A 72,089-nucleotide genomic window follows, 5' to 3' on the forward strand; every position below is an offset into this window, starting at 1 on the left:
GAACTTTGCGACTTATCAAGCTTTATTCTAGCTTGTGGTGTCAAAATCTAAATCTTTGTTTTCTTGTTATTTATCAAACTTTCTTGTTTGTGGCATAAGAGGAAATTCAAAGTCTATCTTAGTATCTTTATCCTTGTTGGTAAAGGGGTTAAGTAGCATCCATCTTCTTACTTCAATCTTTGAACGATCCGAATTTGTGGATTAAATTGGTAATTTCTAGTTTTCTTCTAATTCAACTTATCATAGTATTTTTGCTATTGGGGAGTTAATTGATGAAACCTACAATTCCCATCACACTATATACCCTAACAACTTTCCTTATGTTGTTTTGCATATGCTCTTCTTCGAATTAAGCCTTAGGTTATACCTTTCCATTCGTTTAAGAACTTATAAAAAGCCTGAAAATGCCCTTTCCTTATTTTTGACTTTACCATCATATCATCTACATACACCTCCACTTTTTTGTGAATCATATCATGAAACAAGGTGGTGGCTGCTCTCTGATAAGTTTTCCCTGCATTCTTTAGTCCAAAAGGCATAACTTTGTAGTAGTATGTCCCCGCTCAGTGATCAACCACGTCTTAAGCTTGTCTACCACTACCATCATGATTTGGTTATACTCGGAGAAACCATCAATGAAAGAGTACATTGCGCTTGAAGTGACACTGTCAACTATCACCTCTATGTGAGAAAGAGGAAAGTCATCCTGAGGGCATGCTTTGTTTAAATCTCGATAATCTATGCACATTCTTACCTTACCATCCTTCTTCAGGACTAGGACGATGTTTGCCCCATTTGGGATAGTCTACTACGTCGAGGAAATTAGCTTTTACCTGCTTAGCAACCTTTGCTTAATTGGCTTAATCTCCTCATTTTCTTCATCCATTCCAGCCTTAATCTCCTCATTTTTTCTACTTGATTGGCTTGACGTGCGAATAAGTTGGAATTTGGTGCTTTACTATCTTCCTATCCAACCCTAGCATGTCATTGTAAGGTTGAGCAAATACCTTTTTTCTTTTTTCCATTATTTTCTTTAATTCTCTCCTTTTCTCTCCTTTCTTCAAGAGTTATATCATGAGCTATCGCAATGTTCCTTGGATTTTTATTTGTGCCTAAATTAAATGAATCATTTTATATAAAATTAATGTCAAATATGAATATGTCATGATTATCAAAATACACACTACCATAAGGAAAAACATTGCAAAAGTAAGCAAAATTATTCTTCATGTCATTGATCTTTGAAATAAATGAATTATTGTTCTTATAAAGATTGGGCGTTATTACATCGTCATAGAATACATTAATGATTTGCTCCTCTATCATGGCAGCTAGCTCTTATTGATTCAGCTTCTCAAGCAGATCGGCGAATTCTTCTAGCTTCAGTTCCTCAACCGTGGTGGTGACCTTCTCATGGACTTCTTTGATGCTCAACTTGACATCCTGTCGACAATCAGATTCTTGAATATCTTAAATCTCAAAACCTCAATCCCAACTATTATAATAGGTTCGAGTTGGCTAGAGTAAGTCTTGTACTCCTAGACAAATACGTCTTTTAGAGTTTTACCTTTTGATTTGCCCTCATCTTCATCGTCATGGTAACCCAGCCCGTGCCGAGTTTTCTGACCTTTGAAATCTAGCAGCCTTGCAATTCTCTACTAGTTTTCTTAGCCCTATTCTAGGTATGAAATCCATCTTTTTGAATATGCTAGCTACTTTAGGGTCCATGTAGTCCTCGTAGAGAACAACAACTTGGAACCCAATAGGGGGCTTCAATCTCCTTCACAGCTTCTTAATAGCCGAGACAACCTTACCTCCTTCAACGTTAATGGTTACTATTTCACCTTTATGAGGGAGCTTGACCTTTTAATGCATAGTGGAAGGAACTCCTCCTAAGGCATGGAACCATGGCCTTTCCAATAACAATGCAAAAGTTACTAGGATGTCCAAGATAGTGAACTCCACCCAAGATTCAATTGGATTCGTCTTTACTAGTGCTGAAAACGTTCCTTCCATGTCTCTCTTTGTCTCGTCATAAGCTCTTATCACCATATCCCACTACTTCAGATCTTTCCCAGTCATCCTCAGCTCGGGGAGTATGTGAGAAAGACATACAAAGATCATCTACCATCATACATGGAATCCTCTTCCCTTTGACTTTTGCTGCTATATAGAGAGTCTTGTTTGGGTCTCTTCCCTCAAATGGTAAGTCTTCATCTAAGAAAGTGATAATCCTGGTGGTCTTATCAGTTACCATTTTGATAATTTCTTCAGGGTTAGCCGTTGTGCTAATGCTTATACTAGACAACACCTGGATTAAAGCCTTTTTGTGATCTGATGAGTGCATTAGCAGCTCCCAGATGTCAATTTTCTTCTTTTTTTTTCTTCAGCTGTTCCAATAAACCATTATCCCCTTCAGGGGCTTTCTTGAGCTACTTCAATTCTTGAACCCCTGTGTCTTTATCTACTGACTCGACTTCTTTATTAGAGTCGATGGCTGCCCATATATCCTTTGCTCCAACATCTTGGACCTTTCACTCATCTCTAGAAGTATACCAAATGTTTATAGCCATGACTAACTTCTTTTTTCCTTCTTTCTAAACCTCTAAAATACAAGTCTCATAGGTTGCTTCATCATCTGACCTCCAGCCACTTGGCACAATGTCCTTAAGTCAGATGTTGGCCAAATGAGGCTTAGAAAGCGGACCTTGAAATCAAATTTGCCCGAAGGTTGTCCCAATAGATCTTCAAATTCATACCAAGGAAGTTGCTTAACTCGCTATTCCTCACAGTCAATCAAGTCCTGGATCTTATGCTTGAGATAGTTGCATTGGTCCATCACATGCCTAAAATCCTGGTGATACTCCCAATACTAACCATCATGAGGTTTAGGATTATTCTTAGGCGGCTGGGGCTTGAGTTTCCTGCTCCATTTTAGGTGATGGAACCCCATGGATAGTGGTGCTCCAGCTTGATGAAGGTTCTTTATGGGCTATCTAGCTTGGTTTCTAGTTCTAACTTAAGTCGAGGTATGTCCTCGAAAGAGTTCATGACCTCCTCTTCACTAAAGGGTGATCATAGACACTTGGTTTGTTGGTGGTGTGTTGTTATAGTTTGGTGGTGGGTTTCTTCTAGTACTGGGCTGGTTTGGGTCGGTTAGTTTGTCGGCATTAATAAGGTCTTGAATTTCATATTTCAATCGGATGCAGTTATCTATATGGTAGCCAGGTGCTTGGTGGAACTTGCATTAGGTGTTAGGTTTGTAACCAGGTGCAATTGGGTTAGATGGGTTTCTGAGGGTAGTTGGTTAGAGCATCCCATTATGCACTAACCTCTCAAAGATATTTGAAAGAGGTTGCCTGAAGTTGGAGAACTTGCTCAGTTACTGAACAACATTCACATCTAAAGTCCTGCTCCATCCAGCTTGATAATTCAGCCTTCCACCGGTCCGCACAGTTTTTTTCTTGTCATTCTTAATTTCAATCAACCTGAGGTTCATTATCATATAGGTCCATGAAAGTTTTTGGGTTCATCATTTGAAGCCTTTTGACCCAACTAGGAAGAACATTCCGGACCACCATACGAACTTGATCCTTTCTAGAAGGCTTGTTCTTCATCAACCCAGCCTTGTTTCTCCACCTGGTCAAGAAATCGAAGAAGGACTTATTCGACTTTTGTTTAGTAGACTCAAGATCTCAAATTGAGACTTCCAACTAAGTATTATAATCACAATGCTTAACAAATGACTAACATAAATCACGCCATTCAGCTTTAATGGATTTTTCCAGAGTATGATACCATTTTACAGCAGGTCCTTTTAGTGACAGTACAAATAACTTTACAATTTGGGTCCTACTCAGCTGTGTAGTTCACATGATGGTGATTTATTGCTTTAGATGAACCTTTGGATCACCAATCCTGTTGAACTTGTTTATCTCAGGCACTCTAAACTTCGCAGATAGCTTGTGCTCACTAGTCAACACCGATTCCTTGAAATTATAGGTCGGGTGCCAACCTTTTGATTTTCAGCACACCTTACATCTTGTCAAGCTGGATGCTTAAGCCACTTACAACTTTATTCATAGCAAGGGTTATCTCCCTTTTGGCTTGGAACTGGATATACTCGTTAAAATCCTATAACTTTTGAGGCACTCCCCTTCTAGCAAGGTCTTCGGCATTAGCATTGGCAGTAGTAGTAGTGGCAGTAACGGTTGCAACAACAATTTCAATTACAACTACCACTAGGTGAATAGTAGCAGAGGGATTAGCTAGTGTAATCGGAGCAGTAGGTGGGACTTGATTAGTAAACATTCTAGCCAAAAGTTGTTGGAGTTCCTCTTGGATCATACCCCAAAGATCGTCAGTAACAACATTCTTAAGGATCTCAAAATCCTGTTCATTAGTTATTTCGTTGGCCATTTTAGATGTAGCTTCAGTCTTACTTGTTGATAGGCTAAATTGTGTTAGCTACAATCTAAGGCAGTGTACCTATCGATGCAGTCTAGCACTAATGGCGAGTATCAAGGTCGTATTCCTCGGAAAAGTGAAAGCCCAGAGTTACTCCTTTGTTCTTTGTTATATTAACCTAAAATGAGTGATGAATACTTTCTAAACTAACTAATAGCTACAATTTAAGTTCTAAGGGAGATGCAAGAGTAATTGATAACTAAAATAACTAAGGCTAGAGAGCAAACCCAAAAGGAACCTAAACTAGTTGGCGATCAAACAAAAGATAAAGGATTGTTGAATCTAATTATGCTACCCGTGATTTACTTAATCAATTCGCTTCTCTCGAGATAACCGAATTCCTAAATCTAATAACCTAAAGTTGGAATCTCTTCCTAACGATTGATTCTTAAATTAGCATTAAGCTTTAATACACCTCTCTTAAGCTTTGTTAATTCTTAATCCGGCTAGTTAATTATCCTTATTTCTAAGCGATTATTAACCAGTTCTTGCTATTCAAAATTCCAAATGCCAAATGGACTTCTCAATCACACAAAGCAATCTAAACACACAATTCACAACGTCTCATGAACAATGCATTATCTTATTAATACTGAAAGCAAGAAGAATACAAAACTAATCCAAACAATCCAACAATATAATACTAAGCCAACATAGTAAAGAAATCCCAATGGATTTAATCAATCTAGCTAATCATGTTCATTATCAAAATACACAAGAATTCAATTACAACAATGAGTAAAGGTAGAGAAAACCCGATTACACCCTTGGATGAGAGTAAACAGCCCCAATTCCTCTTGCTCAATCTTGAATCGATCCTTGTTCCCCTTACTCGATTTGAAAACCAATCAACGAACCTCGCCCAATCTTCAATCCTTGAAGGGAATTTGATTAAAACCTTGATCCAAGTCTCCTTTTCCCTTGGTTCCAGCTCAGAAAACCCTTAGGGAGAGAAAAATTAGGGTTTGGGACGTTCTCCCCCGCTCTCTTCTTTCTTTCCTCTCTTCTTTCTTTTATTTAATTTCCCCGCCGCCGCCTAACATGGTCATGGTTGATGCTCAGGTTCCCAACACGGGCTGGTGTTTATGCCCGTGTTACTCTCTGTGGGCGTGCTCCCTAAGAACTTCCTTTTCTTTGATGTTTGATGTACCCAACACGGTCATGTTGGTCACCGTGTTGGGAAAACGGCCAGTGTTGAAATCAACACGGCCATGTTCAGCTTCCTCATGCGCCTACTTAGCTTGTTTTGGCAGCTTTGACGTCCAATTATGCTCCAATTCTTCCCTTTATCATTCTTTGACTTCTTTTGGACCTAATGCACACAAACAGATGTATAGGGTGAGTGTTAGGACCAATTCACATCCAAATGTCCATAAAATCATTCTTAAAAACCTCATTTAGATGTGTGTATTTTACGCACATCACTTGTGGAAGCTTGATGTCTTAGCTTTTAAAGAGGCTCTAACACAGTTCGGATTCTTGGTGAGATTGGTATCCTGTCTACCCTTCCACTATCTTATCTTCTCCAACCCAAAGAAGTGTCTATATGGCTAAAAATAAAAGGGTTAATATGATGTGTGTAGTGCATGAGATGAATGATGCACGTGCTATGCACAAAGATAGAAGAGAAAAAGGGTTAGCACACAATTAGTATACAAAGCATCCTTCCAACCTTATTACTCCTGCACACGGTTCATAGTGAGTCTTTCTTCCCTAGGATTTTGGGCTTCTATCAACAGGGGGATAGTAGGCCCGACGCACATGCTATAATCTCGCAAAGTAGATTAAAACAGATAAGGCAATCTTTCTCAGTGTAAGTATGGAGCCTGCATGTTTTGGGCCTGGGGCCTGATTCCACATGTTCTTAGGCCAAGGGTTTCCAATATGTAGGCTTTAAGTACTTATAAGGAGAAACATCTCAAATAGCAAGCAACAAGGGGTCCTAGGAGAGATTACTATTATCATTACCGTGAGCTGAGTCTTGGGTAAGGATAATAGGGTCCCACAAGTAAGAGGTATTCTTCATTGGCTCGTCTCCCCACTCAAGGATCCATGCAACGAAGGAAATTCACTCATTACATTTGAGTGATGGTTAACTAATGTTGCAATTCCAAGGTTTGAATGGAACCAAAGAACTACTAATCGATGCTATTTGGGCTATAGAACCAAAGTGCACAATGTGTGAAAGTGTAGTGATGCAAGAATCATTGTTACATAATAAATTTAAAGACAAACATACATTGGAATCATCTTCTCTTATCCCTATTAGAGTCGCTACTATGGGCGGCAGTTTCAGACGTGCACGCAAGTGTCTTTAGAGACTATGACACTACAAGGCTTTTCAACCTAATCAGAAACACACTAACTAGTCGTAGAGACTAGCGCAGAGATGGGAGTTGCCACCGGGGTAACAGGAACACTTTTACTAATGAGTGACGTTTCTCAATTTCATAAGGAAGCTTACGCCATAAATCTAGAGATAGATCTGGAAGCCAACTTCCTTATTTGTGTATATCTATCTTTAATTTTATTATTTAATGGGCTATTCCCTATAAATGTAGTAGTTATATATATTATACATCAAGCACTACTACATGTGAGGTCCACCTGAATCTAGCCCATTTTATTAAAATTTAGCCCATATTCAAAGTTATTAAGCTTATGTCTTAATTTCTCGCTCCTAAAACCGATTCTCACATGCATAGAGGAGAAAAATTCAGTTAGAAATATGTAAAATTAACAAAAGAATGAAAATATAATCTAATTATATTTACTATTAACTAATCAAATCCAAAACCCAATCAAATTAGATTTAAAACCCTAAGTGTTCTTATTATCAGATTTAAAATCCAATAAAATCAGCATGTTTAGTGGAAAGGAATTCTAGTAGAATCATGTGGAACAAACATTAAAAAAATTCCTAATATATTTCTATAAACAAAAATATATATAAGAAGCAATTGGAAAAGAGATGTTGATGATGTGGATGTTGGGGAACCCTTAGGTTGTCACCATTGGTTGTCATTTTGCGAGTCTTAAGAAATGAGGAAGCTATTGTATCAAAGAGCGGTTGGGAATCCAGTTCTACTTTTAGGATATTCAAAAAGTTTTTGTCATTCTTTAATGGGTTTACAAATTTGGGAGCTCTTTCTTGGTGGCTAGCTAAAGATATGTCGATATAGCTGGCAACTTTTGGGAATTCTTGCTCTCGTAATTAATCAGTGTCGCTAACCTAGACTTAGGCCATGTTATTCTATTTATTGGAGTAGGGTTAGAGAATCCTACGAAATACTAATAATTGTTCAATTATTTAAAAATAAACTTTAATTATTCTTCTTTTTATTAGATTAATATCAAATAAAAAGGGATTAAATCTTTTATTTTCAAACAATTATCATAATAAAAATACTTAAAATCCCAATAATTATCATAAACACCTTCTAAAAACTTACTCTTACCAATTATTGGCGTTTTAGGTGAAAAATATACATAAAATAACATTAGATTTGGAAAACAGCCAATCAGCTAAAGGCGATCGGCTCTACATAGAGCCGATTCGACTCTATGCTCAGCCGATCGGCTCTGTGTAGAGCTGATTGGCTCTAAGGAGCAAAAATTCTAGATATTTTTACAATTTAGTCTCTAAAATTGTAAAAACTGTCATTTTACCCTCAAACTTTATTTTTTCTATCAATTGCATCCAAATTTATTCTAGAAAAGTAATTCTAAGTCCAATTATTTCCATCCTTTTCTCAAATTCATCCGTTTCTCAATCTTTGAGACTCAAGAAATGCAATAACTTTCATCATTAGATTTTTTATAATTTTCTCGATATCTAGATCCGGAAAATGGGTGCTGACACCGGCTACCCTGTTAACTTTTGGTGTCCAAGAGACCATGTGTTTAGATTCAATGGGCAAGAACTATGCCCCATGATTGAAGAGTTTTCTGCCATTCTTGAAAGTCCTACACATTCCTTTCATCTGATTGCTTTGCCAAGGCTTGATGATCCTTTTCCTAGCAAACTAGTGGAACATTTTGAAATGCCCCCGGCTAAAGTACTTTTCCATTCTGTGGGTGAGCCCATTACCCTTACTTCTTTAATCTCTTGTTGTGAGAAGAAAGAATAAGGAATACTTGCTTGGACTCAGATGCTGGGCTTTTGCCTTTATGCCCAATTTCTGCTAATTTCTCTTCAGAGAAGGGGAGATATCAGGATTGCTAGCATCATTGATCAAGTGGAGCATGGATCAGATCCCATATCCATCATTGGATTAGATATGTATAAAGCCTATCAATGGTATGGAGGCAACCTCACTCTCTTACAGGTATAAAACCAAATCTCTTTTCTGTTGTTATTTTTGCCTTAACTTTTGCCTAAGCTGAACCTTCAGATTTTCAACTTACCAAGCTTCTGTCCTAATTTTTGCCTAAGCCGCCCTTTCGAGTTTTTAACTTAGCAGACCCTATTTTTTCCTAAGTCGCCCTTTCAGGTTTTCAACTTAGCTTATCCATCATTGGATTAGATATGTATAAAGCCTATCAATGGTATGGAGGCAACCTCACTCTCTTACAGGTATAAAACCAAATCTCTTTTCTGTTGTTATTTTTGCCTTAACTTTTGCCTAAGCTGAACCTTCAGATTTTCAACTTACCAAGCTTCTGTCCTAATTTTTGCCTAAGCCGCCCTTTCGAGTTTTTAACTTAGCAGACCCTATTTTTTCCTAAGTCGCCCTTTCAGGTTTTCAACTTAGCTTGCTCATTTTCTTTTCTTTTTCTTTTCTTTTTTGCAGATTTAGTTGCGCGAAAAGCTCCAAATACTGACCATCCTGAGGAACAATGATAAATACAAGCCGAAGCATGTGCAAGTTTGATCAGTTGTTACACCGCGGGACCATGATGGTTGGATTTCTTGGATGAAGGAAATCCCAGATACACTTATTTGATGGTCCTGTCCCTGGTGGAGAATTAGGCATGTCACACTTAAGGTGTATGGTAATTGTGTGCCTTTACCTCGATTGCGGGCATCCACTTTCTACACACCTTCAAGACTTTGCTAACAACATGGGCAAAAGCAATAGATTTTGGAATTCTCTTCTAAATTTAAAGGCTTCCCACTCAGACAAGATGGAGAGACTATAGCCTCACTGAAACATAGAGCATAACCTTGACTTCAAAGGCGATCTTATCACAGACGATAACTACAAAGCTTGGGTCAAGCTTTAAATTACCAGTTTTCCTAGATTTGTGAGGTTTAAGAGGACTCAAGAGCTAGTTACCAATTCTAAAGATGTAGATGCAAATGCAAAGAAAAGGAGAAAATGAAAATATTCTTCTTTTTAGATCTCATTCATTTCACTTAGGACTTTAGCTTAGTTTTTTCTTTTTATTTAGTGTGCAAGGTAATAAATATACATATATAAGTTTGATAAGAATTCTAAATAATTTAGGGAAGCGCGTAAAAAGAAAACCCCGTAAAGAGAACTCTCTTTTGACAAGAACTTCTTCTACAACATTCTCAATAGCTGCATCTTCCTCTCAGCTTATATGCGACAAAGGAATCTACCGATCCTCTATTAGATTCGGCAACTAAGGATGAGATTGCCATAGGCTTTTATATCCTGAATGTTCTCTTTAATAAGGTCGCCTTGACCGGGCTCTTCACTGTATAACCTTTACCTGAAAAACTGGAGCACAATTATACTTTCATCGCTTTCACTAGAAGGGGCACTTTTTTGTTTTGTCTTCCTTAAGTCCGGGGACTACAAGATAAGGGACTGGTAATGGTCATAGGAAAGTGTTACCAGCCAAGGACAACAATAAATCTATCTCTCTCTTATCGTTATATCTCCCAAGGCTAGGCTAGAGTAAAGGTAAAGGGCTAGGTCAAAAGCTTGTGCTTTCTCAAATGAGAAAGCAAAGGAGTCCTTGGCAAATAGGAGAATAAGATATATCTTTCTTAGGGTTGTATTGGCGAGATCTAACAGTGAACAATTGTTGAAAAGAAAGACTAACTGGAAGTCCGAGGACCTTTAGTACTATACCCTGCCCCTAAACTAGTTGGTGGAGATGGTTGATCGGATAAGGGAGGAATTTTATTTTGCAAGGTCCCCTCTTACCAGTCCAGTACTCATCTTTCCCACGAGGTAGGGCGGGAGGGTCTGAAAGAGTTGAATCACCGGTCCAGGCAGGACAGGAATGGAAGTTGATCAGATGAGCTGCTAGTTCAGCTAGCCAAGAATCCAATTCCAGTGAGATAAGAGCCTAGGAAGCTCAAAATCGGGCAAGATCCGAACAACAAGGAGCACTCAACTACTAGTCTAGTCTAGTAGTTGTTTCTTTTCTATTAGTTGCAATGCGAACAGGCGTTTACTTATGAGATTACTTGAGTAGGCTTGCATCAACCTTCTTTGGTAAATTCTACCCCGGAAAAAGAGACCCGTTGTTGGTTCTTGAAAAGTTGAAGGATATCCTTTTTAAAGAAAAACTGGGTCTCATTTAGTAAAGGCCCAAATGGATATATTTTGATTTCTCATGATACAACTCCTGTCATCAACCAGTCTTTTCAAATTTTCTTAACTGATTATTTTCTTTCATTGCCCTGATTTTTACTAGACCAGCCCTTTTTGGTTTTTCAATCAGCATGCTATTTTTTCTATTATTTTTATACATGGTATTTCTTAAGATAGTCCAGGTTGATTGGTCCAAGATCTTAGCGGCACCTTTAGGTAGGATTTTCTTTACTATATACGGCCCTTCCTAATTAGGCTTGTACTTCCTTCTTGGCTGAAGCACAATAGGTCTTGTGTGTTTCAACACTAAATCTCTGATTTTTATCTTTCCTAGCTTTACTTATTGAATGCTATGGCTATTTATTTCTGATATAACTACATATTGTGTGGGCCTTTCATCCTCCTTTTGTCAACCAGAGCCAACTGTTGGTATCTTTAGGTAAGGTTAATTAATTTGCCAGATTAAGAATTAACAAAGCTTAATGGAGGTAGATTAAAGCATAAGGCTAACTTAATAATCAATCGTTAAGAAGAGATTCCAACTTTAGGTTCTTAGATTTAGGAATTCGATTGCCTTGAAAGGGAAACCAAATTTAGTTTACAATCCATCCACGGGTAGCATAATCAAACTCAACAATCTATTATCCTTTATTTGATTGCCAACTAGTCTAGGTCCTCTTTGGGTTTGCTTTCTTGTCTTGATTATTCTCTTTGCTCATTCATTCTTGCATTACACTTAGAATTTAGTTTTTAATCATTAGTACATTTATAAACCTCTGTTATTAATTTTAGGCTAGATAACAAGAAACAAAGTAGTAACTCTAGGATTTCACTTTTTTGAGGGATAGGATATTTTTAATACTTGTCGTTGTGCGAGGCTGCATCGATAGGTTCACTGCCTTAGTTGTAGTTGCATAAGCATTGCATCAAGTTTTTGGCGCCGTTGCCAGGGACTGTTTGAAAACTAGAATGAAATTTTCTATTTGTTACTTTAGCCATTTTTCTTTTATGCTTTTCTTGTCATTTCTTTTATTCATTTACTCTTTAATTTATTTGTTTGGGTTGTTGCTGCCCTGTTCATTTCAGGTAGTTTATGACTAGGAGTTCTAATCCTGCACTAGTAGACCCTCTACCCGAACTAGAGCGATCCCTCAGGCAGCTGAGGAAGCGATTGGACGTGGAGGAGGAGGAGCAAATTGAGATTCCTGTCCATACACCAGTAAATATGGGAGACAACAACAACAATATCGCTGAAGCAAACAGGATGATATATGAGTTTACTAGACCTTCCTTGGAGGGGACGCACACTAGTATATTGAGGCCACCTGTTGTAGTGAATAATTTTGAAATTAAGCCAAATGTCATTCAGATGGTGCAGCAGAGTGTACAGTTTAGGGGCTTGCTGGTTGTACTGCAAGTGCACGATTGTCTCAAGTAGTAAGAAGATATTGTCCCTCGGGGAGTTAGTGGTTTCAAGTATTAATCTAGGATTTAACTGATTATTTGAGCAATAAAAAATGAGGTTTAAAGCACAAATTATAAACAATCTAAATAACTAAAACAATATCAAAGTAATCAATAATTAATCCTAACACAATGCACTAATCTTAATCTAAGCAATAACCAATCAAATCTCAAAGCAATTAACTAACTAAAGCAACATGGAAATTTAAAAGCAAGCATAAGTAAAACAATGAAAATAACTAGGATTAATTAAAAATAATCAATAAACAAAGATCCTAGAATGCTAATCCACCTATACCATCAATAAAGCCAAGCAACAATCACTAATAATGTTAAATGCCAATTCTCTACTATGGATGAATTAGTGTTTTGTAGCCCTAATCTATCTCTAGACTTAGAACCATAAGCATTATAATGCTAATGTCAATTCTCGTCACACTTCAACATTAAACCACTTGATTAAGCAAACACTCCCATAAAACCCTATTAATCAACCTAAAAGCTCTCAAAATCAAGCCAATTAATATCTTTATTTGTATGTCCAATAATAATAAATATTTCTCAACACAATCATTCTCCAAAATAACATTTATAAAGATGGCCATACAAAATAAATGCAGAATAAAAGCACCAAAGAAAAATCCTAAGGTAGAGAAAATGACATACAACAAAACAACTTAAATGATTGCTTCATTGATGGAAATAGGCTTCATACATTCTAGGATTAATAAACTACTCACTAAACATCACTAATAAGCATAAATAAGGAAAATAAAATAAAAATAGAAGAATATTACCCATTTAATTCCTTGAAGATAGCTCAAGAGTAGAGGATTTGAAGAAGACAATATTTAAACTTTGATTAATATCAAGTAAATGTATCATTTACAACTCAAAACTAAATAAATCAAAGAGAAGTTTAAGAAAACCAAGAATAAAGCTAAGATTTTTTTTCTCAAAACCTCTATATTTTTCTCTCTGATATCTGCTAGCTCTTGTGTCAGTCTCTTAATATGTTTATCGATGGAGGCTGATGAGAAATGAGGGAGTATTTTTATTATATCTAGCAAAAAACCCTCAAAATCCTAGTAAAATCAGACTAAACCACTCCAAAAACGAACCAAAATCACCCAAAATTGAACCAAGTAACTTCAGGAGCGCGCTGAAAAACACTCTTGGCTTCTTTATGTGAAATTTGAGCTGAGCAGACCGGACCAGCCTTGGTTTGACCTAGGTCCGGGCTGTAAATTCTCTATTGCTTCTTTTCAATTCAGCATATGACCTAAATTTAAAGGGGCACATCTTGGACTTCCGAACTCCAAATTAAGGAATTCTACAACTGTTACCCCTCCCTTTTTAGGCACAACTTGAATTGGCTCACCCATTTCCTATCAGAAATCAAGCAGATGATTCCCGCATCAAGAAGCTTAAGAACTTCCTTCCTTATAACCTCCCTCATGTTTTGGTTCAACCTCCTTTGAGGCTCAATTGATGGTTTAAAACCATCCTCCATGGGAATATGGTGCATGCACAATGATGGAGGTATGCCTTTAATGTCATCAATAGTGTATCCTAATGACTTTCTAAATGGTGCAAGTTCATGCTTCAAAATATCCAATTCATCAAATGGTAACTCATTATTCACAATGAAAGGAAAAGTAGAGTTAGGGTCAAGAAATTCATACCTCAATTGTTGGGGGAGTGGTTTTAGAGTTACCTTTGGAGCTTCACAGTTATCTTTATCTTTGAGATCCTTATCCCTCCTTAAAGGTTCAAAAGTGGGCACAAACTTCCTTGGGTAGGGTGGATTGGCCTCCATATGATTCACAAAGCAAAGACTCCTTTGATCAAGTGTTGTTCATCAACTTGCAAACACTCATCTAGTGGATCTTTAGGGATCCTCTTTTCCCAAACCTCTTGAACAAGCTCATCAATAACATCCACTCTAAAGCATTCCCCCACCTCATTCACACTTGGTTGCTTATCAATTCTGTCTAAAGTGAACTCTACCACTTCATCTTCTACCTTGAAAGTAAGCTTGCCAAGCTTCACATCTATAATGGCTCCGGCAGTAGCAAGAAATGGCCTCCCAAGAATGATTGGAATGTGTTTGTCCTCTTCCATGTCCAATACTACAAAATCAACCGGGATAAAAAAATTTCCAACTTTGATGGGGACATTCTCAAGGATGCCCAAAGGATATGTCACTGATCCATCCACCAATTGTAGAGAGATGGTAGTTGCCTTCAACTCACCCATGTTCAACTTTTGGCTCACCGATAGGGGCATCAAACTCACACTAGCTCCCAAGTCATAAAGAGCTTTGTGAAAAGTAATAGAACTAAAAGTATAAGGGATTGAGAAGCTACCAGGATCCTTAAGCTTTGGTGGAAGCTTGTTTTGGATTATAGCACTACACTCCTCGATTAGAGCAACGGTCTCCACCTCCTCTAGCTTCCTTCTATAGTTCATAATATCTTTTAGGAACTTGGAGTAGATGGGCATTTGTAAGAGAGCTTCTAAGAATGGAATGTTGATATGAAGCTTCTTAACTACTTCAAGGAATTTCCCAAATTGTTGCTCCAACTTAGGCTTTTCTTGCCTTTGAGGAAATGGCAAAGGAGGAACATATGGCTTTGACTCATTCTTCGGCTTGACCTCATCTAGCTTTAGCTTCCCTTCTTTGGCATAGGATTTTAATAACACATGATCCCTCTCTTCAATCTTCTTGCTCCATTTCTCAACCACAACCTCATTAGTCTTATCTTCAACTTTTTCTTTAGTCTCCCCATCCCCCAAACTTTCTTCTTGAGATGTGTCCTCACCAACTCATGATTCATACTCCCTACCACTTCTCAATAGAACCACACTGCAATAGCCTTTGGGATTAATTTTGGGTTGGGTTGGAATTCTTCCTTGGGGTTTGGAATTCGAAGGACTAGCTTGGTTGGCTATTTGTGTCTCTAGCATTTTATTGTGGGTGGCTAATTGGTCAACTTTTTGAGTAAGTTGCTCTATCATCTTTTATTGCTTAGCCATTGCTTCCATATTAGGTTTATGGTCTTGTGTTTGATGGTATTGGTTTTTGGTCTTGTGTTTGATGGTATTGGTTTTGTATGGGTGGGTGGTTTGTTATGGCTTGGTATTGCATAGGTAGCCTTTGTTGGTTGTTGGCCTGGTTCTTATTGAAATGAGGTTGGTTGTGGTTTTGGCTCCCTCCCCAAGATAGGTTTGGATAGTTCCTCTAGCCCGGGTTGTAGGTGTTTGGGTAAGGATTGCCCCCTTGTTGTTGATTGTAGGAATTCCCCACATAGTTCACACTCTCCCCACCACTTGAAGAGAAAGGATTACCAACTTCACATTGTTGACTTGTGTGTCCAACTCCTCCATAGAGCTCACACATTGCAATTAAGGCTTGATTGGAGGCAACTGAGTTGACTTGCATCTTGTCCATTCTCCTTGCTAAAGTATCTAATTTAGCATTAATAGCCGTTAGGCTATCCACCTCTAACACTCCCATTTGCTTCTTCACTACTTTTGAGTCACCACCTCCCTATTGGAAACTATTCAATGCCATGTCTTCAATCAAATCCATAGCCTCTTATGGGTCTTGTTCATCAAACTACCATTGGCCGCTGCATCAAGACTCAATCTTGTTTGAGGAGATATACCTTGGTAAAAGGTTTCTACTAGCCAATCGGGTAGACCATGATGGGGGTATCTCCTCACTAAGTCTTTAAACCACTCCAATGCCTCATATAAGGACTCATCATGGCTTTAGGAGAACTTAGTGATTGCCTTTCGAAGCTTAGCCGTCTTAGTTGCAAGAAAATACTTGTTCAAGAAAGCTTGTGATACTTCAGCCCAAGTATTGAATGTACCTGGTGGCATAGATAAAAGCAACAACTTGGCCTTATCTCGAAGTGAGAAAGGAAAGAGTCGCATTTGGATTACTTCGAGTGGTACACCATTGAGCTTTATAGTGGCACATATCTCCAAAAAGCTAAGGAGATGTGCATTTGCATCTTCATCTGTTATCCCATTGCCTCCAATTTGGTTTTGTTGCACCATTTTGATTAGTGTCGGCTTCAACTCGAAGTTGTTGGCAGCTAATGGTGGCCCTAGGATAGGATGTTTAATTCTAGTATGGCTTGGCATAGCATACTCCCGAAGTGGTCTTTGTTGGTTCCCATTACCATGAGCATCACCGTTTCCCCTACCAGGCGGAGGTACTTCTTCATCCATTTCTTCTCTTAACAAAGCTTCAAAATTTTATCTTGTAACTTGAACACGGGATAAGGTCCTCTCTATTTTCAGGTCAAAGTTAGGGGGCAAGTTCATGCACCTAAAGAGACAAACAAGGAAAATAAAGCAACAAGCACTTATACTATCAAAACTATCAAGAAAATAAAAGTAAAAGCTCAAATTAATAATCAAACCCTTAACTAATATCAAAACAAAGCACCGACTCCCTGGCAATAGTGCCAAAAACTTAGTCGTACCGCAAGTGCACGGTTGTCTCAAGTAGTAAAAAGATATCGTCCCGCGGGGAGTTAGTGGTTTCAAGTATTAATCTAGGATTTAACTAATTATTTAAGCAATCAAAAATGAGGTTTAAAGCACTATAAACAATCTAAATAACTAAAACAATATCAAAGTAATCAATAATTAATCCTAACACAATGCACTAATCTTAATTTAAGCAATAACCAATCAAATCTCAAAGCAATTAACTAACTAAAGCAACATGGAAATTTAAAAGCAAGCATAAGTAAAACAATGAAAATAACTAGGATTAATTAAAAACAATCAATAAACAAAGATCCTAGAATACCAATCCACGTATACCATCAATAAAGCCAAGCAACAATCACTAATAATGTTAAATGCCAATTCTCTACTACAGGTGAATTAGGGTTTTGTAGCCCTAATCTATCTCTAGACTTAAAACCCTAAGCATTATAATGCTAATGTCAATTCTCATCACACATCAATATTAAACCACTTGATTAAGCAAACACTCCCATCAAACCCTATTAATCAACCTAAAAGCTCTCACAATCAAGCCAATTAATATCTTCATTTGTATGTCCAAGAACAATAAATATTTCTCAATACAATCATTCTCCAAAATAACATTTATAGAGATGGCCATTCAAAATAAATGCACAATTAAAATACCAAAGAAAACCCCTAAGGTAGAGAAAATGACATACAACACAAACAACTCAAATCATTGCTTCATTGATGGAAATAGGCTTCATGCATTCTAGGATTAATAAACTACTTACTAAACATCATTAATAAGCATAAATAAGGAAAATAAAATAAAAATAGAAGAATATTACCCATCTAATTCCTTAAAGATAGCTTAAGAGTAGAGGATTCAAAGAAGAAAATATTTAAACTTTGATTGATATCAAGTAAATGTAGCAATTACAACTCAAAACTAAATAAATCAAAGAGAAGTTTAAGAAAACCAAGACTAAAGCTAAGATTTTTTTTCTTTAAACCTCTCTATTTTTCTCTCTGATCTCTGCTAGCTCTTGTGTAGTCTCTTAATATGTTTATCGATGGAGGCTGATGAGAAATGAGGGAGTATTTTTATTATATCCAGCAAAAAACCCTCAAAATCCTAGTAAAACCGGGCCAAACCACTCCAAAAACAAACCAAAATCGCCCAAAATTGAACCAAGCAAGGTTTGGAGTGCACTTTAACAATGCAGGTCGGACTAGGTTGGTCCGGCCTGAAAAACAATCTCGGCTTCTTTATGTAAATTTGAACTGAGCAGACCGGATCAGCCTTGGTCTAGCCTAGGTCCGGCCTGTAAATTCTCTATTGCTTCTTTTTAATTCAGTAGATGACCTAAATTTAAATGGGCGTATCTTGGACTTCCGAACCCCGAATTGAGGAATTCTTGAGCCTAAAATAAAGTTTAAGATGTCTACTCTAATTTCTATGTTTTATAATTTTTATGATTCCATCATTTTCTTCTTGCCCAAAATGCCCTTGACAATTTAGTGCTACATTTGAGACAGCTTTCGGAGTGCTCCTTAGTGTGAGGCTTGTATCTCCCTCCTCTTAGCACCAAGTGGCCTGATTCCAATTGCAAAATTGAAGTATAGTCAAAATGCTATAAATTTGGAGCATTTCATCCTAAGACTCCTTCCACATTGCCGGCTCCAATCCTCCGAAATCGACCGATCTACAAAACTGAAAGATTACCTTTTGAAGCTCCAATCTTCAAATTTTACCTTGGCTTCCAAACTTCTAAGAACTCATACCTACATCAAAATTACACCAAAATAAGTGTAGATCACCTATGAAACCACAATAAACATAAACATATAGGATTGACACTTATACAGTGGCTTGAACTCAGCCACAAGGCAGATGGTAGATGCAGCTGTAGGTAGGGCCATCAATAGTAAGACGCTAGAGCAGGCGCAGAATTTAATTGAGGAGATGGCCATGAACACATATCAATGGCAGTCTTCTAGGAGTAGGATAGGATGACAAGGAGTGGTGAACTAGGTAGATCCTACATCAGCCTTGGCAGCTCAGGTGGAGTTTTTGGCTAAGAAGATCGACCGACTCCAAATGCCAGTCCATACAGCATAGATTGGCTGCGAGTTTTATAGTGGCCCGCACTACAATGCAAACTGTAATGTGAAAGGTATGTTTGCTTCTTCTTTATCTTCTTCTGCTAATCATGAACATGTTGATTATATGGGAAATGCGCCCGGGCAGCAGAACAACCTCTACAGCAACACATACAACCCAAGGTGGAGAAACCATCCTAACTTTGGGTGGCAGAATAACAATACCCAGGGTCCACTAGGATTTCAACGATTGCACCAGCAGCAACCCCAACAATAGACTGTTCTTCTTCAACTACCTCAGAACTAGGAGAAGAAGCCCAATTTAGAGGAGTTGATGATGAAGTTTGTGTCCACTTTAGAGAATAAGTGTCAGCAAACAAACACAACTCTTAGAAATCAACAGGCCTTCATATAGAACTTAGAGATTCAAATTGGCCAGATTTCTAGGATGTAGGCTGAGAGGCAGCCAGAGACTATGCTTAGCAATACAGAGTCCAACCTGAGAGAGCATGTGAACGCAATTACGTTGCAGTCAGGTAAGTATATTCCGAGTTCTTCTCTAGTTTCTAATAATGATGTTGATGCACATGCAGATTCAAGCAGGGAAGTTGAAGCTGCCAATGCAAAGGAACCAGAGATGGAAGAGGCAAAGGAGATTCGATTGAGGGAATACCAGCCCAAAATTTCATACCCTGCTAGGTTAAAGCAGGCGTAAGTCGAGCAGCAGTTTGGTAAATTTTTGGATATTTAAACAACTGCACATGAACTTACCTTTTGTTGAAGCTATTTCGTAGATGCCTAGGTATGCGAAGTTCTTAAAAGAGATTCTTAGCAATAAATGGAAGTTTCAGGACTTCGCATGCGTGACACTAAACAAGAAATGTTCGACAATTTTCTAGAACAAGTTATCGAAAAAGCAACATCATCTAGGGAGTTTTACTATTCTTTGTGTTATAGGTAACTTATCTATTAATGATGCTTTAGCTGATTTAGGGGCTAACATTAATGTAATGCCGTACAACTTGTTTGCAAAGTTGGGGCTGGGAGAGACTAAACCCACTAGGATGAGCATACAGTTAGCTGATAGGTCTATTAAGTATCCTAGGGGTAAATAAATTTATATTTCCTATTGATTTTATGATCTTAGAGATGGACAGTGAGAGTAGTGTACCTTTGATTCTAGGTAGACCTTTCCTTACAACATCTAGGGAAATTATAGATGTTTGTGATGGAAAGCTAAAATTTAGGGTGGGGGATGAAACTGTCACTTTTGACTTGAATAATTCTATGAGATAGTCTTTAGATCATGATGATACTGTGTGTGCTATTAATGTACTTGATGATGCTATTGAGATACAGTTGCAGGAAATATTAGTTGAAGACCCCTTACAAGTTACTTTGCCAATAGGAGATGAGCATGAGCTGTCAAATGAGGAAGTGTCGGAGTAGCTTGAGTTTCTGTTAGCAAATGAGCCAAGCAACAATATTGATAAATTTGTTGTGATTGACAGGGTAGGTATGTAGAAGTTGAGGCCATCACTTGAGGAACCACCAGTCCTCGAGTTGGAAGAGCTCCCACAGCATCTCAACTATGCATATCTATATGAGGATAACAGGTTGCATGTCATTCTAGCTGCTGACTTGACATCCGAGCTGAGGAAGATGACAATGCCTTCTCTAAGGCAATACCAAAAAGCATTTTCTTAGAGGATTGCTGATGTTCCAAGGATTAGCCACACTTATTGCTCATCCAGGATTCTTATGGATGACATGAATAACCTCGCGATTGGACCGCAATACACGTTAAACTCGCACATGCAGGGAGTGGTCAACGAGTCCAGCTAAATGACTCAAGGAAAAAAGAAGCGCTTTTGGGAGGCACCCCAACTTTTATTTTATGTTTTTGACACTTTGATCTTTGATTTTGGAATATTTTCTTAGTTTTAGTTTTCATATTTTATTTAATTTCATTTTCAATTTCTGTTATTTCTGTATTTTCCAATTTCAGCTCCTGTACAAGATGCACTAATTTTCACTCCACCAACCTCGGTGGATAATCAGGGTAGTCTCCACCAGATTTTCTTTTATTTTCTGCATTTATTTACTTTATTTTTCATACATGTTATGTACTCAAATTTTATTGCTTCAGCTTCTCTTACTTGTACATCCCATTCGGGATACCCACTTCGTTTTACACTGAGGACAATGTGTTATTCAAGTGTGGGGTGGGTAAAACCATATGCTCTTTTCTCTTTCTTGTGACTTTTGAATGTGTCTGAAATTGCTATCGCTAATGATTTATAGTGTTAGGATGTTAGGATACCATGTTTACATGCACTTGAGTTTTGCTATTTTTGAGCTGATTGATGATTTAATTTATAGAATTGCAGTTACTTTTCTTTATTGTTCATTGTCCTTGGAAAATAAGTAATGGTGTTTAATACATTAACTCTACCGGGTTAAATCGGTGTTAATTGTTTCTTGAGTTGTCAAATTTTAACTTAGAAGGTTGATTATGTCATATGCATGTGTTTCTTAAGTGATGATTCAATTAATAATGTTAAGAACCAATTACAACTAATGCCACACTTCAAATGTGAGATTTTGAGCCAGTTGAGCATTCATATTACATATGCTCTTTATATTTCTTATTTGAGCGTGCATTGTACTTGGCTTTGCTTCTAGAACTTGCTCTATAATGCTTGTTGAGATTACATGAATTTGTGAATACCATGAGATGATTTGGGAAACTTAGGATTCACCACACTTGGCCAAAAGCCTATCCTTTGTGTTTCCATTAGTTAGCCATGGTTGAGCCTTTACCCTTTTCTTCGTTTTACACCATTTCACACTTTACATCTTAGCCTTTTCAGTTTATCTTTCTTTTACCTTTATGTTGAAATTTTTGTGATTTGCTCTCTTATTTGGGATTAAAATTTGCTATGTTGGTGATTCACTAAATCCTTTTGATATTTTAGATGCTCCCTTCAATCCAAACTATATTTTTGCTCTTTACTTTATTCAGTTGTATGCAACAGTTCTCTTATAAGCTGCTAGTTCAGTTTTCGTTAACCAAAAAAAAAAAACAAACAAGAAAATTCTTTATTTCTTATTCTCTTTATTCGATTGAGAGTATTTTCGAGCATTATTCTACAAATTGAGGATTTAGTGAATATATTTTGTATTTTAGGGCATTTAATCCTTTGAGTATATATTGTTATTTATTGCAAGAATTTCCAGCATTTTCACACTTCTTTCCCAAATCTCCATACCTTTACCTTAGCCCCATTACAACCCTCGTAAAGACCCTTTGATTTTGGTATTCATTTATTCGCAGTGGCGGAGATAGGATTTATGAGCAAGCTTATGGTAAGCGGGTTCTTTGCATTTGCTTTGAGGGATTTGTTTCTCACCCTATACACACTTTGAGTGATCCCTGTGAGGCATTGGTTCTTGATGTTTGTTATTGAGTTGTTGTTTAAATTATTCATGCATTGATATTATCTCCATTCTCTGCTTATAATTTACAACTTGACTTACGATTGAGTTTCTTTTAAGATGTGTTGAATGCTAATTGTTATGGCCTAGGGGCATGAACTTTGAGGACTTGCTGACTGCGATTTTGTGAGTTGAGTTGTTAATTGCTTAAGGATAAGCCAAAGCTTAAGTGTAGGGTGATTTGATGTGCATAGTTTTACACATGTTTGCTTGCATTCTATTATGCATTTTCTTAGCATTTATTGTGCTTTTATTCCAAGATCACTTGTGTTTTGTGTCCTTTCATATTCTAGGAGATTTTATAGGTCTATCATTAGTGTTCGAGCAATTTTAGAATAATCCCGAGCGAAAAGGAACCTAATCAGAGGCATTTGACCTTGGGTTGACTTTTGGAAAGTCAACCCGGCCTGTGTTGGAGCCCGTGTAGAAATTCCAAGGGCCATGTAGCATAAGCACCTTGAAGCAACACGGTTCCCGAGGATAACACGCCCCATAGCACGGCCCGTGTTGGTTAACACAGGCCAAAACACACCCATGCTAGGATCATGAGCATGGTAGTGTCGGTGACACTGGCTAGAACATGCCCTTGCTCGATTCAATTCATTCTATCATTTGGAGACCAACACGACCCAGACATGGCCCGTATTTACGTATAGTATAAATTGAACGAGCCAAAAAGAGAAAGGGAATCGACGATTTTGACTATTCATCTTCCTTTGTAATTTTGCTAGATGCGTTTCAAGCATTTCAAGGCAGCTTCCACCTTTTAACGTCAGATTCGTGATTCTGGGATTAGATTGAAGATTGAAGAGGAGTTATGGAGCAAATCAAGAGGCAATTCTAGAGATCAGCTAAAGTGTAGATCAAGACTTTGAGCTGTTCATCCAATTCTAGGAAAAGGGTGTATATGTTTCAATTTCTTTATTCTTTCATTGTAATTGAATTCCTATTTGTTTTAGATATGAACATGTGTAGCTAGATTGATTGAACCCATTGGGGTTCCTTGCTATGTTGGCTTTGTACTAAATTGTTAAGATTGTTTGAGTTTCTTTTCTTGTATTCTTTTGGCAATTAATAATATAAATCCAGTTTTCGTTACATTGATTGTATTGATTACTATTCATAGAATTCTTTTAGCAATTGAGAAATTCTAATTGAGTTTGGAAATTTAATTGCAAGAGGTTAATTAATTTGCCAGATTATGAATTAACAAAGCTTAATAGAGGTGGATTAAAGCTTAAGGCTAACTTAATAATCAATCATTAGGAAGCGATTCCAACTTTGGGTTCTTAAGTTTAGGAATTTGGTTGTCTCGAGAGGGAAAACGAATTCAGTTTAGAATCCATCCACGGGTAGCATAATCGGACTCAACAATCTGTTATCCTTTGTTTGATTGCCAACTAGTCTAGGTCCTTTTTAGGTTTGCTTTCTTGTCTTGATTATTCTCTTTGCTCATTCATTCTTGCATTACACTTAGAATTTAGTTTTTAGTCATTAGTAAATTTAGAAAGCTCCGTTATTAATTTTAGGCTAAATAACAAGGAACGAAGTAGTAACTCTAGGATTTCACTTTCCCGAGGAATATGATATTTTTAATACTTGTCATTGTGTTAGACTGCATCGATAGGTTTACTACCTTAGTTGTAGTTGCATAAGCATCGTATCACTGCTTTCGCCGAGCCATTCGCTTGAGGTCTGTATGAAAGACCTATGATGCTCGATCTCGTATTCTGCTAACAAGTTTATTATTTCGCCTATGAACTGCACCACATTATTTGTCATAACGTAATGTGGGACTCCATATCTGCATATCAGATTCCTTTTTATAAACCTAGCTATTTTTCTTGCCCCCACAGTAGTAAATGACTCAAGCTCAACTCATTTGGAGAAATAGTCGATTGTAACTACTAGATATCTATGACCATTTGAAGGAGGTTTTATCTCTTCAATGAAGTTGATTCCCCAAGCTGCAAGAGGCCATGAGGATGTCAAGTTATGTAACTCAGTCAGAGGCATATAGCTTAGATTAGTGTAAAGCTAGCACTCACTGCATTCCCTTACCAGAGCTATACAATCTTTTTCCATTGTTAACTAGTAATAACCTTGATGCATAATCTTTCTAGTTAACACTATATTGTTCATATGAGCCTCGTATTTTCTTTTGTGCATCTTTTCCATCATTCCTTGCGCTTTTGACTTAGTAACATATTAGAGCTGAATTCTTGAAGTCATTCTTCTATACAACACTCCTTTATGGCTGAGGTAATTTCTAGTCTGTACCCACAATGTGTATCTTTTCTTATAGTTGCTTCTTTGGGATATACCATGTCTTCTATAAACCTCTTCATAATCGTAAAACCATGGCTTCTTTTCTAGTCCCATTTGAACTTGCATTACCTAATTTCCTTGATAACAGGGTGCTCATGACTTCACAATCACTAATGGCTTCATTGGAAGTTGTGGGGGATTGTCCCACATTGATGATAAGGTAGCTAGCGTATCCGCCATCTAGTTCTCATCTTGCGACAAGTGTATGAATGATCATTTAGAAAAAGTGCAAACCAAAGTCCTGAGGTAATTAATATATTCTTTCAATCTTTCTTCTTTCACGTCCCATTCCTCAATAGCTTATTGGGTCACTAGCATGGAGTCCCTGTATACCATCAATTGCTTTACTCCTGCGACCACAACCACTTCTAATCCAAATATGCATGCTTCATACTCTGTTATGTTATTGATTACTTTAAAATCAAATCTCTTAGCCATTAATAGCATTTCTCCTTCTGGCATGATAAAAGTAACTCCTAACCCTGCACCTCTTGCATTTATAGCTCCATTGAAGTATATCTTCCACTCTTGAATTTCGACTACCCCTAGATTCTCATCAAGTAACTTTAGATCCTAAGGGTCATCTCCTTCAATCGCATTTTGAGCTAAAAGCTTTGCTACAGGCCTACCCTTAACTACTTTCTTGATGATGTACTCGATGTTGAATACTGTTAGGATCATTAACCATCTAGCCAGCGTTCCTTTAAGAGATGGAGCTTCGAACAGGTATTTTAGCGGGTCTATTTTTGAAATTGCTTGCCCCCATAAGATTAGATACTAATGCCTCAAATTATAGCACATATCATGGCTAGGCACGTCTTCTCTACGATGTTATAGTTCAACTTATAAAGTAGCAACTTCGTATTGAGATAATACACTACATGCTCTACGTCATTTGCCCCACACTGCACTACCATTGCCCTTATGGCTTCCTCTTCCAAGGCCAAGTATAGAATCAATGGTTTTCCATCCTTCGGTAGCTTTAATACTAGTGGCTTCATTAGATACTCTTTAATCCTGTCAAAGGCTTTAATCCTCAAGAGTTTGAATACAGGATCACAAAACCATTGTGAGCTTGGAAATGGACCTACTGATGTATTGTAGGCGTCCTAGAAATCATTTGACTTCTTTCTCTGTCTTTGGCACTGGCATCTCTTGAATAGCCTTAACATTGTTCGAATTAATCTTTATCCCTAGTTGACTCACTATATGCTGCAGCAGCTTTCCTAACCTTACTCTGAATACACTCTTCTTCTAATTAATCCTTAGGTTATACCTTTCCACCTCTTTTAGGAACTTATCAAGAGCCTAAAAATTCCTTTCTCTTGTTTCTGACTTTACTATCATATCATCTACGTACACCTCCACCTCCTTATGCATCATGTCATAAAATAAGGTGGTGGCTGCTCTTTGATAGGTTGCCCTAATATTTCTTAGTCAAAATGCATAACCTTATAACAGTATGTCCCTCATTCAGTGATGAATGACGTCTTCAAATTGTCTACTACTGCCATCATGATTTGGTTGTACTCGAAGAAACCATCAATTTAGGAATATATCGCATTTGAAGAAGCACCGTCAATTATCACGTCTATGTGAGTAAGAGGAAAGTCGTCCTAAGGGCATGCCTTATTCAGGTCTCAATAATCCATAAACATTCTTACTTTACCATCCTTCTTCGGGATTGGGATGATATTTGCCAACATTTTGGGATAGTCGACTACGTCAAGTTAATTAGCTTTTACCTGATTAGCAACTTGTTCCTATATCTTCTTTGCCCATTCCGGTATTAACCTTCTCATTTTCTATTTAATCGGCTTGATATGCAGATAAGTTAGAATGTGATGCTCTACTATATTTCTATCTAACCCTAGCATGTCATCATAGGACCAAGAAAATATCTCTTTTCTTTTTTCTAGTGTTTTTTCCAATTCTTTCCTTTCCTAAAGAGTTATGTTATAAGTTATCATAATGTTCCTTGGATTTTCATTTGTGCTTAAACTAAATGAATCAATTTGTATGGAATTAATGTCAAACATTCACATGTCATGATTATCAAAATGCACACCAACATTAGGGAAAACATCGTAGAAGTAAGCAAAATTATTGTTCATATCATTAATATTTGAAATAAAAGAAACATTATCCTCATAAAAATTGGACGTTATTACATCATTATAAAATACATCAATGATACGCTCCTCTATCAGGGCAGCTAGTTCTTGTTGATTCATCTCAGGCAGAGTGGCGAATTCTTCCATCTTCAGCTCCTCAATCTTAGTGGTGACCTTCTCACGGACTTCCTTAATGCTCAACTCGACCATCCTGTCGACAATCAGATTTCTAAATATCTCAAATTCTGGTACCACAGTCCCAACTATTATAACAAGTTCGGGCTCCCTAAAGTAAATCTTATACTCATGGATAAATACGTCTTTTAAAGTCTTACCCTTTGGTTTGCCTTCATCTTCATCCTCATGGGAACCTAGCCTGTGCCAAGTTTTCTAACCTTTGAAGTCTGATAGCTTTGCAATTCCTTGCTGGTTCTTTCCTAGCCCCATTCCAGGCATGAAATCCATCTTTTTGAACATGTTGGCTATTTTAGGATCCATGTAGTCCTCGTAAAGAACAACAACTTGGAATCTAGTAGGGGCTTCCAGCTCCTTCACAACCTTACCATCATGACTGGACACATTTTCTCTATAAGGTTATACTTTGACTAATAAGGCATCAATTTCTTACTGAGATAAAAGACCGCATGCTCTAAATCATTAGGCCCACACTGCATTACCATCGCCCCTATGGATTCCTCCTCCAAGTTTAAGTATAGAATTAACAGCTTTCATCCTTTAACGAGTTTAGTGCTGGCGGCTCCACCAAATACTCTTTGGTTCTGTCAAAGGCTTTCTAACAATGTTCATCCCACACAATAGGTTGGTGTTTCCTCAAAAACTTAAATATAGGATCACAAACCATTGTGAGCTTGGAAATGAACTTGCTGATGTATTATAGACATCCTAGAAACCCTCTGACTTCTTTATCTATTTTTAGTGCTGGCATCTCTTGAATAGCCTTAACCTTGTCTGGGTCAATTTCTATTCCTCGTTGACTCACTATATGCCCTAACAGCTTTCTTGACATTACTCTGAATACACTCTTCTTTAGATTGAGCCTTAGGTTATACCTTTCCACTCATCCTAAGAACTTATCAAGAGCCTGAAAATGCTTTTCCCTTATTTTGAATTTTACCATCATATCATCTACATACACATCCACTTCCTTATGCATCATGTCGTGAAACAACATGGTGGTTGCTCTTTGATAAGTTGCCCCTGCATTCTGTAGTCCAAAAGGCATAACCTTGTAGCAATATATCCCACATTAGGTGGTTGACGACGTCTCAACTTATTTACTACTGTCGTCATGATCTAGTTGTACTTGGAGAAACCACTAGTGAAGGAATACATTGCACTTGAAGCGGCACTATCAACTATAACATTAATGTGAGGAAGGGGAAAGTCATTCTTAGGGCATGCCTTATTCAGGTCCTGATAATTCACACATATTTTAACCTTACCATCCTTCTTTGTGACTGAAACGATGTTTGTTAACCATTCAAGATAGTCTACTACATCAAGGATATTAGCTTTTACCTGCTTAGCAACTTCTCGTATCTTTTCTGCCCATTCCGGTCTTAGCCTTCTCATTTTTTGGTTGAATGTGTGGATAGGTTAGAATGTGATGCTCTATTATCCTTCTATCTAACCCTGGCATGTCGTTATAAGACCAAGAAAATACCTCTTTTCTCTTTTCCATTATCTTTTTCAATTCTTTTCTTTCTTCAAGAGTTATATCATGAGTTATCAAAATGTTCCTTAGATTTTCATTCATGCCTAAATTAAATGAATCAATTTATATGGAATTAATGTCAAACATGCACATGTCATGATTATCAAAATGCATACTACCATTAGGAAAAACATCGCACAAGTAAGCAAAATTATTGTTCATATCTTTGATCTTCAAAATAAAAGAAACATCGTCCTTATAAAGGCCCGATATTATAACATAATCATAAAATACTAGCTCTTATTGATCCATCTTCTTAGGCGGACCGATGAACTCTTCCAACTAAAGCTCCTCAACCATGGTGGTGACCTTCTCACGGACTTCCTTGATGCTCAGCTCGACCATTTTGTCGATGATCAGATTCTTGAATATCTCAAATCCCGGTACCTCAGTCCTAGCTATTGTACCAAGTTCGAGCTTCCTAGAGCAGGGCTTGTACTCTTGGAAAAATACATCTTTAGAGTCTTACCTTGTGATTTTCCCTCATCTTCATCCTCATGGTAACCCAGCCCGTGCCGAGTTTTCTGACCTTTAAAGTCTGGCAACTTTACTATACCCTGCTAGTTTTCTCCTAGTCCTATTCCAGGCATGAAATCCATATTTTTGAACATGCTGGTTACTTTAGGATCCATGTAGTCCTCATAGAGAGCAACAACTTAGAATCCAATTAGGGCTTCCAGCTCTTTCACAGCTTCTTGAATGGCTGAGACAACCTTACCACCTTCAACGTTGATGGTTACTATTTCGCCTTCATGAGAGAACTTTACCTTCTAATGCACAAAAGAAGGAACTTCTCCTAAGGCATAGAACCATGGCCTTCTACATAACAGTGCAAAAGTTACTAGAATATCCAAAATAATGAACTCTACCTAGGATTCTATAGTACCTGTCTTTACTAGTGCTGAGAATATTCCTTCCACGTCTCAATTTGTTTTATCATAGGCTCTTACCTAAATCTCGTGCTTGAGACGGTTGCACTGATCCATCATATGCCCGAAAGCCTAGTGATAGTCACAATACTAACCACTGTGAGGTTTAGAACAATTCTTTGGCAATTGGGGCTTGAGTTTTCCACTCCATTTTAGGTGACGGAACACCATAAATAGTGATGCCCCTAGCTTGGTGAAGGTTCTTTGTGGGCTATTTGGTTCGGTCTTTAGCCCTGGCTCCGGTACAGACACATCTTCGAAAGAGTTTATGACCTCCTCTTTACTGAAGTCAGACATGATCATGGAGACTTGGTTTGGTGGTGGTATGTTGTTATATTTTGGCAGAGGGTTTCTTTTGGTACTGGGTTGGTCTAGGTCGGTTAATTTTTTAGCATCGATGAGGTCTTGGATTTAATATTTTAGCCGGATGCAGTTGTATGTATGGTGGTTGGGTGCTTGATGGGACTTGTAGTAGGTGTTGGGTTTATAGCAGCTGCATTTAGGTTAGGTGGGTTTTTGAAGGGGGTTGGTCAAAGCATGCCATTCGGTACTAACCTCTCAAAGATCTTTGAGAAAGGTTGCATGAAGTTGGAGAACTTTCTCGGTTGCTTGACATCATTCACATCCAAAGTCATGTTCCCTCTAGCCTGATAATTTGGCCTTTCACTGCTTCGCACAATTTTCCTGTTATCATTTCCAACCTCTTCAACCAGAACCCCATCACCATACAAGTTCATGAAAGTCTTCGGTTTCATCATCTAAAGCCTTTCAACCCAACTAGAAAGAAAATTTCAGACCACCATATGAACTTGTTCCTCTTTAGAGAGTTTGTTCTTCATCAACTCAGCTTTATTTCTCCACCTGGTTAAGAAATTGGAGAAGGACTCATTCAGTTTATGCTTAGTGGACTTAAGGTCTCTACTTGAGACTTCCAACTGAGTATTATAATCCTATTTTTTAACAAATAAATTACATAAATCACACCATTCAACTTTGGCAGATTTTTCCAGACCATGATACTAGTTTACAGCAGGTCCTTCTAGCGATGATACAAATGGCTTGACAATTTGGGTCCTAATCAATTGTGTAGTTCCTATAATAGTTACATATTGCTTTAGATGAACCTTCGGATCACCAATCCCATTAAACTTGTTCATCTTAAGCATTTTGAATTTGGCAGGCAGCTTATCTTCACCCTTCAACACTAATTCCTCAAAATTATAGGTCAAGCCTATTGCTTGATTTATAGCATGCCTTACATCTTGTCAAGCATGGCGCTTAAACCATTTATAGCATCATTGGTGGCAAGGGCAGTGTCCCTTTTAGCTTGATCTAGCACATACTCATCAAAATCCTAAAATTTTTGGGGCACCCTCCTTCTAGTAAGGTCTTTAGCATTAGCATCAACAAGTAGCAATAGTGGCAATAGCGATTGCGGTGGTAGTTTCAATGACAACCGCAACTAGATCAACAACAATAGGGGGATTAACAGGCGTGATCAAAGTAGCAAGTGGGGCTTGATTCACAGCCATCCCAACCAAAATTTGTTGGACTTCCTCCCAGATCACACCCCTCATATCGTCAATGATGACATTCTTGAGGATCTCGACATCTTGCTCGTTAACTCTTTCGTTGGCCATTTCGGATGTAGTTTCAGTCTAACTTGTGGAAGCATGATGTCTTGGCTTTTCAAGAAGCTCTAATATAGTTCAAATTCTTCGTGAGATTGGCATTCTCTCCAGCCTTCCACTATTTTATCTTCTCCAATCTAAAGGAGTGTCTATATGGCTAAAAAAAATGAAAGGTTAGTACGATGCGTGTAAGGCATGAGATGCATGATGCACGTGCTATGCACAAAGACAAAAGAGAAACGGTTAGCATAAAAATTAATATACAAATCACCCTTCCAACCTTATTATTCCCGCACATGATTCATGGTGAGTCTTTCTTCCCTAGGATTTCAGGTTTGGGCTTCCTATCAGTAAGGGATAGTGGGCCAAGGCTTTCTAATATATGGATTTTAAGTACTTATAAGAAGTCAAAATAGCACGCGATAGGGTTCCTAAGGGAGATTACTACTATCATTACTGTGAGTTGAGTCTTAGGGAAAGATAAAAGATTCCCACAGGTAAATTGCAACGAAGGAAATTCACTCATTATATGTGAATGATAGTTAGCCAGTATTGTAATTCTAGGGTTCCAATGGAACTAAAGAACCACTAATCGACACCATCGAGGCTATAGGGACCAAAGTGCACAATGTGTGAAAATGGTATAGTGATGCAAGAACCACTCATTAAATAATAAAATTAAAAATAAAGATACACTAGAATAAACTTTTCTTATCCCTAGTAGAGTCGCTATTGTGGGTGGCGGTTTTGGATGCACAACTAAGTGTCTTTAGATATGACGACACTGCAAGGCTTTTCAACATAATCTGGAACAAGCTGATTAGTCATAGAGACTAGCACAAAGATGCAAGTCACCATTCGATTTCAGGCACACAACTAAGTTGTCACCTTTGGTTATTGTTTGGTAAGTCTCAAGAGACGAGGAAGCTGTTGAATTAAAGATTGGTTGGGAATCCAATTCTACTTTGTAGTTTTAGTAAAGCTTCTATTGTTCTTAAATGAGTTTTCTAATTTGGAGCTCTTTCTTAGTGGCTTGCTAAAAACTAACTCTTTATCTATGTCGACGTATCTCTATAATAAAAAAAATTTGAAGAGTGTAACTAACCCTAAACCTAGAGTGTATTAATCTATTAATAGCAGTAGGGTTAGGAAACCTTGGAAAAAACATATAAGTATTCATTTATATGAAAAAATAAACTTTTAAGGTGTAGAGCCGGTTTGGCTGTTCACAGAGCTGGTTAGTTTCAAGAGGCAAAAGTTTTGAACATTTTGACGATTTAGTCCCTGAACTTGTAAAGACTGTCGTTTCACTCTCAAATTTTATTTTATTTTTGTCAATTGGGTCCCAATTGATTCTAGAGAAGTAATTTTAGGTCCTATTATTCTCAACCTTTACTTAGATTCGCCCCTCCTTTATATCCGAGACTCGAGAAAGGCAGTAACTTTCATTATCGGATTCTTTTTGTAATTCCCTCGATATCTAGATCCGGAAAATGGGTGCTGACAAGAATCAAGAGCAATTCTTGAAAATCTCTTGACAAATCAAAACATTTCAGATTATAACGAGTAAGAAAATCTGATAACAAAAATCATTATTGAGCAAATTGGAGAAGCAAAATGTAAATACTATGATAGATGATTGATACCAAGTTATTTTGAGTATGTAAAATGTATCATCAAAATATATACGAGTATAATCAGCTTATATTCAAATACACTTTAGACTTAATAGTATATTGTATGTTTTGAGTTTATTATAAGTATATAATGAGTATTTATTACCATTTTTGAGTTATTAAAATTATATATTTATTGCACGATGATGTGAACCTTAGAAACATGTGATAAGACCCAACACGCGGAATTGGAAAAGATTCCCAAGAAAGTTAGAACTGAACTTTGATGACCTTCACCTAAAGATAACTTGTATCTTGAATCTTGGTATAAGAAAGATTGTTAACACCACACTCAAGAAAGGTTGAACACCACAAGACCAAATTATTGATAAGTTTGAAGTTCTTCTAAAGAACCAAGCAAGAATAACTCTCACAAATATGTTTAACTCAAAATATTCATTAAGCTCGAATAATGTTACTATACTTTGTTTATATAGAGAAAGAAATAGACTTAATTCCTAAATAGTATAAAGGAAATAAACTAATTACGAATTAACTAAATTATATGCTAAAGAAAAGTTTCCTATATGACAAAAAAGTGCACTTTGGTTAAATAGGCAATTCTACTAAAGAGGAATTGACTAGTCAACCAAAGATAGATGCCCAAATCAAGGAGAAATGTGGTTGCCCTTCCTTGTTTCCTCTTGTGAGTCGCCTATTAGGTTATGGAGACACACTCTTTTTAGGCGCCACTTCCTTATTTCCTCTTCTAGCTTGCTTCCTTTGCTTCCTCTTTGAGATATGTGGCCATCCTTGTTCTCTTTAATGTAACTTGGCCCAAACATGATGATTAAGGCCCAACATATTGAATTAGATTAATTGACTAGGAGTCTTAATTAAATCCAACTCTTCATGGGTTAATATGGCCTTGGCCCATATGTCTTGTACTAGTCCATTTAGGGCCTGCTTCATGCGTTTCGCTTTAGACCTTGTGATTGGCCCATCTTGAATGATCAAAGGGTCCCTTAAGCTTGACGAACAATTTGGGCCTAGGTCTTGAAGCTTAGTGCCTTGATTCATATCATTCCCTCTCTCTTAAAAGGATTTGTGCTCGAATCTTCACCTACATCAAAGAGGAATAAATCAGCAACCTTAAAAGAAGCATTGATATTGTACTTACCAGGCAAGTCAAGCTTGTAGGCACTGTCATTAATCCTTTTAAGCACTTAAAAAGGACCATCTCCCCTTGAAAGCAACATGGAACACTGTTGTGTAGGAAATCTTTCCTTTCTCATATGCACCCAAACCCAATCTCCAAGCTCAAAGACCACCTTTTTCTGCCCCTTATTGGCTTGATTAATATATTGTTCGGTCCTTTTCTCAATGTTGTGCTGCACCTTAGCATGTAAATCACGCACAAAATCTGCCTTTTCTTTCCATCAAAATCAACACGCTTATCAAGTGGTAAAAGAGTTAAATCCAAAGGAGTAAGTGGATTAAAACCACATACAATTTCAAAGGATAAAAATTTAATGGTCGAATGGGCACTTCTATTATATGCAAACTCAACATGCGGCAAAAACTCCTCCCAAGTTTTCAAGTTCTTTTGAATGATAGCACGCAACAAAGTGGATAAAGTCCTATTGACTACCTCTGTTTGACCATCGGTTTATGGGTGACAAGTAGTAGAAAAAAAAGTTTAGTACCTAATATACACCATAAGGTCTTCCAAAAGTAACTCAAGAATCACATCCCTTATCACTAGTAATAGTTCTCGGTATGCCATGTATGCACACAATTTTCTTAAAGAACAAATAAGCTATATGTGATGCATCATCAATTTTATGACAAGGTATGAAATGAGCCATCTTAGAAAACCTACCAATAACCACATATATAGAATCCTTACCCCTTTTTGTCCTAGGAAAACCTAATGCAAAGTCCATGGAAATATCAACCCAAGGTTTGCTAAGTATAGGCAAAGAAGTACACAAACCATGAGACTGAACTTTAGACTTAGCCTGTTTACATGCAACACGTCCATCATGCCTAGGCACACATAATTTGTTTTCTTTAAACAAAAATCCATCATGCTTATAGAACTTCCCAAAAGCTACTTTCTCACAGCATTAAACATATTACCAAAATCAGCGTTATTAATATACAAATCTTTAATATATTCAAATCCCATCAATTTTGCATCTAGAGTAGAAAGTAGTGCTCGATCTAATCGGTCAACCAAAGCACTAATCTGAGTGCTCGATATCCCTATAGAGTAAGAAGAAGAAGCTTTAGGTTGTAGGCATGAATACTTTAGCTGGGTTAGAAATCCTAACATCTGGAATCTCAATAGTAAGGTCCTGAGCTCCTCTAGCTATTGCCTCTCTAGTCTCTCTCACTATTGCACTAATGAACCTGTACTCAATTCCATGTAGGTGTTGAGTGATCGTGATCATTTTTCTAACCCTTAATGGTGTCATGTCACCAATCTGAGAAAGCTCGGCTAGACAATCGTCCAGTACACACAATCTCTTGGCCAATCTAGTCACATATAGGCCAAAGCAACAATGCATTTCCTTCTAGCATCGACTATGAAGGATCGTACTTGACGAGCAACCAAATACCCCATGTCAAGCTTCTTACGGTGTTGCATAGCCTAGAGAATAAACACATCAGTCTTTGTGATCACTCCAAAGCTATCTCCTCAGCCTATAATAGTGTAAGCTAGAAGTGCATGAAGATAGCAGAGATGATCTAGAAGGCTAGATGCCTTAGACCTACTGGGATAGTGTGGTTCTGGCCTGAGTACGATTGAATCCCATATGGTGTCGTAAGAGATGGGGTGAACGTAGATGCATCCCTGATATTCCTCGCCTGAGATCTCCTACTCAGTCCATAAACCCAAATGCATCCCAAACTGTACAACTAACATCGAGAACTCCATTCATCCAAGTCTAAAGTAAACTGCATCAGGCTGATGCCAGTTTGTGATCTGCTGCTATAGGAAGAAGGTGCTTAGAAACTCAATAGTTAGCTCGCGGTGGTATGCTCAATGATGTCAAAGAAGCGTGTGTAAGGTAATGTGTCAGATAGTTCACAAACATCCTAAGTCAATGCAACTCTCTCTAAGGATACAAAATCAAGACATCACCTTGCCATTCCTTGCTTTCATTGCATGACTTGGAAGCGGCATTATGATCAACATTTTGGAATGTCCATAGGCGATGTCGAGCAAGTGCGGGTGGATGTGCAGCTGCTATTCTTCTTGCTCAGACTAGCTGTTGTTGTAGGGGGGGTGCTAGTGCTGGTGGTCGCCTAGGTGAAGGTGAAGTAAAAGAAGAAGGTCCATTGCCACGCGAGCACTTGCTAATAGCAGTGCATTGTGGTTGATGGCGACGGGCTTATTCTCGTTCCCTCATATTACCTAATACAATCAATCATTAGTAATCGAGCAAGTAATCAAGTAAAAATAAATTCCACTAAAAATTCAGCAGCATAACGACTAAAAATTGATCAACAGAAAACTTTAGGCTTAACACTATGCCTAAAGCCTCAAATTCCTGCAGAAAAACTAATGCGCAATGGCATTCCAACACAAAATATAAAATTGGTAATAGCTAGATCATACAAAATAGGCACATGAATCAATTACCAAGTAAAGAGAATTTATGCTATGAATTGATTAATATAAACTGTCATAAATTAACTTTACGAATTTCGAACCCCACACTTAGCATGTACATTATCATAATTACAAAAATGCAGCAACTAAGCTGAACAAATTGATGAGCATAGTACACAATTATAATCCAAATTAAACTTGAGCAGTGTGAATTAAAAACAATTAAACTAAGAGAAGCAATGAATAACAAAACACTAACAAATAAAAGGAAATGATAAAAAGAATAAATGAACAACAATTTGGTTTTATTAAGAATTGACGTAGATAAGAATAGAAAAATAAATGGAGAATGGGAAAAAGAATTAAAAATACTTGATCACCATCAAAATTTCCTAAATTAAAAATGCAAAAACAACTCAAACTTAGCCAAATTAAATTGCAAAAGTTAAAGAAACTTACTTAAGTTGCCCGTGAAAGATAAGAAAATGAGAGAAAAGGAAGAAGAACACCTTAGAATTCAATGAGCGAAAACGTTCAAAAGCTTGAAAATGGCGCATATATATAGGCATGGGGGTGAGCACGGGGACCTTAAAGAAAATTTACGTGCATTTTCAGCACGGGTTGGATGCCAGCCATGCTAATCAGCACGGCTTGGTGTTGCAACCCGTGATTCCCTCGGAAGCTGTGATGAATAAGCCATTTCTGAGCCTTACCTTGTCCTTCTTCAGCACGGCCTTGACTCGGCCCATGCTGACTAGCACGGCCTTGACCACGGCCGTGCTGAACCTCTGAGTTCGACATTTCTAACCATTCAACTTCCTGCCTACATTTAACATACATACATACATATTCAGGCTATAAGTGAAGTAAAAATATATTAAAAAGTGAAGCTAATGTTCACCAATAACCAAAAATCCAACTTAAGGTATTAAAAACTTCAACTTAAGCAATTAAGTTCAATAATTAAGTAAGTGCTCTAACTACAACCAAACATGCAAGTAACTAATAAAAAATGTAAAACTAAATATGGGAATACCTCCCAAAAGCGCTTCTTTTTTGTTGACTCTTTTAGCTGGACTCAACACCAGACTACTCTTGTTAGAAAAGCACCATGTTCACTCGCTCCTTAACTTCTAACGAGTTCTCGTGATAATGCTTCAGCCTATGCCCATTAACCTTAAATTCTCCCTTCTCCGGATGATACAGCTCCATTGTGCCATATGGAAAGACTTGCTTGACTACGAATAGTCCTGACCATAGGCTCTTCAACTTACCTGGAAAAAAACAAAGACTTGAGTTATATAAAAGAACCTTGTCTCCAACTTTGAACTCTTTTGAGCCTCTCAATCATTGATCATGCCGCTTCTTCATCCTATCCTTGTAAATTAGGGAGCTGTCATAAGCTTGCTGATGCCACTCCTCTAACTCATTCAGCTGACATTGTCTTTCTTTACTTGCAGAATCAACACTAAAGTTGTATGATTTCAAAGCCCAAAGGGCCTTGTGTTCCAATTCAATAGGTAAATGACATGTCTTACCATAAACTAGCCTATATGGTGTAAAACCAATAGAGGTCCTATAAGCTACTCTAAAAACCCATAATGCATCATATAACTTGGCAACCCAATCCTTCATACTAGTCCCCACGGTTTTCTCTAGAATGTGCTTCAAACACCTATTAATTACCTCCACTTGCCCACTAGTTTGTCGGTGATAGGGTATAGCGAACCGGTGTGTGACCCCATAGTATTTAAATACTTTCTCTAATTGGGTATTACAAAAATGGGTCCCCCTATCACTAATCGAAGCTTTAGGTGTATCAAACCTAGAAAATAATTTCTTAAGGAACTTAGCAACAACCCTAGCATCATTAGTGGGAAAAGCTTGCACCTCTGGCCACTTAGAAAAGTACTCAACAGCCATAAGTATGTACTTATTTCCATAAGAAAAAAGGAAAGGGTCCCATGAAGTTGATGCTCCAAACATTAAAAATCTCAACAACTTTTATACTAGTCTGGGCATCTCATCACCGGAACAGATGTTACTTGACCGTTGACATGCATCACAAACCTGGACAAAGGCTCTTGCATCTTGAAAGCTCGTAAGCTAGTAGAATCCTGCATCTAGCACCTTCCTAGTAGTATGATTGGCCGCCTGATGGCCTTTAGTTGGTCCCTCATGGAAATGCTTAAGGATTTGGAGAGTTTCCTCCCCATATACACATCGCCTAATCACTTGATCTGCAAAAACACAAAATAGAAAGGGGTCTTCCCAAATGTAGTATTTCACGTCAGCAAAGAGTTTCTTCTTTTGCTGATATGTCATACCCTTTGGTAGGACCTTTACAACCAAATAATTCGCATAATCAGAAAACCAAGGAGAATTGGTGTATACCTGCAATGAATACAAATGCTCCTCAAGGAAACTATCATCAATGGCTCTCTCATCAAGTGCTGCCAAACTCGGGTTCTCCAACCTCGATAAGTAATCCGCTGCCAAGTTTTCAGAGCCCTTTTTATCCTTAATCTCTATATCAAACTCCTGCAAGAGTAAAATCGATCTAATCAGTCTCGGTTTAGCATCATGCTTTCTGAACAAGTACCTCAATACGAATGGTACGTATAGACAATGGTCTTTGATAGCACAAGTTATGAGCGAAACTTGTCGAAGGCATAAACCACAGCTAACAACTCCTTCATAGTGGTGGTATAATACTCTTGGGCATCCGCCAACGTCTTGCTAGCATAATAGATAGGCTGGAACTTCTTCTCAAACCGTTGTCTAAGAATAGCTCCAACTACAAAATCACTAGCATCGCACATAAGTTCAAAGGGCAGCCCCTAATCAAGTGAAACCATGATAGGAGCTGTGGTTAGTAGCTTTTTCAATAACTCAAAAGCCTGTAGGAAATCAGCATCAAACACAAAAGGCACATCCTTAGCAAGCAATTAAGTAAGAAGCCTAGCTATCTTAGAGAAATCCCTAATGAATCTTCTATAAAAGCCAACATGCCCAAAAAAGCTCCTAACAGTTTTAAGAGAACTAGGGGGTGGCAACTTCGATATGGTCTCTACCTTAGCTCTATCTAACTCCACCCTCGCATGCGAAATCTTATGCCCTAACACAATACCCTCTCTCACCATAAAATGGCATTTTTCCCAATTAAGAACCAAGTTTGCCTCAACACAACATGCAAGTACACGCTCTAGATTAGACAAACAATGTGAGAAAGAGTTACCAAACACTGAGAAGTCATCCATGAAAACCTCTATATACTCCTCAATCATATCATGGAAGATCGCCATCATACATCTCTGAAAAGTAGTAGGTGCATTACATAAACCAAATGGCATCCTCCTGTATGCGAACATCCTATAGGGGCAAGTAAAGGTTGTCTTCTCCTAGTTCTCAGGTGCAATTGGTATCTGGAAATAAACTAAAAAGCCATCAAGAAAATAGTAAAACATATGGCCCGCTAGACTCTCAAGCATCTTATCAATGAATGGAAGGAGAAAGTGGTCCTTCCGGGTTACATCATTGAGCCTCCTATAATCGATGGAAACCCGAAAACCAGTTACCATCCTAGTCGATATCAACTCGTCCTTCTCATTTTTTATCACAGTCATCCTTCCTTTCTTTGGCACAACCTACACAGGATTCACCTAAGAGCTATCAGATATGGGATAAATCAAACCTGAATCAAAAAGTTTAATTACCTCCTTTTTCACCACCTCCTTCATGTTCGGGTTAAGTCATCTCTATGGTTGCACCACTGGCCTGAAACTATCCTCCATCAGGATTTTATGCGAACAAAAACTGGGGCTGATTCCAGAAATATCAGCAATTTTATATGCAAAGGTCGTAGAGTACTTCCTGAGAGAGGATAAAGTCATCTCCCTCTTCTCAGGAGTCAAGTCTGCTGCAACAATAACTGGCAGCCTCTCTGCCTCATCCAAGTAGGCATAACTCAAGTGCTTGGGCAATTCCTTCAACTCTAAGACTAGGGGGTCTTTAATAGAAGGTCTCACATTCTACACCTTTGACCTGTCAAGAGAAATAAATGGGTTAATAGAACGGCTGGGCTCACTAGCCAGCAAACAAGCGAGCTGTTGCTCCAGCACTTGCTCGTTGGACAACTCCTTCTCATCTCTCTACAATGCGACTTGTAAAGGATCATCAAGCAAAATCTTCTGCATATGAGACTCAACAATATCATCCAAGACATCCACAGAAAATACAATATCATCATGGTCTAAAGAATGTCTCATGGAAGTCGCTAGATGTAACAAGGAAAGGTCTACCTAAGATCAGTGGCACAATACTCTCACCCTCCATATCCATGACAACGAAATATGAACTTGTCTACCTTAACAAGCACATCCTCAACTATACCCCTAGGAATCTTAATAGTCCTATATGCTAACTGAATGCTCATCCTAGTGGGTTTAGGCTCACTCAAACCAAGTCTATCAAACAAGCTAGTGGGCGTCAAGTTAATACTAGCTCCTAAGTTAGCTAAAGCACCACTAATAGGTAATTCACCAATAATACAGGGTATAGTAAAACTCCTTGGATCACGCCTCTTAACAGGCAACTTATTTTGTAGAATGGTGGAGCACTCCTCGTTCAGGGTCACCAATCCCAAGTCCTTTAGCTTCCTCTTGTTGCTCGATATCTCCTTCAAGAATTTCGCGTACTTCAGCATCCGCGAAATAGCCTCAACAAAAGGAAGGTTAATGTGCAGTTATTTAAAAAGGTCTAGAAACTTACCAAACTACTAGTCAATCTTTTCCTGCTTCAGTCAAGCAGGGTATGGAATCGATGGCTAGTACTCTCTCACAGGACTCTTCTTCTTATCCTCAGCTCTTATAGGCTCTATCTCCTCAGGCTCTGGCTCCTTCCTGACAGGCTCATCCTGCACAACAACATCATCATCATTAGCTACAGGTAAAGAACTAGATAACTGCTTACCTGATCGTAAGGTGATAGCCTTGTAGTGCTTCCTCGGGTTAGAATCTATAATGCTGGGGAGCATCCCTGGCTGTCTCTCAGCCAACATCTTAGAAATCTGGCCTATCTGGTTCTTCAAATTCTGAATGGAGTCCTACTGATTCCTAAGTGCACTGTCCGTCTGCTGGAACCTATTATCAGTAGAGGACATAAACTTCATCACCAACTCCTCGAGGTAGTTGGGATGGACCAGCCTGCTGCTGGGACTGTTGCTAATGCAATCTCTGAAAACCCGGTTGTCCCTAGGCGTTATTATTCCTCCAACTGAAGTTGAGATGATTATGCTAACTTGGTTGTCTATGTGCATTACCCATATAGTCTACATGTTCAAGGTCAACAAAAATAATAGAGGATAGAGAAGGAGAAGAAGTGGAAGGTGAAGCACACATACCTCCCACATTATAGTTTGCACTATAGTGCGAGCCACCACAGAACTCGTAGCCAATCTGTGTTGCATGAACCGGCATTTGGAGCTGGTCTATTTTCTTGGCCAAGAGCTCCACTTGAGCTGCCAAGGCTGCTGTAGAATCTAACCGGTTGACCACTCCCTACTTAACTGACCGACTCTTAGAGGATTGCCACTGGTAGTTGTTCATGGCCATCTCCTCTATCAGATTCTGCACCTACTCCGGCGTCTTACTGGTCAGGGCCCCACCTACTGCAGCATCTACCATCTACATGGTAGCAAGGTTCAAACCACTATAGAAAGTTTGAACCTGCATCCATACTGGTAATCCGTGATGCGGGCAATATCAAAGCAAGTCCGTGTACCTCTCCCAGGCATCACAAATGTTCTCGTCATCGAACTGCATAAAAGAAGATATGTCATTTCTCAATCTAGCAGTTTTAGCAGAAGGAAAGTACTTATATAAAACTTCTCAGCCAAAGAACTCCATGTTGTAATAGTGTTGGCTGGGAGTGACTGCAACCATCTCTTCGCTCGGTCCCTCAAAGAAAATGGAAACAGCCTCAACCGAATGGCAGCATCAGTCGTTCCATTTATCTTGAAGGTATCACAAATCTCTAAGAAATTGGCTATATGAGCATTTGGGTCCTCGCTCGGTAGTCCCCCAAATTGTACACTATTCTGGACCATTTATATCACGTTCGACTTTATCTCGAAGTTATTAGCTACCACAGGTGGTTGCAATATACTCGTCTGTGTCCCTGTAAGAGAAGGTCTAGCAAACTCGTACATTGTCCTATTTTCATCAGTAGCCTGATTGTTGTTGTCTCCTATCTCTACTAGTCTATTCATAGGGCTTCAATCTTTATTTGCGCCTCCTCTTCTTCTTGCATATGCTTCCTCAAAAGACGGAGGGATCGCTTTAGTTCAGCAAGAGGGTCTACAGGAGTAGGATTAGAGCTCTTGGTCATAAACTACCTGAAATTAAGAGGCAGCAACCAAAGAACACAAAAATGAATAAAAAAATAAAGAATCAAAATATAGAAGACAAAAATGGCTAGAGTAACACAAACACAAATTCACTCTAGTTCACATAAAAAGTTCCCTAACAATAGCGCCAAGAACTTGATGAGCTATTTATGCAGCTACAATCTAAGGCAGTGAACCTATTGATGCATACTAGCACTAATAGCGAGTATTAAGGTCGTATTCCCGGGAAAGGGTGAGCCAAGAACTACTCCAATATCTTATGTTATCTAACCTTAACTAATAGTGAAGAAGTTACTAATCTATAACTAGGTGCAAGATAAATGATTAACTTAATGCCAAGCAATCTGCAAAGGTTTAATGAGACAATCGAGGAAAGAAAGCAAACCCAAGGGGGACCTAAGCTAGTTGGATTTTAACAAAGGTAGAAATTAAATTGATTACCAATTATGATCACCCGTGAACGGATTCTAAATTGAATTCGAGTTCCCTCTACACCGAATTCCTAAGCCTAAGAACCTAAACGACGGAATCTCTTCCTAACAATTGATTTTAGGTTAGCCTTAAGATTAATCCACTGCTATTAAGAGTTGTAAATTCTTAATCCGGCTAGTTAATTACCCTTATCTCTAAGTGATTATTAACCAGTTCTTGCTATTCAAAATTCCAATTACTAAATAAATTTCTCAATTACAGAAAGCAATCTAAAAAACACAATTCACAATGTCTCATGAATAATGCGATATCTTATTAATACTGAAAGCAAGAAGAATACAAGAATTGAAACTCAAAATCTCATAAACATGAAGTACAATCCAACAAACAAAGGAACCCTAATGGGTTTTAGCAGCTCTAGCTACTCATACTAATGAGTAAAATAAAATAAAGAACAAATGCATAAGAGGAAATTGGAAACATGTACACCCTTCTTCTTCAAATTAGATGGACAGTCTTCAATCTCCAAATCTGAATAATGAACCTCGAATTGCCTCTTAAATGCCTCAAAATCCACTCTTGATCTTCAATGTGATGCTTGAACCACTGAAATTTGTCCTTCAATGTGTAAAATGGTCTCTCAAAGTCGAGCGTCGAAGTCTGGAAAAAGATGGCTTGCGTACGTATATGAGTTTCAAGGTCAGGAAGGTCGAACCCCTCAAAACAAAGCGAAATAGCCTATATAATTAATTCAGCACGGTCGTGGTCAAGCCTGTGCTAGTCAGCATGGGCCAAGTCCAGGCCGTGCTCAACCTCCAAGTCCAAAATCAACCCCTTGCTCCTTGACCGTGCCCTCGCTGGTGCTGAGCCACGACGGGCCATGTTGGAGGCCGTGGTGGCCTCAGAAAACGTGCCAAAAAGCCATATTTGAAGATTAAGGGCTAATGGTTCAGCACGGCCAGAGTCCAGGCCGTGAGCCTTTGTCCAATTTGGATGAATTCCAGTCCGTTTTCGCACGTATCGCCCTCAAGCACTGATAATGTTCCTCAATGATCACTGAAACATGAAAGGAACCAAAATACAGGTGATTCTAGCATAAAACAATATAAGTATGCATAAAAATGTAAGTGATTGGGCATATAAACATGTGTAACACAATGCATATCAACTTTGTTCAAATTTATCGTTATTCCTCATTGACTCACAATATGACCCATCAGCTTCCCTGATGTCATTTCGAACACGCTCTTCTTCGGGTTCATCCTTAGGTTATACCTTTCCACTCATCCAAGAAATCTATCTATAGCTTGAAAGTGCCCTTCCCTTTGTTTTAGATTTGACCATCATGTCATCCACGTACACCTCAACCTCCTTGTGCATCATATCATGAAATAAGGTAGTGGTTGCTCTCTGATAAGTCGATCATGCATTCTTTAATCCAAAAGGCATAACCTTGTAGCAATATATGCCACATTCGATGATGTATGCCATCTTCAACTTTTCCATAACCGCTATTATAATATGGTCGTATTCGAAGAATCCATCTGTAAAAGAATACATCGCACTAGAAGCTGCACTGTCGACTATCACATCGATATATGAAAGAGGAAAGTCACCCATGAGGCAAGCCTTGTTCAGGTCCCGATAATCTACACACATCCGAACTTTTTTATCCTTTTCCAGGACTGGGACGATATTCACAACATTCAAGGTAATAAAATTATCAAGGAAACTGGCTTTCACCTGCTTGGCGACCTTTCCTTAGATCTTTTTTTTACATTTCAGCCTTAACCTTCTTGTCTTCTGCTTGATAGGCTTGATCTGTGAGTAGGTAGGGATGTGGTGCTTCACTATCTTTCTATCTAGTCCTAGCATATCATCGTATAACCAAGCAAATACCAATTTTCTTTTTTTAAAATATTTTTAAAATTCTCTCCTCTAATCAAGAGTTATATCATGAGTAATAGAAATATTCCTAAGGTTTTCATTTGTGCCTAAATTAAATGAATCAATTTGAATAGAATTTATATTAAATATGCACATATCATGATTATTAAAATGCACACTACCATCAGAAAGAACATCACATAGGTAAGCAAAAATTGGATTTTATATTATTGCTCTTAGAAGCAAAAATGCTATCATCCTCATAAAGATCATATGTTAATACATCAATTTCTTCATAAAACACATTAATAATATTCTCTTCTACTGCTACAACTAAACTTTGCTGGCTCAGGTCCTCAAGTAGGCTAATGAATTCCTTTAGATTTAGCTTCTCAAACTTAACAGTGACTTTCTTTTGAACATCCATGATGCTTAGCTTAATCATCGTATCGAAAATCAAGCTCTTAAAGATCTCAAGTCTCGGCACCTCAGTCCTACCTATAGTAATGGGCTTGGGCTCACCAAAGTTGGTTTTCTACTCCTTAACAAAAACTAGAGTCTTACCCTTCGGTTTGCCTTCATCTTCATCCATATTATACCCCAAGTCATATCAAGTCTTCTGCCCCTTGAAATCCGCATCTCTACAACTCTTTGCTCATTCTTTCCTAGCCTTATTTTAGGCATGAAGTCCATCTTCTTAAACATGCTAGCCACCTTAGTATCCATGTAATCCTAGAGAGCACAACAACCTGAAATCTAGGCGGAGCATCAAGTTCCTTAGCAGCCAACTTCACCACTCTCACCATTAATAATGACTATCTGCCCCCCATGAGGAAACTTGACCTTTTAGTGCACAGTAGATGGCACTCCTCCTAGGGCATGAAACTAGGGCCTTCCTAATAACAGTGGACAGGTTACTCGGATATCCAAGATGGTGAACTCATCCTAGGATTCTATATGGCATGTCTTCACTAGAGTTGAGAACATCCCTTCCACTTCCCTCTTGATTATCATAGGCTCTTATGACCATATCGGATGGCTTCAGATCTTTTATAGTCATTCCTAGTTTAGGAAGAATGCGAGAAGGACAAACATTGATGCTGACATATCATCTACCATCATATAGGAAGTTCTTTACCCTTTCACTTCATCTGCAAATGTAAAGGGCCTTATTATGATCCCTTCCCTCTAGTGGCAAGTCTTCATCCGACTCAGGGGTAGCTGTTGTACTTATGGTAATGCTAGTCAAGGCCTGAATTAGAGCCTTTATGTGATCTTGCGAGTGCATGAGGCATTTCCAAATATTGGTTGTCTTCTTATTCTTCTTCAATTCTTCTAATAGCCTTTTGTCATCTTCCTTTAATCCTTCCTCGACCTACTTTAACTATTGAGCCCCCTTGTCACTACTCTTTGCTTTTGACCCAGTCTCTTTGTCGGAATCACTATCTCCCCATATGTCTTTTGCGTTATTGTTTTAGACTTCACATTCACCCCCTGAACTATACCAGATGTCGATAGTCATGACTGACTAATTTTCCCCTTATTTCAATATTTTCATGATGCAATTATTGCTAACTAGCTGCTCTTCACTATTCGATCCTCAACCACTCGGCACAATATCCTCAATTTGAATGTTAGCTAAAGGAGGCCTCGAGTTGTTGGAGCTCTTCCCAAATCACTCCCTACAGGTCATCAATAACAGTATCCTTGAGAATCTCAACATCTTGTTCATTAGCCCTTCCGTTAGCCATTTCAGTTCAGTCACAGAAGGTTAACCCTTTGGTCTTTCAAGATACTCCTACACGAACCAAATCTTTAGAGAAATCGGTACTCTCTCCAGCCTACCACTTTATTGTCTCTTCCAACCTAAAGCATAATCTATATGGCTTCAAAACCATGAGTTAGAATGATGCATATGTGATGCATAAAGTTAGAGGTTAACAATCAAATCAAAAGAAAATATAGATTATTCTACAACTATCCTTCCAACTATATTACTCTGGCACATGTTTTGAGATGAGTGTATCTTTTTTAGGATTTTTGGTCTGGGCTTATTATCAACAAGGGATAATAAGTACCGATGCAGATGCCAATAGCAATTTAAATATACAAGGTGATATTTTCCAATATAAGGGTAAAGCTTACATGTTTTGGGCTAAAACCTCCCAAGATGTGGGCTTAAACTCTTCCAAAGGAGAATATCTCAACAAGCAAGCAATTAGGTACTTAGGGGAGATTTCTACTGTCGTTACCATAAATTGGGTCTTGGATAAGAAAAAAAGGCTCCCACAAGTCAAATATCATTTCTTTGCTCATCTCCCCAGTCAAGGGTCCATATGACGGAGGAAATTTATCTATACATGTGAGTGATGGTTAGTTATTGTGGTAATTCTAAGGTACGAGTAGAGCCAAAGAACTACTAACCGACATCATCGGGGCTATAGGGACCAGAGTGTACAATATGTGAAAATGGTGCAGTGATGCAAGAATAGAATGTTAAATGATAAAATTGAAGGTAAGGATATACTAGAATTAACTTCTCTTATCCCTAACGAAGTCAACACTATGGGTGGCGGTTTCAAGCGCGCACCTAAGTGTCTTTAGCAACTATGGCACTATAAGGCTTTTCAACCTAATCAAGAACACGCTAATTAGTCATAGAGACTAGCACGAAGAAAGAAAGTCACCACCTAGGTAATTCTCCAAGAAAATTTCTAATTGAGTGGCATACTAGATTCCATAAGAAAGCTTCACCACATATAGAGATGTATCTGAAAGCCAACTTTCTTACTTGTGTATCCTTACTTTCAGTTTTATTAGTTAATAGCTTATTCCCTGTAAATCCAGCACAGTAATATTACACACCAAATAATACAGCATATGAGGTCCACCTAATTCTAGCCAATTTTAAGCTTAGCTCAATTCCCCATTCACTTGATTAGTCTGATTTACTATTTAGTTATGTACAAAGAGACCCACTTAGTCTAGCCCAAGTATAAATTATGCTTCAATTACCAAGTATTTATCCAAAATGGGTTATATTTTACATGCCAAGGCTTGTTTCAAATTTCCTAGTCTAAGTGGGTTAGTTCAGCAATTAAACATGGTAAAGTCCGCCTAAGTCTAAGTGGATAGGCCTAGTTTATCATCTTTTTAAATTAGAAACATGCTAATTAGTCATAGAGACTAGCAACGAGAAAGAGAGTCACCACCTGGGTAATTCTTCAGGACAACTTCTAATTGAGTGGCATACTAGATTCCATAAGAAAGCTTTACCATATCAAGAAATGTATCTAGAAGCCAACTTCCTTACTTGTGTATCTTTACTTTCAATTTTATTAGTTAATAGCCCATTCCTTATAAATGCAGCATAGTAATATTACACATCAAATAATACAGCATATGAGGTCCACTTAATTCTAGTTGATTTTAAGCTTATCTCAATTCCCCATTCAATTGATTAACCTGATTTACTATTCAGTTATGTACAAAGAGTCCCACTTAATCTAGCCTATTACAAATTATGCATCAATTACCAAGTATTTATCCAAAATGAGCTACATTTTACATGCCAAGTCCTGTTTCAAATTTCCTAGTCTAAGTGGGTTAGTCCATTAATTAAACACGAGAAAGCCCGCCTAAGTATAAGTGAATTTTATAATTTAGGCCTAGTTTATCATCTTTTTAACCTAATTGGCTACAAGTTACATACTATAACCACCCCTTATTCGAATCTAAATAACGAGGGAAAAATAAAAAACTCTAGGATGAAAGTTACTGCCTTCTCGGGTCTTAGGAGGTAAAGGACAGACAAATCTAAAGCTAGGGTCAAGATTAATCCAGTTGAAATTATCTTTTTGAAATCAATTTGGACCTAATTATCAGAAAAAATTAAGTTTGAGGGTCAAAATGACAGTTTTATGAATTTAGGGACCTAATTGTAATTTTTGAAACTTCCTTATATAGAGCTAAACGGCTCTGCATAGAGCCAATCGGGTGTTTTACACTCCGATGTCATTTTCTGCAACGATTTCACATGCAGATTTAGATTCTATAAGATTTCCTTGATGACAATCATTATTTTTATCGATAATTATTTAAATTTTAAAAATAAAATTTGATTTTTATCGATATATTCCTAAAATCCATTATCTCATTTAAGGTTTCCCTTGAAACCCTACCTCTACAAATAGAAAGAGGTAATTAGGGTTTTGTAGGGGGAATCAAGAGTTGCAAATTGGAAGGAAGATCGATACTAAAGAGACACTAAGAAAAAGAAATACGAAGAGAAAAGAAAGAAAAAATTGTATTTCTTAATTGACATCAAAAGATTCAAGCCACTAAGAGCCAATCGGTACTGCATAGTGCCGATTGGCCTTACAGACTAGGGTTCTGAATTTTTCTTAGTTTTTTACACTCTTTATGTATTTTGAGTAAATAACATGCATACCCAGTTTCTAAGTTGTAGAAAATGAAGTCTAAGAAAAGAAATTACCTCTTTAATGACTCAAAAAGTGCAATGGGTGCTCAATTTTGCTAGAAGATGAATCTCCTCTCTTTTCACAAGCCCAAGGTCATTTTGGTAGAAAATCGGAGTAGAAAATTCCCAATTTGGTGCATTGGGGTGCATCCAGCGAATCTAGAAGATGAACTTGCTATTTTAAGACTTTTTTTTTGCGAAAAATGGTTAAAAATTGAGTGAAAAATTAAAGAAAGAGCAAAGAGAGCTTTAGAGAGAAGACTGGGAAAATGGGTGAAGTAAATGAAGAATGTGGATAGAGCTACTTATATGTCCTAAGGAAGGGGCAATATATCAAGTAGGTCCCCCACCGGTCAAAATCAAGTTTTAGTCCAAAAAGTTAGTACAAGTTCACAAAAGAGACATAGAAGCCCGATTGACACCTTGAGGGGGAATTTTTAGGAAAATTACAAGTTTGGTCCTTGACTCAACAAAATTATGTTTTAGTCCCTAAAGGGGCGAAATGCCAGTATAGCTTCAGAAAAGCATCAAAACATGTCAGATTATGCCCCGAGGTGGGAAATTTCAACCTAAGTGCTCGAAAGTGAAAAATTATCAAATTGACCCGAAGCGGCAAGTTGTTTCCTAGAATGGAAAATAGTCAAAGGGAAGTCTCTACAATCACCAATTCAATGGGCCTAGTTCCTAGAAAAGCATGCAAAGTCCTCATTTTCTAATTTTCACAAAGTGAAAGAGTCTCTTGATACACTGGTTGTGTCTCAAAGACCTCCCTTGTAAGACATGGACTTGGGTTCCAAGGAGCTTCATCATCCTCATCTCATAAAACTATAATTGTCAAAGCCACTCAACCACAAGCATTTGAGAGAAACTCAAATGGACTTTCATAGAGCAATACATGTACTACGCCTCTCGTTCAAAAGAAAAGGAAAGACACATATGTTCCAAAGGCTAAGCCAAGAGGAACAAGGCATGCATTCATTTATAAGAACACAAATGTTAATAAATCTTATTCATGCATGTGTAAAGATAATCATATGAGGTCCAAGCCTCAAACAAAGTGACTAAGAAAACCAATCCAAATCCTATTAAAAATTCTGAGGTCACTATTGCATGAGAATTGGACATATTAATGTTAAATGTAAAATAAGGAAAATGCACCTTTACATGAATGAATTTTTCAAAGCTAACCCCAAAGGACCCAACCTTGTTTGGGTACCTAAAATCAAGTGAATTGACTTCTTTTTGTAGGTGTGTCTTAAATCCATAAGCACAAATCTTGGCATGTTGACAATGGATGTTCAAGGCATAGGACTGGTGACAAGAACCTCTTTGTGAATGTCAAGGACTATAAAGGAGGCAAAGTAACTTTTGAAAATGATGCTAAGGGTAAGGTAATTAGCATCGACTCCATTGGTAAAGATGGTAAATCTTTCATTGATGATGTTTTCCTAATTGATGATTTAAAACACAATTTATTGAGTGTAAGTCAATTATGTTATAAAGGGAACAAAGTAACTTTTGACTCTAATGGATGTCTTTTCAACTCCCTAGTGGATGACAAAGTGATATTCAAAGGAGAAAGAAGTGAAAAAACCTACACAATTGACCTACACAAAGTTGCTAATCAATCTTTCAAGTGTCTTGTGCCTATTAGTGATGAATCTTGGCTATGGCATAGAAGACTTGGACATATAAGCATGGAGCTTCTACACAAGTTAGCCAAAGATGAGCTACTTAATGGACTTCCCAAAGTAAAGTTTATCAAAGACAAGCCTTGTGAACCATGTCAAATGGAAAAACAAAATCTATCATTTTTTAAATCCAAAACTATTGCAAGTACTTCTAGACCATTTTAACTATTACACATGGATTTGTTTGGACCTACTAGAGTGGCTAGTTTGGGTGGAAAGTCATATACATTTATGATTATTGATGATTATTCTAGATTTACTTAGATTAATTTCCATGCTCGTAAGAATGAAGCATTCAATGTTTTTAAATCTTTTACAAAACATGTTCAAAATGAAAAAGGGCATTTGATTTCCTCTATAAGGAGTGATCATGGAAAATAATTTGAAAATGATCTTTTTAAAAAATATTTATAAAGAATTTAGAATTTCTCACAATTTTTCATCTCTTAGAACCCCTCAACAAAATGGAGTTGTTGAAAGAAAAAAATAGAACACTAGTAGAAATGGCTAGGACAATGCTCAATGAGTATAAACTTCCTTCTTACTTTTGGGCCAAAGCCGTTAACACTAGTTGTTATGTTGCAAACAGAATCTTCAAAAGACCTTTACTAAACAAAACTCCTTATGAGCTTTGGAAAGGAAGAAAACCTAAGGTCTCATATTTTAGAGTTTTTGGTTGCAAATGCTACATTCTAAATACCAAGGACAACCTTGGAAAATTTAATGCCAAAACCGATATAGGTGTTTTACTAGACTATTCCAGTCAAGAAAAGCTTATAGAGTCTTTAAGAAACATACTTTAGTAGTTGAAGAGTCTATCAATATAGTTTCTGATGAATTAAACAAGCTTGATCTTAGAAAAGGTGTTTGTGTGATGTTGTAGGTGCATTTAAGGAACTCAAAGTGAATGTTCATGTCTCCTAAAAAGGAGTAGATGAATCTATAGAGGAAATCCAAGAAGATCAACAAAATCAAGATGCAACTCAAGACCCCCAAGAGATGGAAATCTCCCAAAATCTTTCCAAGGCTTGGAAGTTCAAAAAGGATCATTCTCCTACTCAAGTAATTGGAGACTTATCAAAAGATTAAGTACTCATTCTAAACTAGTAGCTTTAAATAATCTAGCTTTTGTTTCTTAAACTGAGCCAAGGACCATTCATGAGACTCTAAATGATGAAAGTTGAGTAATTTCTGTGCAAGATGAACTCAACCAATTTGAGAGAAACAAAGTGTGGAAACTTGTTCCTAGACCTAAGGATAACCAAATTATAGGTTGTAAATAAGTGTTTGGAAACAAGCTAGAAGAGCAAGGCTCTATCACTAGAAACAAAGCTAGATTGGTTGCAAAAGGTTACAGCCAAGAGGAAGGCATTGATTATGATGAAACCTTTGCTCCGGTTGATAGATTAGAAGCTATTAAGATGCTTTTAGCATATGCATGTCACATGAACCTTAAGTTGTTTCAAATGGATGTGAAAATTACTTTTTTAAATGGTTTCATTATGGAGGAAGTCTATATTGAGCAACCTCCCGGTTATGAAAATTATAAGTTTTCCAATCATATTCTTAAACTTTCTAAAGCCTTGTATGGATTGAAGCAAACTCTTAAGGCTTGGTATGAAAGGCTTAGTTCTTTTTTAATTGAAAATGGATTTCAAAAGGGCAAGGTTGACACTACTCCTTTTGTAAGGAAATATAAACATGATACTCTAATTGTTCAAATTTATGTTGATGACATTGTGTTTGGAGCTACTAATAAGTTGCTATGTGAGGATTTTGCTAAGAGTATGACTAAGGAATTTGAAATGAACATGATAGGGGAGCTCAAATTCTTCCTTGGTCTTCAAATCAAGTAAAGCAAGGATGGCATATTCATCAACCAATCCAAGTACACAAGAGAACTCCTAGAGAAATTTGAGATGGATGGTTGTAAAGTAGCCAAGATCCCAATAAGTATCACAACTAAATTTGACAAGGATGAGAAGGGTAAGAGCATAAATGAAAAGCTATATATGCTCTCTTTTATATTTAACCGCCTCTAGACCCGATATTATATATAGTTTTTATCTTTGTGCTAGATTTTAATCTTATTTAAAAGAGTCTTATTGAACTGCCGTAAAAAGAATTTTGAAATATTTGTGTGGAACCTTAAACTTAAAACTTTGGTATCCTAGGAAAACATTCTTTGATATAATAGGTTATTCAGATGTCGATTATGCCGGTAATTTATTAGATAGGAAAAGTACTTTTGGAACTTGCCATCTTCTCGGTGAATGCTTAGTGTCTTGGTTTAGTAAGAAACAAGTCTCGGTTGCTCTCTCCATCACGGAAGCCGAATATGTGGTGACAGGTCATTGTTGTGCTCAAATCCTTTGGATGAGGGAACAATTAAGAGATTATGGGAGAGAGGTTGATCATATTCCTATCAAATGTGACAACACTAGTGCTATAAACCTTTCTAAGAATCTTATTCAACACTTTAGGAGTAAGCACATAGATATTAGACACCACTTCTTGAGAGATCATGTGCAAAATGGTAGTATAGTACTAGAGTATGTTGATACAAAGAAAAAACTAGCTGATATTTTCACTGAGCCCCTAAATGAGGAGAGAGTGAATTTTATAAAAAGAGAACTAGGAATGATAGATGGAAGCACCTTAGCTTAAATTCTTTCTTATGTGTTCTAATTGTGTATATTCTTTTATTTGTGATGCTTGTATTTGTGCTCTTTTCATTCTTATGTAACATTTGAGTATTAAAATTATCTTTGCACTAGATCATTTTTTCTTTTTGTGCATTTCAGTACTCATACATAAAATGATATGATCAATGTGAAAATGGCATGTTCACTCATTCATTTTTGCATGGTTTTTGCTTCGAATTACAAAAAGGGCATTCGCGCTTTATAGGTCTGTATGCAATCTTGGAAATGACCTTAAAAGTGCACTCGCGACTCCTGAGCATGACCGCAATTTCTTAAAATTATAGCCATTATGACTGATTTTTTTAAAAGCACGATCGCACTTCTTAGGTCCGCCCGCGCTTCTCTCTAATTTCACTAAAAAACTAGCCATTATAGATTTTTTTAAAATGAAATTTATTGTTAAAATATCTGTTTTCGACCCTTTCTACTCCTTTTGTAAGGCTATAAAAGCCACATTTTACATAATTTAATCACTTTTTTCTTATATATTCATTTGGGCTTTCAAAAGTCCTATAACTCTTCTTTAAAATTCCAAAACCTCTTTTCTACTGATTCAAAGACAAGTATAGGTCCAAGAAAGGCTATTGGAAAAAGTTCTTCATCTGAAACAATCATAGAAAGAATAAAAGGTGTGAATGATGAAGCAAGGATCAAATACATGACTATAGAGAGGAAAGAAACTCAACCTAATAGATTTTTTAATGAAAAAATCCTCATTAAGCTCGGTATTTTACAACAGGTACACATACTCCTTGACAATGTAGGGCTTAGAGACTTCTTCCTACCCCAAACTTTAGAACTAGGTTTTGAGAATCTCACTAAGGAATTTCTTTCTACCTTAGTGATTAATAAAAAGGGAGATGGGGGATGACTATTATGTGGTAGAGTTTAGGCTCTTTAGGGAAGAGATAAATCTTTCAAGGCCTCAATTCTCTTCCATTTTTTGTTTCCAAGAAAGAAGCCATCTCTCTATCATTGAAAACCTTGTAGAGATGCCTCTCTCTTTTTCCAATTTTAGAGGCAAATCTCCACCAAAGAAACCCATTCTAAAGACTCCCTCTTCAAAGACCTCAATTCCCTAATAAATTGGATAGTGCATAGGATGATAGCCACCAACATCCATGCAAGGATATATTGGGGTTGAGAAAGTTCCACAAAAAGACCTTCTTTTCCTTTATGCGATGATTCATGATAAGCGCATCCTCACTTCTAACTTTTTTATTGATCACCTTCTTCATCTTGGCAATATTCAAGAATATGTTATTCTTGTCTCCTCACATGTCACCAAAATTTTCAAACACTTCCAAGCCCTTACTCCTCTAAACAAGACTTTTCTAACCCCTCCTATCTCACTACTTTTGCTAGGATTAGCTTTCCTTGAGCATGCCAAAGTCATTAGACTTGGACCTAAATGGAAAATTGATGGGGAGTTCTTTCTACTCATAGGGGAATATATGGATGATAGGAAGAAAAGGAAGAAAGACTATAGGATGCCAAGTAAGCTCACTCCATCCTCTTTTGCCACTCCATCTTCTCTTTCTTTTAAGGACAAAGTACTTAAGAAAATGGAGAAAACTTGGAATTATCTACCATTTGCATGCGGGTTTAATGAAAATCCAAAAAGTTCACGAGATTCCTCATTGTCATGTGGAGGATTGGGAGGAAGAAGAGGCTCCAATTCCACCTCCTCAAGCAAACTCTAGTGAAAAAGGAAAGGAGCTTATGGTTTTTGAAGAGGATGAAGAAGAAGAAGATTGATCTCTTATTTTTATTTAATTTTCTCATTTCTCATTTTGTTTTCCTTATATAAAGCACTTTCTTTATGAACGAAGTCTTATTTTATTTTTTATCTCCTTACAATTTACCTTCCTTGTCTTACTTTTTTTAATTTTGACAAAAGGAGAGAGAAACTTAAATTGATTAGTATGACAAATGAAAAGGGGGTGAGAGACCTAAATTGACTAAAGGGGAGAAAGACCTAAATTTGATAAGTACATGACAAAGGGAGAGAAGTTCTTAAATTGATATGATATGCTTAGGATCTAAATGATATGCTTAGTCATAAAAACTAAGAGGGAGGAAATACAAACATCAAAGGGAAGTAACAAATTATTAAATCCTTAAGTAAATTGTTCCATTGACTCTTGAATGTTAGTTCCTAAATATTCAATTGCATCTATACATGGTCAATTTTGGATTTCTAATCAATTTAGTTGCCAAAATCAAAAAGGAAGAGATTGTTGGACCTAAGACACAATTAATCTATATTTTGATCCTAACAATTAAATTGAACATCAGTAACATCATGACTAAGTGTCTATATGACATAGCACCAAAGGAACCAAGCTTAGGCTAAATATTCTTAAGCCTTGAAATAAGTCTTGCAAAAGAACCCAAAAGTGTGAGGGCACTTCCAAGACATGGGGGCGCTTTTCTCATGATCAAAAGTTTTCAAGATGTTGAAAGTCCACCTAACAGTAAGCCAATGGCCTCATGGCACCTGGCAAACAAAGTGTCAAAGCTTCAAGAAGTGCAAGGGTGCCTCATATTAGGACTTGAGACAGAAACTAACAGACAATAGTGCGATGAGAAGCGCAAGGGCGCTTCTAGACGCGGACAAGGCAAGCGCGAGGGTGCTATGGTAGCACGGGGGTAGTTTTCGCAATTAATGCAATGTCAGTAACCGTTTAGATATTAGCCACCCTATTAGTGCCAGGTGGCTGGAGTCGTTGGAGCCCCAACCTCTCTTTTCAGAAAGCATGAGCACGCTTGGAAAGTGTGGGGACGCTTTCCATGACTTCGGCAATTTTTGTAAAGTCATCAAATCTTGCAATTAAAGAGTTGTGGACTTATTATAACGTCTCCAATTTGTATAAATACCTCCTTAAAGACTCTATAACAAAGTGCGTGAATTAGATATACCTTGTAAATTTATTTCTCAACTTTCTACACTCAATTTCTTTCTTTGTAAAGTGTATTAAGTTGAAACTCTTTATTTAACTAAAACTCTAAAGGGTTGTTGTTTGAGCCTAGGTATTTAAAACACAAGGAATTAGTTGTTGAGTAACCATTATACTCAAGGGTTCAGGGACTTAGTGAGAGATTGATTCACTAAGGGAAGAGGTTTAGTGTGAGCCTTGAAAATACCAAGTTGTTGGGTGAACTTGTAAAACCCAATGGTTGTAATCCTAGTGATTATAGTGGGACACTCAATCTTGAGAAGTGGATGTTGGGAGGTTTATTCCTGAACCATTATGAACCTAGAGCCTAGTTCTACATTTCTCGGCTAAGGCCTTTCGATATTTGGGCTTAAGATACTTACAAGAAAAAATATCTCACATAGCAAGCAACAAGGTTTATAGGGGAGATTACTACGGTCATTACCATGAGCTGAGTGTTGCGTAAGGATTAAAGGCCCTCACAAGCAAAAACTGTTCTTCCTGGCTTGCCTCCCCACTTAACAGTCCATGTGATGAAGGAAATACACTCATTACTTATGAGTGATGGTAGCCAATGTCGTAATTCTAGGACTCTAGTAGAACCAAAGAACCACTAGGTGATGCCATTGAGGCTATAGGGACCAAAGTGTACAATGTGTGAAAGTGTAGTGATGCAAGAATAATCTGTTAAATAATAAAATTCAAGACAAACATACACTGGAATTAGTTTTTCTTATAAATAGTGGAGTTGCTACTGTGAGCAGCGGTTTCGGGTGCGCACCAAAGTATCTTTAGCGACTACGGCACTCTGAGACCTTTCAACTTAATCGGGAACACACTAACTAGTCATTGAGACTAGCACGAAGATGGGAGTCGCCACCCAGGTAATCACCAGGAAACTTTTACTAATGAGGATTCCATAAGAAAGCTTACACCATAGAGTCTAGAGATGGATCCGAAAGCTACCTTCCTTATTTGTGTGTATTAGTCTTTAATTCTATTGTTTAACAAATTTTTCCTTATAAATGCAAGCAATTTATATACAGTCATGGCAAAACACACATAATACACCTAAGTCTAGCCTATTTTATTCAAGCCCAGCCCGTATTAGAATGGTTGGCCTAATTTACTAGTCAATTATGAATGTAGCCCACCTAGCCTAGCCTAATTACATGTTATGCTTTTGATTTCTAGCCTTTAGACCTAATAGACTACTTATTATTAGAAAGCCCATTCATTGTGATCCTAATTCTAATAAGCCCAAGTCCTAACTAAAGCATGCCAAAGCCTGCTAAATCTATTTAGATTTTAGGGTTTTAAGCCGAGTTTATGTTGATTAGCCTATTAGACTACCAGATTCATGTTGGATCCAGTTTTAAGCCTCAGTCTATGTGGCCCATTTTAATTAACCAATCATATAATCATATATTTAATTAATTATTCAATAAATAAAATAAAGCAACAAGGAAAACCTAATTATTATAACCCAACATACAACTATGATTGCGAAAGAAAAGACCTAAAAACTATACAAAACATTGGAATACATCAAAAATCATCCAAAAAAGAAAAATTGAAGACTAAGCTTGAACACACATCGAGCCGAGCGGCTCAACACAGAGCTAATTGGCTTTACACTGAGCTAATTGGCTCTAGGGTTCCAGGCTGGTTTTCATCATTTGTCAATACTTTTTGCATCCCCATAGCCGAATTTTACATGCACATACATAAAAATCGATTAGAATAAAAGAACATAGGATGAAAAATATTAAAATAAAAGCAATAGAAGTCAATAGAACAATGAAAATTCTAAACCGATAAAAACCCTAACTATAGTAAACTAAGAGATGGTAAATCAATTAAATAATCATATTTAACATGTTTAATTACCTAATCATAATGGAAATATAAATCTAAATATTAATCCTATAACATGTTTCTAATTAAATCCAAAACCCTAATTGGCAAAAATATCATATTTCAAAATCCTAGATTTCTTATTATCAGATTCAAAACCCAATTAACATGCATATTCATAAAAATCCTAATCTAATCATACTAATCATAAATCAAAATCCTAATCATGTTTCTAAAAAAAATAATCAAAAGAAAATAAAAAGGAATGAAAGAACTGATTTTATGATGATGGTAAATGTATGATTGAAGGAATCCTCAGGTTGTCACCTTGAATAATGGATCTATAAGTCTCAGATGATGAGAATGCAGTTGAGTAGAAGCTCGGGTAGGAATCCAGTGTTAGATCTAATGTAGAGAAACCATTTATCGATTCAGAAATAGTTTCCAAAAATGATTCTTTCTTTAGTGGCTTATTTCCTAAAAGTGTTCTCTCTTAATGCCTTGAATTTTCTGATGTCCATAAGAACTATAGTGTTTTTCTTTCTTTTCTCTCTAGATTTTCTTTCTCAGTGTTTCTCAAGTATTAATCTCCCTTGTTGCCAATTTTTAGCTCTTGATTCCCCCCTAAACCTTAATTACCTCTTTCTATTTATAGAGGCAAGGTTTCAAGAAAAACTCTAAATGAGGCGATAGATTATAGGAATATATCAATAAAAATATCATATTTTATTTTAAAATTTAAATAATTATCGATAAAACTGATGATTATCGTCAAGGAAACCTTCTAGAATCTATATCTAGACGTGAAATGGTCGCAAAGAAAACATCAGAGTGAAAAAAACTCGATCGGCTCTATGGAGAGCGGATTGAGTGTATGTAGAGGAAGTTTTATAAATTGCAATTAGGTCCGTGAATTTATAAAAACTACCATTTTGACCCTCAAACTTACTTTTTTTCTAGCAATTAGGTCCAAATTGATTTCAAAAAGGTAATTCCAGCTAGATTAACCTCGACCTTAGCCTTAAATTCATTTTTCCTTCACCTCCCGAGATCCAAGAAGGCAGTGACTTTCATCATAGGGTTTTCTGTTTTTTCGTCGATATTTAGATCTGGAAAAGGGGTGCTAACAGTTGGCCCTGATTTGTTGAAATTTATGAGCATACAAATACATTAAATAAATTGAGACCAATCATAGACATCAAGGATATAGCAAAAAGGATATATGAGTTATGGAAGCCATACCTCGTAAGCTTAATCTTTGATTATTAATTCGATGTGGGGGTCATGCTCGCCAGGGTTGAGGACTTCTCCTGCTTGGGCTGAGGACTTTACCTGCTTTTCAAGGAACTAGACCCATTGAATTGGGAACTACGCCCGTTCAATTGGTGATTGCAGAGACTTCCCTTTGACTATTTTCCATTATAGGAAACAACTTGTCGCTTCAGGTCAATTTGTTAATTTTCCACTTTTGAGTACTTAGTTTGAAATTTCCCACCTCAGGGCACAATTAGACTTATTTTGATGCTTTTCGGAAGCTATACCGACATTTGGCCCCTATAAGGACTAAAATATAATTTTATTGGATCAGGGGGCCAAACTTGTAATTTTTTCAAAAATTCTCCCTGAGGGTGTGAACTTCTGTGAACTTGTACTAACTTTTTGGACTAAAACTTGATTTTAACAAGTTGGGGACCTAATTGACGTTTTTGCCCCTTCCTTAGGACATATAAGTAGCTCTATCCACATTCTTCCTTTACTTCACCCATTCTTTTCACTTTTCTCTCTAAAGCTCTCTTTTCTCTTTCTTTGATTTCTCACTCAATTCTTAACCATTTTTCGTAAAATCAATCTTAAAATGGCAAGTTCATCTTCTAGATTTGCTAGATGCACCCTAATCGCACCAAATTGGGAGTTTTTCGCCCCAATTTTCTGCCAAAATAATCTTGGGCTTGTGAAAGGAGAGAAGATTCTTCTAGCAAAATTAAGCACCCATCGCACTTTTTAAGACATTGGAGAGGTAATTTCTTGGCTTAAACTTTATTATTTGTGATTTTTTCACCTTTTAAGATGATGTTATGTCGATCTGGTTCGCTGGAAATTTTTACCGCATGTGCAGGTGGTTTAATGAGCTTCTTCAGGCCAGGATTAAAGACACCAGCCTTCGTCGATTTGTGGCCACACTTCCCTCAATTAGTGGAAGAGTCGATCACACTTTAGTCTATGCTCTACTCAAGAGGTGGATGGATATGACTCACACCTTCCACACTTCAGTTGGTGAGCTGGCTCTCTAGCACGCATCTGCCCTTTGATGATGCAATCCACCATCAGGGTTCTGATGCCTAAAAGCGCTTTATCACTAACTTGCTTAGGTTCTTGCCGACATTCAAGGACTCGCGATGCATCGCTTACCAGTGCATCCTTCTCCATTATCGGGGCTTTGTTCCTCGAAATGCTCAGAAAGTTTACCAGATGGCCTGAGCTTTTCTGGTGTACCTCTTCCGTACGACCTTATTCAATGACTCGGGGAACTTGCTGAGCTTTCATTATCTAGCTCCTCTACAGGACTTGGAGCAAGTCTCTTGTTACGATTGAGGGTCTACGGCTCTCGCACATCTATACCATCAGATGGATATCACTGTCTGAGGTAATAAGAGGATTTACGATTTTTGGCACTCGATCCATGTAAGTTGTGCTCTGACTTTTTTCCTCGGTTCCTTTTTATATTGATATCATGCATGCTGACTCTTTATTCTACAGGTTTGGGCCCTGGTGATCGACCCTTCAGTAAGATCACAGCCCATCTGCACTTCACAGGCTTTTTCTTGCTTGAACCGATGGGGCTCGAGCAAGACTGTCACACTAGAGTAGTCACAAGTTCACGTGCACTGCATGTGGATCAATAGCCTGACCTAGGACATTGTAAATACAATTCATTAGTTATATTCATGCTTTCTTAATATTGCTACTTACCTTTTCTGATTCACAGATTTGGAGTGATTATCTGGGAAAGCACAGCTAATAAGAGCCTTATATGTTGTGCGCAGCTGACCTCGAGCAGAGGAGGATCCTACTGGTCGGCCCGCCTATAGGGCTTGGTATTTAGGCGAAAGGATTTACGACTGGGAGCAAGGTCCTAGTAGTCGCGGAGTCCCTTTATCTCCTTCTCTTTCCATGTTCTAGATGGCGGATCTTGCTAGGGAAGAGCTAGTGGAGTGTTTGAACGGGTATGACGAGCTCAAATACCTTACGATCCGATCCCGGCTAACGAACTATACCTTGTTCATCCCTCAACTGCTGGGGACTCTACCTCTTAGAGATGATGCCATTTTTCAGGTTTTTTTCTTCTGATTCATAGAGTTTTTTCTTTTTTCGTCATGTACTACTCTTTTATTCATTTATTTACAACTTGTCCGCCAGGCTTCTACTACTCGTGAGCCAACTGAGGGAAGGTCCTCTCGACATTCTAAGCCTTCTCATGTTACAGGCCCATCTGTCGATGTGACTTCCAAGGCTCCTCCCAGGGTCGTGTCTGATGTGGTTTTGAGGATTGTTTCATTCCCCCTAATCCGATGGTCTTATATTGGAGCCCACTCGATGTGATGAAGCACCAACTCACCATGGATCTGTATTTTCCTCCAGAGTTCATCTCGAGCACTTGCACCTATTTAAGCTTATTCTTTTCTCTTGCATTTTCACCTCTTGGTTTTCTTGAAAATATTAGTGACATATATACAAATACGGGTATAGAGGGTTCAATTCGAGCACATACATGATCGGTCAAGGCTGCAAGGAGATAGTTCTTCATCCTCGGCGAGGACTGGCGAGTAAGAACAAAATAAATTATAAATTATGAGATGCAAAATGTATGCATGAAATGTGCTAACTAATTCTCCTTTTAGGTTTTCATCAGAGGGACCACGAGGGACTGCAAGGTAACTGGATAATCAACAGCGTCAGCTTGATGCTTAGCAACGTTGGATCAACACGCTGACCCTTCAACTATCAGCCTTACAGACCCAAGGGATGGATGTTGAATCAAATGACGAGATGGATAGTTCAAGAGGGAACTCCGGCTTCTAACTTTGCTTTTACTTTTCTTATAATTACTATAAAACTTAAGACCTTGTGAAGACTTTTATTTTTGAAGATATACAAAATATGGCTTTTGAATTGCCCCTACTTTGCTCATTTTTTTATTTTGGCATTTGCATGAGCTCACGCACGTCGAAAATCAAGTATACATCTGAAAAAACTGCTAAAACAGGTTAGTAATCATACCGGGACGCCATCCAACCAAATCTCTTTTCTTTTACTCTTCTTTTGCCTTAACTTTTTCCTAAACCGCTCTTTTAGGTTTTCAAATTAGCAGGCTTTTGTCTTAACTTTTGCCTAAGCCGCCCTTTCGGATTTTCAACTTAGCATACTTTTTTTTCTTTTTTTTTAGATTTGGCTACGGGAGAAGCTTCAAATATTAAATTCCCTTGGCTTTGCTCGGTTTAATAGGACTCTAGAAATAGCTACTTTGTTTAAGGATGCATATGCAGATATGAAGAGGATGAGGAAAACAATTATGCTTCTTTTCAAACCTCATTTCTTTTGCTTAGAACTTTTAGTTTTTTTTTTCTTTCAGTTAATGCGTAATGGTAAACAGACATACATATGTTTGATAACATTTCTAAATAATTTATTCATTTAGTAAAAGCCTAGATGGGTACATTTTGATTTCTCACGATATAACTCATGTCATTAACCAGTCTTTTTAAATTTCTAGCTTATTATTTTCTCTCTTTTGCCCTGACTTTTGCCTAACCAGCCTTTTTAGGTTTTCCGATTAGCAGGCTATTTTTCTATTATTCTCATTTCTTTATATTTATACATAGTATTCCTTGAGATGATATATGTTGATTTGCTCAATGAACTCGTTCCAGGTCTGAGATCTTAGCAGCACCATTGGGCAGAATCTTCATTACCAAGTATGGGCCTTCCTAGTTTGGCATGAACTTCTCTCTTAGGTCGAATGTAGTAAGTCTTGTATGCTTTAATACTAGGTCACCAGCTTTGACCTTTCTTGGCTTTACCTTCTTATTGAATGCCCTGGCTATCCTTTTATGATATAACTACATGTGGTATAGGGCTTTCATCCTTTTCTTATCGACTAAAGCCAATTACTGGTACCTTTGCTCAACCTACTAATACTTCGATATTTCAGCCTCCAATACAACTCTTAAAGATTTTAACTCTACCTCAACTGGCAAAATTACTTCAGTCCCGTAAACCATAAAGTATGGTATTTGCCTAGTCGATTTCGCTCAATTATTCGATATTCTCAAAGTGCAAAGGTTAATCAAAACTACCAGTCCTTGTGATTCCACACCATCTTTGAAAGTATTTTCTTCATATTCTTGTTGGTTGCTTCTACCGCCCTATTGGCTTAAGGTCTATATGGAGAAGACTTGTGATGCTCAATTTTGCACTACGCTAGCAGGTCTGCTACCTCATCTATGTACTGTAATCCATTATTCGTCACGATATGATGCAGGATCACGTATCTGCAAATTAGGTTCCTTTCTATAAATCTGGCCATCTGGCTTGCCCTCACGATAGTGAAAGACTTGGCTAGAAGTAGTCAATTGCTACGACTATGAACCTGTGACCATTCAAAAGAGGATTTATTTCTCCAATGATGTCAATCCCCAAGCTGTAAAAGGCCAAAGAGACGTCAGGTTATGCAACTTAGTTGGAGGCACATGACTCAAGTCACTATATAGTTGACATTCTCGGCATCTCCTCACTAGCCTATGCAATCTTTCTTCATTGTTAACTAGTAATAACCTTGTCACATAGTCTTCCTGGTTAGCACTGTGTCGTTCATATGAGGCATGCATGGGCCTTTATGTATTTCCTCCATCACTACTTGAGCTTCTGCTTTAGTCATACATTAGAGTTGTACACTCGACGCCATTCTTCTATACAGGACTACCTCGTGGCTGATGCAGTTCCTATCTTGGATCCATAGTGCATACCTTTCCTTGGCTGTCGCTTCTTCTGGATACTCCTTGCTTTTTATAAACTTCTTTAGATCCAACATGTTTCTCAGTATAAGCATAAAAGCCTGCATATTTTGGGCCTAGAGCCTGGTTTCATATTTCTAGGCTAAGGCCTTTCGATATTTGGGCTTAAGATACTTACAAGGAAAACATCTCACACAGCAACCAACATGGTTTCTAGAAGAGATTACCACGTCATTATTATGAGCTGAGTCTTGTGTAAGGATTAAAGGCTAGTAGAAGCAAAAACTATTCTTTCTTAGCTCATCTCCCTACTCAAGGGTCTATGCAACGAAGGAAATACACTCATTACTTGTGAGTGATGGTAGCCAGTGTCGCAATTCTAGGATTCCAGTGGAATCAAAGACCGCTAGCCGAAGCCATCGGGGCTATAGGGACCAAAGAGTACAGTGTGTGAAAGTGCAGTGATACAAGAATAATCTGTTAAATAATAAAATTAAAGATAAACATATATTGGAATCAGCTTCTCTTATAACCAGCGGAGTTGCCCCTGCGGGCGGTGGTTTTGGGTGCGCACCTTAGTATTTTTAGCGACTGCGGCACTGTAAGGCTTTTCAACCTAATAGGGAACACACTAACTAGCATGGAGATGGGAGTCGCCACCCATGTAATCACCATGACACTTTTACTAATTAGTGGTGTTTCTCATATTCCATAAGGAAGCTTACACCACAAAGTCCAAAGATGGATTCGGAAGCCAACTTCCTTATTTGTGTATATTATTTGTTAATTTTATTGTTTAACAAATTATTCCCTATAAATGCAAGCAATTTATACATAGGCATGCCAAAACACACATAATACCCTTAAGTCTAGCCTATTTTATTCAAGCCCAGCTCGTATTAGAATGGTTAGCCTAATTTACTAGCCAATTATGCATGTAGCCCATCTATTCTAGCCTAATTACATGTTATACTTTTGATGTCTGGCCTTTAGACCTAATTGACTACTTATTATGAGAAGGCTCATTCATTGTGATCCTAATTCTAATTAAGCCCAAGTCCTAACTAAAGCATGCAAAGCCTGCTAAGTCTACTTAGATTTTAAGGTTTTAGGCCGAGTTTATATTGATTAGTCTATTAGACTACCATATTCATATTGGATAAAGTTTTAAGCCTAAGTCTATGTGGCCCGTTTTAATTAATCAATCATATAATCACATATTTAATTAATCATACAATAAATAAAATAAAGTAGAAAATAAAACCTAATTGTTACAATCCTACTTACAACTATGATTGCGAAAGAAAAGACCTAAAAACTATTCACAACATCGTAATAATCAAAAATCGACCAAAAATGCAAAAATTAGAGACTGGCTTGAACAATCGATTTACTCTATGTGTAGAGCCAATCGGCTCTATGGTTTCTAGGCTGGTTTTCGTCATTCGTCGATACATTTTTGCATCTCTAAAGCCGAATTTCACATGCACGGACATTAAAATCAATTAGAATAAAAGAAAATAGGAAGAGAAATATTAAAATAAAAGCAATAAAAGTTAATTGAACGATCAAAATCCTAAACCGATAAAAACCCTAAGTATAGTAAACTAACATATGGTAAATCAATCAAACAATCATATTTAACATGTTTAATTATCTAATCATAATGGAAATATAAATCTAGATATTGATCCTATAACATATTTCTAATTAGACCCAAAATCCTAATTGGCGAAAATATCAGATTTCAAAATCCTAGATTTCTTATTATCATATTTAAAACCCAATTAACATGCATATTCATAAAAATCCTAATCTAATCATATACTGATCATAAATCAAAATCCTAATCATATTTCTAAAAATAAATAATCAAAGAAAAAAAAGGAATAAAAGAACCGATTTTATGATGATGGTGAATGTATGATTGGAGGAATCCTCATATTGTCACCGTGAATGATGGATCTACGAGTCTCGGATGATGAGGATGTAGTTGAGTCGAAGGCCATGTAGGAATCCAGTGCTAGATCTGATGTAGAGAAATCTTTTGTCTATTTATAAATAATTTTTAAAAATGATTCTTTCTTCAGTGGCTTATTTCCTAAAACTGTTCTCTCTTAGTGCCTTGAATCTTCATATTTCAATTAAGAACAACAGTGTTTTTCTTTTCTTCTGTCTAGATTCTCTTTCTGTATTTCCTTTCTCAGTGTTTCTCAAGTATCAATCTCCCTTACTGCCAATTTTCAGCTTTCAATACCTTTCAAAATCCTAATTACCTCTTTCTATTTATGGAGATAGGGTTTCAAGAGAAATCTTAAATGAGGTAATAGATTTTAGGAATATATTGATAAATATCATATTTTATTTTTAAAAGTTAAATAAATCAGTAAAAATGATGATTAACATCAAGAAAACCTTCTAGAATTTGTATCTGGATGTGAAATTATCATAAAAAATGACGTCGGAGTGCAAGAAAGTTTTAAAAATTACAATTAGGTCTTTGAATTTATAAAAACTGCCACTTTGACCCTCAAACTTCATTTTTTCTGAAAATTAGGTCTAAATTGATTTCAAAAAAGGTAATTCCAACTAGATTAACCTCGACCCTAACCTTGAATTCACCTGTCCTTCACCTCTCGAGATCCGAGAAAGCAGTAACTTCCATCATAGGATTTTCCATTTTTCCCTCGATATCTAGATCTGGAAAAGGAATGCTGACATTAGGCATCATCATCTTTTCACTTTTTTAAAGTATCCCTCTCATCTTCACTTACCTCTTTTGGCAGAAAAGGCATAGAAGTATCCAATACATACTTAATCCTCTCAAAATTTGAGAACAATTCTTAAATTTCTAAGCCAGTCCATAAAATTTGGCCTAGTGAGCTTGTTGCATCTAATATGTCATTGAGTGGGTTACTTGTTCTGTGTATTGTCATAACGACTGCAGGATATAACTAAAATAACAAATTATTAATATTTTGCATCACCAATATGATTTTGGTCTTTAATTCAAATTAGTACCTTCACTAATTTGATGCCACTCACACTTCCAAAATGAGTAACAAAAATCTTTGTTAGGTTGGATTTCTAGTGAGTGATTGGATCCTGAATTTTAACATACCTTAGGTTCATTTGCAAATCTTGTTACAGTAAAACCTCTCTATAGTCATACACTTGAGACTAAATAAAATTTATGACTATGAGGAGGTTATAACTTAACAGAGATTTGAGTACTACGATTTTTCTTTAGACTTAATACTCAATTTTGTAGATTCAAATGATATAAAACCATAGATAAGATACTTTAATATCTCATCATATTATATAAATAAGATTGATAAGATAAAATAATACTACAGTAAGACAAAATATAGAGTAACGTACATTTTTAAAGTTATATATATAGAAATATTACTATATAGAAAAATATTTTCTTAAGACAAGACTTAAAAAATTTATAACTTATTACAATAGATAGTTTATTCCTATTTGTAACTAGCCTATATTGGGACCGTAATTTTTTATTATTATGTAGAGGTTATTCCTATATAGAGTATCACTGTAGAGAGGTTTTACTGTAATATCAAAATTTTATAAATAGTTGTTATGTACTATCCTATCTAATCTTTCTAGCTTCTAGTATATTAAACATTAGGTTCATGTCATTCTTAGCCCATTACATAGTTAGTTTCTACCTACTATTATATATATATATATATATATATATATATATATATATATATATATATATATATATATATATATATATATATATATATATATATATGTATAAGATGAGACTAACAAGTTTCCGGTGTGCGGGATCCTCAGCCGAGGCAAGCACAGAGCATACGCTTGTTAAATCTTAAATAAGAATGGAAGATAAGATGATAAATTTTTATTAATAAATGAACAAATATACAAACTTTGGAATAAAAGCTTTAAACAAAAGAAATATAATTTACAAGAGGAATTGAATATAAGAGGAAGGTGGTTTTCTCACTATCACTCTCACACTCTCTCTTTTCTCACTATATTTCTAATGGTATGACTTGAAGAATACAAGAGTCTCTTATTATTTTTCCGTTTGCCTTCTTCTTTGGAAAACTCCTCTATTTATAGAGGTCTTCAGCCTTGAAGCTTTGGATGCTCTTCATAGTGGAATGAGGGGCTCCACGTCTTTTGTATGCTTTTGATAATAGAGTAAGAGGCTCCATGACTTTTGCAGAAGTTGTCTGCCATGCTTTAGTGAAGAATCTTTTGCTTTTTTAAAGAGTCTTTTGTCTTCTTTCTTTTCTTTTTAAATGATTTTTTTTATTGGGCATTTGGCCCATTACATAAATATTTTGGGCTGCCAATCCTAGTTTTCAACCAAAGGGCTTTTCAGAGATGTCATTTGATGGGCTTGAATATCCCAAAACAGTCATCTTCGGTCGAGTCACCATCTAGATCTATTGCTGCTGAGCTGGTGCTAGAAGAGGAAGATGAAGCTTTAGATTTTCCTTTGGAAGAGGCGGTTTCCGACAACTGTTTGATCAATTGTAAGAAATCTTCTTCTGTTTAAGCCACCGCTAGCTTTGAAATAATGAAGGACTTCTGTGCCAGGAAAGTGGTATGTTCTTTCGGAGGTGGCAAGAAGCTATTCTTTGAAAGAAAACTTTGTACCATCTTTAGAGATAATTTTTCTTGGTGGTTAAATTTATCCCACCATTTGACTTTGAATCTTCGGGCAAGGATGATTTCTCCATCTGCTGCTTGATTAAAATGGAAATACCATACACATACCCAGGGGAGAAAAAAGTTTGAACAAAATAGAAGTAAAGGGGGAAAACGTCTTTCTATTTTATTTGGTTTGTAGTGGGCTTTGAATAGATTAAACAGAGGTAGAACTTCTGGAATTATGGTTTCAGGAACATTGCCATAAAAATTTCGCCATTATTTGAACCAATATGGGATCTTTGAAGTTTGGATTGAGCTTGTGTCGAAGTAGAAAAGCCAAGAATGGCTTTGTCCTTCGTTTTGAAGAAGAAAGGTATTAAACCAAGCTTGTTGGTAATCCCAATAGTTGAAAGAAGTGTTTAGGCTTGATGGGTAGGTTCTTTGGAGGGAAGTTGGAAAAGATCTTGATGAATGTAAATCCATTCCCCAATCTGAAGGGTGGAGGATTCTTTGTATGGTGCATATGGAATATGCAGGGTCTTTATGGTCTTTGTGCTTTTTGAAGTGTTTGAACTTTGCAAAACCAGTTACCTCAAGGATAGACTGGTAGTAAGATTAAGGCTTTGATATATTCCAGGGCTTGAAATACCATCCTGGAGGGAAAATTTTTGAAATCAGTTTTGAGGGGCTTTCTGTACAGAATCCTTCCTCAATAGTTAAATTGCTTTGAAAATTTTGCTTTTCTATATATTCATTGGATTTGAAAAGTTTTATTTGTGACAAAACTATTTCTTGAGAGTTGAGCTTTGAAATACTTTGAGAGCTCTGAGATAGGTTTTGAGGGAAAATTTCTATCTCAGGTTTTGAAAAAGGGATAGAAAGTATACCTTTACCTTTGTTGGAAGAAGAGGATGTCTTTGGAGAGGATGTCTTTGGAGAGACTTCGGGGTGAAGTTGTATCATTTGCTTTGAATATTCTTCGACCCTTTTTAGAAATTCAGGATCTTGCTGTGCAAGCCACTCCTGAATTTGTAATTGTTGTTGGGCCGGATCTACCTTGCTTTTGTCAATTTCTTCTTGGATGATTTCGATCCAGGTTCTGATAGGCTTTGAAAAGGAGGGTAAAATCTCCTTCTTTGGATTTGAATAGGCTTTGAATTTGCTGTCGACTTTTCTTCTTTTGCTTTCGATTTTCTTGGCATTTTCACTCCTGTTTTTGAAGGAACTCTCTGGTTAGGAAGTCTGGAATTGAATTCGAATCTCCTCTTATGTATTCGATTTCAAAATCAAAAGCAGAAAGAATGGCTTGCCATCTGGCAACAATCTGTTTTGAAGCTATGTTTTAAACATCTTTTTGTAAAACTTCTTTAGCAGATTTACAATCAATCCTTAAAAGAAATTTTTGGTTTAAAAGGTCGCTCTGAAATTTTGAAATGCACAAAACTATTGAAAGAATTTCTTTTTTGATAGTTGAATAGTTTTTTTGTGTATCATTCCAATGTGCAGAAGTAAACTGGATAATACATTCTTTGTTGTTTTGAACTTGCTTAAGAATCCCACCATATCCTAAATTTGATGCATCAGTTTCAACAATTTTGAATGCAGATGGATCAGCTAGGTGTAAACATGGTATTTCAGAAACTTGCTTTTTAATGCTTTGGAAAATCTTTATATGCTCATCGGTCCATGCAGGGGGGTTTTTCTTTAACCTATCATGGAGGGGCTTTGCTAGACAGTTCAAATTCGGATAAAAATCCATCACATAATTTAAACTACCAAGGAATTTTTGTAATTGAGTTTTTTCCAAAATTTTGTCTGGGAATTTTGAAGTAAAGGCTAGAGACCTTTCAATTGGGGTGATAGTTTCCCAGGAGATATAGTGACCAAGAAATCTAATTTTTGTTTGGAATAAAGATATCTTGGATTTTGAAACCACTAAACCACTTTTCTTAACAACATAGAAAAATGTCTCCAAGTGTTTGAAATGTTGCTCTAGAGAATTTGAAAATATCAACACATCATCGATATAGACAATGCAAAACTTTGAATAAGGATTGAAAATGTCATTCATAATTTTTTAAAATTCAGAAGGAGCATTTTTTAATCCGAAGGGTATTACATTCTATTCGTACTGGCCAAATGGAACTGTAAAAGCAGTTTTGTACCTGTCTTTAGGATGGATTTGCCAAAATCCTGATTTCATATCAAACTTTGAAAAAATAAAAGCAGAATGAAGCTTTTGAAGGAGATCTTTTTTGTTTGGAATTGGGTATCTAATCCACTTTAGGGCTTTATTCAAAGGTTTGTAATTAATCACCAACCTAGGTGTTCCTCTTTCTATCTCACTATTTTTGTTGACATAGAAAGCTGCACATGACCAGGGGGATCTGAATTTGGTAATCAAACCCTTTTGCTCTAAATCTTTTATTTCTATTCTACAATGGCTTTCTACGGTTTCATTCATTTGGATGGGTCTTGCTTTGGTGGGAATTTGTTTATCACA

At 37.1% G+C, this 72,089-nt stretch overlaps 1 protein-coding gene and 2 non-coding genes across 3 annotated transcripts; 2 read left to right on the plus strand and 1 right to left on the minus strand.

The window, feature by feature from the left end:
• The first annotated feature begins 16,146 nt into the window (after positions 1-16,146).
• LOC112534744 lies at positions 16,147-16,253 on the plus strand. The gene has a single exon (XR_003079006.2). It is a non-coding gene; the product is annotated as a small nucleolar RNA R71 (small nucleolar RNA).
• A 21,613-nt stretch (positions 16,254-37,866) lies between these two features.
• LOC107261192 lies at positions 37,867-38,442 on the minus strand. The gene has a single exon (XM_015718671.2). It carries the CDS (start codon positions 38,440-38,442, stop codon positions 37,867-37,869), a length of 576 nt encoding a protein of 191 aa, XP_015574157.2.
• Positions 38,443-42,261: 3,819 nt separating this feature from the next.
• Positions 42,262-42,368, plus strand: LOC112534742. Its single transcript, XR_003079004.2, has one exon. It is a non-coding gene; the product is annotated as a small nucleolar RNA R71 (small nucleolar RNA).
• The last annotated feature ends 29,721 nt before the right edge of the window (positions 42,369-72,089 follow it).

The sequence above is a fragment of the Ricinus communis genome, chromosome 2, assembly GCF_019578655.1.
Source record: "Ricinus communis isolate WT05 ecotype wild-type chromosome 2, ASM1957865v1, whole genome shotgun sequence".
Classification (NCBI taxonomy): Eukaryota; Viridiplantae; Streptophyta; class Magnoliopsida; order Malpighiales; family Euphorbiaceae; genus Ricinus; species Ricinus communis.

Coding starts and splice junctions, on each gene's coding strand:
- LOC107261192 (XM_015718671.2), bottom strand. CDS start 38,442: ATGGCTGTTGAGTACTTTTCTAAGTGGCCAGAGGTGCAAGCTTTTCCC.